This window comes from Cololabis saira, chromosome 10, assembly GCF_033807715.1.
Source record: "Cololabis saira isolate AMF1-May2022 chromosome 10, fColSai1.1, whole genome shotgun sequence".
Lineage (NCBI taxonomy): Eukaryota > Metazoa > Chordata > Actinopteri > Beloniformes > Belonidae > Cololabis > Cololabis saira.
The window spans coordinates 23,132,515-23,189,747 of NC_084596.1; the positions used below are offsets into that span (position 1 = coordinate 23,132,515).

Consider the following 57,233-nt stretch of genomic DNA (forward strand, 5'->3'; position numbering starts at 1 on the left):
ATAACTATATAGCTATAACTATAGCTGTTTTGCATAAACAGAACATGTCTCAGCACGCGCATGGCAGGAGGTGTAGTGTATGTCTATATGATAACAGAAAGCATTAATGCAACTAAACACCTGAAGAGCAGATTTTCAGGTTCTGTTGGAAATGTTGGAAACTGGTTCAAAGCTGGAACAGACTGAGTGACAGAAATAGCAGCATTTGCGAGTGATCTGAGAGGATAAATTCAGAGCAGCTGAATGATATGAATGTGTTTATCCACTGGATTACTTAATACACTGCAGTGCAGGTCTAAAGTGTTTTCATTTGCCAATTAAGAATCTGCAAGATTTAAATTGATAGGATAATCAGGTAACTCTCAGACTACATATAACAAAAAGATTATTGAAAACAAAATGTTCTAATTTCAGTGAGTGAATACAGGCTGTATCCTGATAAGGGAAAAGGTGTAATCACACCCAAAGCAATTTCCTAACTGGGACCTCAAAAAAGATACATTAAAAATGTCTGATTTCTGATGTTAATTGTGGCGCTTTTAAATATTTGATACGATAAGTAGCCATGACAGCTAAACATTGTTTACATGTGGAAGCATCCATCCATCCATCCATCCATCCATCCATCCATCCATCCATCCATCCATCCATCCATCCATCCATCCATCCATCCATCCATCCATCCATCCATCCATCCATCCATCCATCATCCATCTATGCATCCATCCATCCATCCATCCATCCAGCATTTTAGTTTTTATAAATTAAAACCCAGGTGTTTGAAGAGGGGGTAGTTGAAGAGGAAAAGTCACGGATGTTGAGGGTGAGAAAAATAAAAAATAAAAAAAAAGATGTTTTGACTTTTTTCCCCCGATTTGATCATCCTGTGATGTGTTAGATCCCTGGGAGGTGGGATGGATGAACTTGTAGTGCTAAGAGGAGATGTATTGTGAGATGTGACAACAGGAGCGTGTTCAGAAATCCAAGGTCTCTCCATGTGGATTTCGGATGATACAGGGACACTGAAGACCCCTGTGACTCCTAGACTGCCTGCAGCGCTTGAAAGCAGCAGATGGTGTATTCCTGGACATAAAGTCCAAAGGAGCACCTCTGCACCCCAGATGTTGCACTACTGGATGTAAGTTTTCATCCATGTTGTCTGCTGAGACAGTTCACCTTTGTCATCTGTTGATGCTGCATTGGATGTCACTAATACAGTTGCTCCAGATGGCAAACACAAGACTCGAATGCATTAATGCAAGATGATCTCTGAGTTCAACCACACCTGCAATCCAGCTGTTTCTTACCACATGTTAATTTTAATTTAACTTCCATCTTTGTAAGAAATTAACACATCAACAACAAAACCTTTTGGGGATTAATTCAGTACAATTCAGTTCAATTCAATTCAGTTCAATTCAGTTGCATTGCAATTTTGCTGTCAACAACTATTTATCATATTTGGATTTTAATGGGTTTCTATCATCACTTCACATCGCTTTTATGCATCCAACCTCATTAAAGTAGCAGATTTCCAGACATATGCTGATGATACTGATGGATGGTCAGTTTCTGTTGTAATTTGGAAAGTTTCTATCCAACAGTGGAAGATTCAGGAGACCTGATAATGTAGAGAAAAGATGGCTAATAAAATGTGTTTTACAGGGTAAAATCACTCCACTCTTGAAAGTGTTTTTCTCATTTTTAGTGCACGTTAGAGTGCCATATTTGTCTTCATCTTGGTGGGAAAACGAACACATTTAACTTCAACACAGAAAGAAAAACAATGTTTGACCTTTTAAAAGGATATTTCCAAACCACAACCTTTTACCAACTACATTGTTTTGTCGTCGGACCCAAACTGAAAGTGCAGAATTTTCTCTTTGTTTCTGAAAACATTTGTGCATGTTAGTTTGAATTAAGCCGTGTGGTTTTCACAAACCAAGAAACTGACAAGCTCTGTTGGAGACTTGTGGCCACGTTGTTCTCTGATATTTGCTTCAGGATGATTTATATGCCCTAAACTCATGCTCATTGCACATTCCTCTCACAATATGCTCTGTATGTCACGGTTCTAAAAAAGGAAGAGAACATGCTGACCATGAAATGTATTTATTTTGAAATAACACCAACTTACTGTCAGACACAGTTCGTACTTCAGTTCCTAAGCTCGTATACATTCTTGTTACTGACCTCTGCAACCCTGCCTAATGAAATAAGATTCCTCCATAATGCTTAGCAACTAAGCTGTCCCAATGTAGCTCAGCACTCATTAAAAATCAAATGTAACTATTAATGAACTCATTTGTACCTGTGAACCTGGATTTAACAACTATGAGCAGATGAGCAAAATATCAGTTGTTTTAATGTTAAAATCACAGTTTTGTCATTTATAAAGTAAAATCATTTGTTTTCTGCAGGACAAATGGTGTGGATTTGAGGCAAAACAATAATAGACTAGTATCATTTCTCTATCTTATATCTGAAAAAATAACTGAAGACAGCCCATTTGTCATCGATACTCACTTCATCCCATTCAGGAGGATTGGAGGTCTGATGAGGAGTCTCCCAACTCTCAGGACACCATGAGAAGGAGTTTGTATGGTCCCTCTGAGCTTTTGGAGTATGCTTCGACATGTTTATGCTTTATGGTATTTTAATGCATTCTCTCTCATATTTCGATCACCAGCAATAACATAAATAGAGATGGGCTTTGGGTTTTCAGTGATGTGGTAGCCACTTGATTACTGCACTCTGAACAAATACCATGATGATTTCATCATATAGCTAAATACATAAATAAGTTGATTTATTGCTGAGCTACACTATATTTTTCATGATGTGTCCTTATAAAGACATATATTCTTTCTTTCAGCAGTGTCTGTATTTCCGGAGAAACCCACATTAATTTGATGAGATCCACCATGAAATAGTCAGGACCAAATTCCTCACATACAATTGCCTTATTTTAAAAAATCCAGGATGGCCGAGGTGTGACATACCACAGCACTGAAACATCTGGGAAATGATGCCAGGAGAGGCTGTGCAGAGGTGGGAGGAATTTGAAGGAGAGGGTGGGTGCAGCTTGTCTGTGTGTGTTGCTGGGTCGTTGACGTCAGAGCTGCGTCTGTGCACGCTCTGAAGAGCAGGACATCCTGTGGAATTGTTATCGCCAAGGCTTCAAGAATGTAAAGCAGCGGCCTCTCCCGTCTCGCTCATCTCACTTAAAAGCTTTGGTGACAGAAATGGAGGGGAGACAAGCTCGGGGAGGACAGGCTGTCCATCAAAATATCACACTGTGATCATCATTTATAAAGATGGAAAAAATCTCAGGAGAGGTCAGGGAAATATTCCTTTTGAGTTACAGTGAAGTTCAACAATGACTCCAATATATTTTTGTTATTTTTAAGGGAATAATAATGGAGCATTTCCCAAATTGCCAAGGTTTTTAAAATGACTGAGACATGGAGATGGAGGTGAATGAGAATCAGGGATGAGGGAGCTCATATGGGAATGAAGTGACACAGACTATAAAGTGGGGGTGTTGCTGGTGCTACTATTTTTAGCTACTATGAGGAGACTAACTGCATTTTGGTGCTCTCTAGCTTCCTACGTCACATTTTACTCCCAGCCATTCCTCCTCTTTGTGCTTCCTGTGACAGTCGCAGCTCGAGAGCCTGCTGTAGACCAGCGGTTGCACATGCATACTAAACAGCCAGAGACGTGAGGGACTGCAGAATGTGAAGAGTGGGTATTTTCTGTGAGCATCTCCTCCTGCCAGCTCAGCCATGAAACTAACAGGAGTCACTGATGCATGTGAGCAGCCCTAAGGTGTTTTACTGGCATTAGTACTATTCATGCTGGTACAGGACTGTGAAGCTGTTAAAACAAAAAGTAAGAATATACAGTCATTGACTGCACTTGTAAGTACACACCCAGGAAATGTCATTATTTGTAATAGCATTACAGTCATCTACAGCTACTGGCTTTAACATCACAGTTCGATTTTTTTCCTGAATATTTCTTTTCATAGCACCCAAAAACTGATTGATTGGTCATTTATGAGCCATTCAGACGTCCACGGTTAACAGGATGTAGCTGTCGGCCTGTTGTTGGTGGTTGTGGAGGGTATGCCGGTCGGCACGCTCTCAATTATTACCTCAGGTTGTATGTTTTTCACACTGACCCAAGTCATTTTGATTTGAGGATTTAGTCAGCTAAAAATAAAAATCTTTAAAAATGTATTTAATGTTAATGAATCTTCTGTGGCTGTAGGGATTTTGTAGATCCCCCAATCAGCACTAAACACATTTCAAACTACCTCATATTGGATGTACATGTTTTATGATCAGTTATAAACTCATATACACATACTACACTACACAAAAATACTGCTATTGTTTTGAGTACATGACAGCCACTAGAGAGCACCACAGCACTGACCTTAGCAGCAAGTTTCACGTCGACATGAAGAGCTGAGTATTTCATTAATTTAATAAAATAATTACTCAACACACCAGTAGTAAAGCGAATGCAGTGTTCAATGGTCCAACTACTGTTTGTGCACAACATTTACCAAATTTGGGAGCCCCTGTTGCGCTATGAGCCTAAATATCTTAGAATGAAATCAAATAAAAGATATGTTTACCATGTCCAGCTTGTTGAAACAACAGTACCCATTAAAAGCCAGCTACTGCAAGTTAGTGATGCTTGTTTTTAAATGTGATGCTGGGAATGTCTAGAAGCCAATTGAAGTGCTGCAATTTGAAATGTATGACCAAAGCTAAGGCCATTAAAAAGAGGCAGTGTAGTCTCAGTCAGAAACAGGAAATCCTCCATAGACACCCTGAAAAAGTTGCACATTGCCACTGGGATGAAGATGTGAAGCAAGGCAAAAATTGAGTCTGTCTGAAAGTTGCAGGTTTGTTTAAAAAGTTCTGGATCCAATAAAATCGTATCCAAAAAGCTTTGATTTGTGTCCTTTATTACCAAATTAAAATGCTTTTCATAAATCATTATAGTAATAAACAACAGTCGATTTACTCATTCTGATTAGTGTGTTAGTTTTCCTTTTAAAAATAACAGATGTCAAGCCAGGGTTTCAAATAACCTTCAGACTCCCCCCTCCTGGCTCTACGGTCACATGGGGGGTCACATGTAGAGGAACATATCTCCAGCGACCCCCAACCAGCCCTGGAAACAAACACAAACAACTATCTATAGAAAGCCGGAAGAGACCCAAGCAAACCTTTCAAATCCTTTATGAAGTGCCAAAACCAGAACAAGTTGAAAGTTTTTCCATGGCTCTCACACACAATCACTTCTCATCAACATGCAAAAACTGGAAAACTCCTTTCTATGATTGAATTTCTCCTCTGGGAGATCAATAACGTCTTCTATTCTATTCTATTCTATTCTATTCTATTCTATTCTATTCTATTCTATTCTATTCTATTCTACAGCAAATGTTTATAAACTGAGATGTCAGTCATGAAATTCCAAAGTACAGGATGTCCAAATATGGATTTAAAGCAAATGATCCACAGCATGGTAAACTGGTGGATTTTGGTGACAGATTTTGCATTCCAGCGTTGTACAACTTTATTTTTTTTTTTTTCATTTAAAGCGAATTATGTGGGAAAGCTTGGGTTGTGTATCACGTGTATTAAAATAGCGGGAACTCAGATTTAAACACGGCTAAATATTGCTGGACAGTCGATCACAATTATTGTGATTTCTCTTTTCAGAGCACAGTGAATTATTCCAGTCAGGATATTTTAGCATTATAACACCTGTATAAAGCCTGATTTATGGTTCCGCGTTAAATCGACGCAGACCCTACGCCGTAACCCACGCGTTGGTGTAACGCGGAACCATAAATCAGCCTTAAAACACTGTTGTGTGAGTAGCATCACAATGAATGGTGAGTAGGCACAATCCGGGGCGGAGCCATTTGATGGGAGGACTCTTCTGATTGGACAGCGCTGGCCCGGTGCCTCTTCCTGATTGGCTGAGGGGTCGGGTGGGCGTGGTTTCCTGTAACAGGGCTGTTTTACTCTGGTACTACAGCTGCTCCTCTCACAGATGAAACGGGAAAGTGTCAAGCTGCGCCGTGCTCGAGTGGCCTTTTTCTCCTGCTTTTAAAGAGACCAGAGGAAGGGTGACGAAAATAAAAAGGCAACAATCTGTTTGGAAACATAAAGACGGGTGACTGGATGGATCAGCAGCACCACCGGGGCTTCAGTCCTCCTGGATCTGCAGCCGGAGCTGCCGTCCCCACGTTTCACCCCCCGATGATGCGGCTGTCGGTCATCTCGACCACCGGCGTCCCGGTGGAGCTCACCGTCCCCCGCGGAGAGACTGCCGAGGGCCTGAGGAGTCGTATCTCCCAAAAACTGCGACTACAAACCGACAGAATCGTACTTCTGCATAAAGACAGGCAAGTTGTACCACACTACATCCTTTCCACATGGGTTAAATGCAAGGGCGTAGGTTTGGTCTCAACTAGGGCTGTTCGATTTTGCCCAAAAATAAAATCTCGATTTTTTTCTCTCAAAATCCGATTTTCGATTACGATTACGATTATTTTGTGAATTGACAAAAGGCAAAGAAATGATTTCAAATATGCAGTTTTTTTATTGAACATTTGCCCCAAATGAATGAATAAAGTGCAAAACTCTGTAAAATAAGTTGAAAAAAAGTTTAAAAAAATATAATAAAATTTAAAGTTTTATCTCTGAAAAAAAAAATCAGCAAATCAGCACTTGCAAACATACAGTAAGTTATATTTCCAATAAATAAAACAAGACATTTTCTAATTAAACTAAACTGGGTCTTTGCATGCTAAATAATAATGCAACCCATGAAGGAGGTAGAGGTGTGTAATGTCAGTCATTACATTTGCTATTCACATTTGCAAGTTTTTTGCAAGGAACACGAGTCGGTCTACCGCATCTGGCTTGAGGGATGCCCGGTGGCATGTTACAACGCCCCCTCCTACACTAAAGAGCCTCTCCCATGGGGCACTTGTCGCAGGTATTGAGAGGTATTTCCATCAATCATTAATATGGTATCAATCATTAATATGTGTGCAGACAAGGTAAAAAAAAAAAAAAAAGTGAAAAATCTATTTTACGATTTTCACGTTTTAACATCGTTCTAATTACATAATCGCGATTACGATTTAAAATCGATTAATCGAACAGCCCTAGTCTCAACATTGGTAGGGATGATATAACAGCATAACCTGCATGTACACTTTTTGCTGGGGACGGGACATTAATAAGACCAAACAGATTGGGTGAATGGGGGTCAGGGCTACATTTGTCACGAATATGAACCTATTTAATTGATAGGCTAAATGATCAATGCAAAATAAATCTGTATTGACTTATACTAACTTTCATGTGTATTGGTTCACCTGATACACGGTTCGATTCAAACCTTTGTTTTCAAAAACTACTAAAGAAACATTTTGAAAACTTCCAGAATATTCCAGGATTATATTAGCAATTTTGAACATAAGCCAATCAAACGTGCGTTTGAGGGGAAAAAAAATGTACCGGCAAATTCAGCAAGTGAAAAGGGGTAAATGTAAGTCTGAACATAATGAAAATAATTCACTTAATGGTAGGGTCAATTCTATCCTTACAACATTTGGGAAGACAGTCTAAATTACCTATATATCTGAACTCATTATATAATGCAAATAAGGTTGCTTAAAAGTTGGTGGGCACAATTTGAGGCCCCTGAAAAGTTGGTAGTGTTATGTCCCTACCGTCCCTATGCAAACCTACGCCCTTGGTTAAATGAGAGCGTGCGATTTAAATGTGTTTATATTTCACATAGATATCTATCACAACTGACTGCGTATTCTTTTTTCCTTTGTATTATTATTTTTTATAATTATTACTCTGCATGGATTATTCATGTTAGGCCCCTGACAGCTGGGAAACTGTTGGAGCAGGGTGTGACTGATGGCAGCAGACTGACACTGGTCCCAGTTATAGAGGCAGGATTGATAGTAAGTAATCCAGCACACATCTGACACATACTAACATTGTTATACATGTGAGACTCAGACTGTTCTGTTTGTATGACCACAGTGCACCACGACCAGACAGAGGAACGTGATGGACATGTTGGAAAGGTTAACAGAAGTCCAGGTAAATGTTTTCTTTAATGGCTGGTTAACGCTACCTGTTAAATAAATGAATGAGAGGGATGAGAATCCCTGGGAGCTCATTTTGAGCTTCGTGCATTGTTAAGATGACCATAAAGTTATGGTCTCCTTCACTTGAAAAATATCTCATGTCACTTTTTTTAAAGAGCTGATTTTGGTCATTTGGCCATAAAGATGTCTGATCTTTGATAAAATAAAATCACACACAGTTTTTCTTTTTGTGAATTGCATGCAAACGTGTATACACATGCAGACATTGTGGCTCTGTGTAGTCTTCCAGCATACACATTCTCAGACATACAGTTACACTTCATCAAAAGTGAATCGCAGAACTGTAATTTTCCTTCAAGTATACTAATGTTTGAGACTGTTTATGATCATTAATGTATTTTTGTTTGGTAGCTTTTTCTCTTTTGTCAGTGGCAGAATATGCCACTGACAAATCTGTTGAAAATGTCTGTAGAAAACTCTCGTGTAATACATCTGTGATAACTTTCCTTTCTAACGTTCTGTCTTTCACAAACAAGAGCTGCTCCACTGTTTCCTTCAGCTGACAAGGGTTGTCAAATTAATAAAAATGAGACATCTAAAGCTTTGTAAAAATTCTTATGTGCCTGTCTTTCAGATTAATGATTTCCTGTCTGGGCTCTCCCCTCTGACTCTCAACATCGGAGCTGGTTCCCAGACCATGTATGTGGAGCTCCAGCTGTCTGCACAAGATGTGAAGGATCTGCAGCAAGACAGGGACTTAAAGGCTCAAAGCAGTTGCAAGCCCAAAAGTGACCTTCACACTTCCAGCAGTTTGAGCCATCCCGACTCTCCTTCGTCTCGGTCCTCCACAGAATCCAGTACGTCTCAGACTTCCTCTCCAGCTCTTCATTCGACTGACTCTAAATCCTCCATCCAGTGTAGCACACAGAGACCCAGACCTTCCTCTAACTCAACCACTAGTGTCCTGAATCAAAGCTGCCACAACCCGTTGCCTCCTGATCCGTCCTGTTTGGGTCACTCGTCTTCGGGTTTACCACGTCCCAGCTGTCCACTGCCAGCAACCACACCAGTCTGCTCAGCTGTACTCACCAGCTCCACCCCGGGACCCCTCAGTCCAGCACAAGCCTCAACATTTTCAGAGGAGAGTCATGCTGCGACGAAGATTAATACAAAACACCATGAGCTATCTCTTTGTTTCATAACAAAAAGGTGTTTTTTTTCCCTTTGTAGGGTGATGTTAATGCAGAACTGTCCAAGCAGCCAGGAGCAGTCATAGAGACTCTCGTCAGTCACTCTCCAGGTGTCTTCTCTGGGACTTTTTCTGGTAGGCTTTTAATGTGGGCACTACACACATATGTAGATTAAGATACATGAACAGACACTGTAGATGCAGCTATGCAAAGCCGTGTGGACTTGCATGCACTATCACAACAGAATTAACTAAACAGAGATCTGAGGGTTAGTTCTGATACAGTGGACTATAAATGGACTACAAATTTGACCAGCAGGCTTCTTTTTCCCCCATCAGGAACACTGGTCCCTTGTCCTCAGAGCGGCATCGGTCATCCCCGACGTGGCATCGCCATAATTCTTCAAATCCTCAACGACCTCCTCAGAGCCGCATACTACAACCAGGAGGGCGCTCCTACTTATCCTCTCCTTCAGCGCTGTCATCCATCAAACCTGCCCGTCAGCCAGCTGATCACAGAGGAGTCCTCCGAAGAAAGAAGCAAGCCACCACTAATGCAGAGGGCAGCGCACACGGGTAAAAATGACTTTTTTTCAAACAGTGGAAGTACGTTATTGTGCACTTGCTTACTGCAGGAATAACTTTGCAAAGCACAGTGACTCTGAAACTGACGGCATTTATCCTGAACATCCTGTTTAATATGAAATTATCTTTTTTTTGTTTTCAGTGTGACTCTGTATAATTGAAGTCTCTGATGTATTTATATTTTTGGGGAATGAAACTTATTTTATAAAGCTTTAGTGTAAGTTATATTTTCTTGTACTTTACACTGTTCCGACAAAACAAGGCATCTGAACACATTAGCTTGGGCTTTAAAATAAAATGTAAAAAGCGTGCAATTTAAATGTGTTTATATGGTTGAGGCTTGTTTCTCAACCAAGTCATGATCCAAAGAGGATAAATCTGAATTTGTGGATTTGTTGGCTTGTTTAAGAATAAAATAAGACCAAACCGAATGATTCATGTTACCCAAAATGAAAATAATTTCAAGTTACCACCATTTAAAAATCATCTAATATACTCTAACAGAAATGACTTCAGTTGAATTTACTTAAACTGAGAATTAATCTACAAATACATTAATTCACAGGAAATGCTTCATAAGCTCCGGCAAAAAATAATTTTTTCTGTTTGTTACTTTTTTTCCCCTTCATACAGGTGATGACAGCCAGCTGCTGCACTTGAGCAAAGAGGAAAATAAGACATTGCACTGTAAGCTGGAGCGCCTTCAGCTTTTGATGCATCAGAGGCGCCTCCGCAGGCGGACTCGTAGGAGCTCACACCTCAGGCAAACCTTTTGCTTGCACCAGCATCGTCGCCATCGCTCATAATCTTCTGGAACAGAAGAGATCCATTCACTGTGACAGCTTTGGGTCTTGATGACAAGTCAGAGAAACCCTGGCTGACCTCTGCCTTTGTAACAAGGACCGCTCACATTAATATCAGAAATATTTAAAAAGTTAAAAAAATAAAAAGATCTGGGTGTTTTGTGTCTGTAGTAATGCTGCTCTTTATGTATTTCTTTATATTGTCACAAATGTCTAAGTAAAAGAAAATTCAACTTTTTTTCAAGTCTTTTAAGAGCCTTCCTCTTTTGAGTCTGCTGCTGCTTCCACATATGTCTTGATGCCGATTGTCAGCTGTTTCCTAATGTTATGTAAACAGCCTATGTAGGGCTGAACTGTACGTATATGTACCTGTAGCCCATCACCTCTGTTGAGAGATGATCTTTCTAGTTTGCTTTTTTTGATCAGATAGCTATCCCCAGGTATTAAGCGCTTTCTTAATATGTATTTCTCCACTTCCTTATCCTTCTATTTTACGACACCATCAAACATTTTTAGCCTGTATTGCAGGTTTATGCTCCAGGGGCCTGGGTATTACCCTTTGTGTGTAAAGCTTATTCTCAGTATCTCAATGTTTACCTTTTGTCATTCTTTATGTGCCCAATACACTCCAGAAAGAGCAGCTTGTTTTTGTGGACAGCTTAGTTTTGCAAGTTTATATGATTTGTGAAGACTTCTACTACTCTGTTCTTTTGTTTTTATTTTCCCCAAGATGTAATCCATGCATGTGAGCTATTGTGTTTCTCTCTGCAGTATAAAGAAAGAAAGAAATATATGAATTTTCCTCTCATCGGTCAATTGCAGTTTTTTTTAGATATGCTTTATAAATAAACTCGACCTTACTTTGCTTGAAGATGATACAAAGAACCCCAGTGAAAAGCCGAACAAACATCAAATTCGATACAAAACATCCCCCAAAGACCTGAAAACAACCAGAATAGGACAAAAAATTGCATAAATAATATAACTTCTGAGACCTTTGAAAATGTCCTAAAACGTTGAAATAATCATAACGAAAAAAAAAAACTGAATGATTTAACCCATTATCCTTTATGGTTGTGGAGATTGTCATTGTCAGTTGTATTTTTTTTTATCTCAGCATGGTTATCTACCTTTTTCTGTGGAAGGAGAAGGTAGTTCTTGGTGCCATAAGTACAGGACTGTCTCAGAAAATTAGAATATTGTGCTAAAGTTCTTATTTTCTGTAATGCAATTAAAAAAAAATGTCATACATTCTGTATTCATTACAAATCAACTGAAATATTGCAAGCCTTTTATTATTTTAATATTGCTGATCATGTCTTACAGCTTAAGAAAACTCAAATATCCTATCTCAAAAAATTTGAATATTCTGGGAATCTTAATCTTAAACTGTAAGCCATAATCAGCAATATTAAAATAATAAAAGGCTTGCAATATTTCAGTTGATTTGTAATGAATCCAGAATTATGACATTTTTGTTTTTGTAATTGCATTACAGAAAATCCCAATATTCTAATTTTCTGAGACAGTCCTGTACCTGAATCAGACGTATTTCCTCCCCATGTTTTTGCTGTTACCGTCTACTGACCAGTAGGGGGCGGTCTTTATCAGTAGAGCGGGAGCCTGGCTCTGATGGAGCGCAGAGGAAGAGCGGGGCCAGCGCTCATAAAGCCCCGGGACTCCGCCCCCTCTGCTTCATTCCCTGCACTGCGACCGCCGAGGCTCTCTGTGAAACCTAAAGGGATAAGGTACGTTTGTGCCCAAAACACTCGTAATTGTTTACTTCCAGAGCGCATGCATGCCCACACGTATTTGCTCTCATAATGGGTGACGTTTTGCACACATTGCGTGATGTCGAAATTAGGCCATGAAAGGGTCATTTGCTCATTGTAAAAAAAAAAAAAAAGTGCATCCATAAAATACAGATTTTTTTTATTTTTAACAATTTTTAATGGATATTATTATTAATTATGATTGCAATGTTGCACCAGTGCTGGTGTTGATGTGGGCGGCCTGACAGCTCGCCCGCAGTGCGGCCTCGGAAACAAAGAGACCACGATACTTCAAAATGGCGCCGGAAAACTCCCGCGGCTTCGGTCACTAATGCCCCCACAGCCCGCAAACACCAATATCTACCCCGAAACAGCTAAATTAACACCCCCTTTCGTGTTTTTTTTATTTTTATTTAATTAAAAACTGCATTTCTTTCATTGCACTCGAGACTCGAACCTCGGGTTGAAACTGCGCAACGATCGCCATTTTAGCTGCAGCCCCGTGACCTATTTCCACGCGGCAGGCTGACCTTGTTACGAGGATTTTGCGGTTAAATAGGGTTTATTTTTTTCTTTCAGCTACTCAATATGTCTGACGAAGGTAAACTGTTCATCGGAGGCTTGAGCTTCGAGACCAATGAAGACTCTCTCGCCGCCGCCTTCGGCAAATACGGAACCATCGAGAAAGGTGTGACACGACCCTGCTCTACTTTTACAACAACATTTAAGCTTAACTTCAATAATTAAATGTTTTGCATATTTTTTTTTAAATATATTTTTATTTATTTTTTTATTTCAGTTGACGTTATCAGAGACAAAGAGACCGGCAGATCCCGCGGGTTCGGCTTTGTGAAATATGACAACGTTGACGACGCTAAAGACGCACTGGACGCCATGAACGGAAAGGTGAAGCCACTATTAAAGGCTGATTTTTGGTCCCGCGTTACACCGACGCAGAGACTACGCCGTAGGCTCTGCGTCGGTGTAACGCGGGACCATAAATCACGCTTGACAGCTGCAGCACTTCTACTGTGCTGTGTGTGTGTGTGTGTGTGTGTGTGTGTGTTAACCCTTTGTTTTTATTTTTAGACTCTTGACGGCAGAGCTATTCGCGTGGATGAAGCAGGGAAGGGTGGTCGTCCCGGCCGCGGGTTCAGCTCCGGCCCACGGGGCGGCAGGTTCAGCGGGTCCCGAGGGGGGAGGGGCGGCCGCGGCTTCTCCAGAGGCGAGTCCCGGTAGTGCAGCTGCCCCATCTGCCCGTGTACTTCGCGGCCATCCGTTTTTTGTTTTGAAATTACAAAATAAAAATAGAGAAATAATCCGTTTCCCATCTTTTGTTTTGAAAATAAAAAACGGAAAACGGATCGTTATCCATTTTCTGATTTCATTGATGTGTTTGAAAATCGAAATTGGGAATTAAAACAGCGAATGGAAAACTCTTTTCTCTGTTTCCTATTCGTTTCCAAGAGGGGGGGGCGTATGTTAGAGTTCAGTTTGTTATTGATTGGACGCAGCTTTTTTTTTACGCTGCAGCTGAACGGACTGTCACAACATCACTGCAGTTTCATGACGGAGTGAAGACGGATTACAGATTAAACTCATGTTTCACCGCAGTGATGTTGTGACAGTCCGTTCAGCTGCAGCGTCCAAAAAAAGCTGCGTGAACTCTTAACATACCCCCCGCCCGAAATGAATAGGAAATAGAGAAAAGAGTTTTCCACCCACTGTTTTAATTCCCAATTTCGATTTTCAAACACATCAATCAAATCGGAAAATAGATAATGGATAACGATCCGTTTTCCGTTTTTTTTATTTTCAAAACAAAAGATGGGAAACGGATTATTTTGGATTATTTCTCTATTTTTATTTTGTCATTTCAAAACAAAAAACCGATGGCCGCAAAGTACACGGACCCCCATCTGTCCGTGCCTGGATTTTAAACTAACCGCATTTGTATTCACAGGTGGATACAGCGATAGGGGGTATGGCGAGAGGAGTTACGGTGAAAGGAGCTTCGGAGGAGACAGGAGTTTTGGTGGTGGTAGTAGCGGCTACAGAAGCGGCGGATATTCATCCGGCTACAGAGACAACAGGTCAGTATCTGCCTTATCAATGAGGATGATGGTTTAAGAAAAATGTGTACTTGTTTATTTTAAACGTTGGGTTTGTTATCTACCAGAAGCCAGGGGGGATATGGTGAGCGCTCTGGGTCATACAGAGACGGATACGACAGCTATGGTAAGTAAAAACCTCTATTTGAGTTATCTCTTTTTAGGGCTTTCTTCTTGAAATTCTTGTCTTGAACTACACTGCTAACATACATGTGGATTGTAGTGCTCTATAGTGGTTTGACAACTTTACAAAGGATAAATTTGTACTATATTTGAGTACATTTCGTTTCACTGGGAATTTTCAAGAATGTTAGTTTCACAGCCCTGACATTTGAAGACTTGCCCCTCAGTTTTGTACCTGAGCCTGAACTGGTGCCTCTTGGCATCTGGTTGCTGAATTTTGCTGGCCCACTTCCCACTCTGACCAAGAGTTTGGCAAACATGTTTGACATGCCAAAGTGATCGTTGCCTTCTCAAAAGTTGCTCATTTCTCAACTGATGGAGCCCCTTAAAGCAAAGACCAAGGGAGGGTATTAGGACATAGTGGGTTGAGGGGATGTTATGAAACTCCAGTGTCGGAACTTTCAGTGTCTTTACCTGTGTGCCCACTTCTTATCCTCCAGCTACACACGAGTAAACATCTCCCTGATTCAAGATCATCACTTGGCTGGCTGTATATGAAAGATGCACACCTCAAGAAAAATGTCCACGTCTTATTGCTTATCCTAGTTTGTAGCTCTCTTGTAGTAGCTCGGTGTCTTAAATGTAGCCATAAGTTTTGGTCGTTAAACCCTGTTACCAGTTTCAGTGCAAGAATTTTTTCAGAACATTTTTAAGCTTCTGTGAAACCTGTAAAGTCCCATTTTGAGAATCCAGCAGCCTTCCAAATAGTTCACTGATCGATAAATTAAATGCTTGCTGAATTCTCACTTAGGCTTTCTTTTCCCCCACTTTATTTTAACATGAGATTTAATGGGACTACTTTTTTTTCTCTTTTTTGTCTGAGCTACCTCCTGCCTGATTTTTAAATTTGAGGGAGATGCTAATAAAGACTTTTGGGGGGCTACTGTTAAGGCCCTTGAACTATTAAGAGAACCTTAGGTAGCCAAGGCTCCTTATGTTCAGTTCCCAAAAGAGAATTCCTTTAAGACTGGTGAACTACAACCGAAGTGGCCGGCTGTTCATGAAGTTGCTAAATGCAGCATGCTACAGTCTGTCCAAGGTATCTTCTGTGCTCTGCTCAACATCTGCATTTTAAATGTGCTGTAAAATGGACTAATCTTGTCAAGTGATCTCAAAATGTAACTTCCTTTACCCAAAGTAAAATATAAACGGGAACAGTTTTGTACTTTATGTTCTTTGTATGATTCAAGGTTTTTTTTTTTTTGTCAGTTTGGCTTCATGAAGCCTATTAAAACAACTATGGAAAATGATGCTGATTCTGTTGCCTGTTCAAAGATGATTGCATGGGGAGTTAAGTTGGGAGCCTTTAGCCTGCATTACTGAAGTCCATTTGAAAGTCTTAAAGGATAATTCAATTGGCTATCTAATGATCCAAATTGAGTTCATGGTGTGAACTACCTATTGGACTCGGCTAAGTTTTGAAGTCATGTGTAGGTTTTTGGGGGCCTATTTAACAAAATTGGCCATGTTGCATCAAACTTCAGTGAGGTTGGAATAACCTCAGTGGCTCCAGCTCAATGGTGTTAAAATGTCCGTGTGATCTCAATGCTTCATTACATTCAAGAATTCTGCTACTTCACAAACCTTCAAGTCCTTGGAGAGTGAAGCGTTGCGCCTACCAACAAGTGTTCCTCAGATGAAAGCTGCTCTTGCCTAGGTCTTATGTGGAGAAAGTAGGCCAATGCACGCGAGGTAAAAATCTCCTTTTGCTTTGCTCACATCCTTAAAATTCAGTTCATTGTTTCCATGAATGCCTTCAAGTTAGTCGCTGCTAAGTCCTGCCTCAGATGTGTCCTACCAAGTTGCCACGGCCTCTGCCCTGATTCAGATTCCTACATCCACTGGGGGGAAGGGCTCTATGAAGCTGGGATTGTAGTGCTCCATCCAAAAAAAAAATGTTTACCCCCCTTAACTCGAGGGTAGCACTGCTCAGTCAACTTGATCCACTCCATTGCTCACTTTTGCTCCAGTAAAGTCCCTCCAACAGTCCCAATTGTTCCTAGATTGTACTCAACATCTGTCCTTTGGTTTTATTCTGTTGCATGCAATTTACTGGCTGCAATGAGTTGCCTGGCTTAATCTGTCATCTCTTTTTCTCTAGACTAATTTGACAAGCTGAGTCTGTGGATCTCATCTGGGTTAAAGTAGCCAGCTGTAAGGCGGAGGAGGCAGATATGGGTGCTGCATCAGGTAAAATCCTTTTACAGACGCAGTGGACGCTTGTTGGTGCCAGTACATATTCCATAACTTTTGCTTGTGTTTTCAGGTCCGGCAAGCAAGATCGGCATGGGCTGTGAACCTGCCTGGTTTCCTTGCGAGGGCGACCTTTTCCAGGTCCAGCAGCTCCTGTTTCCTGGTGGCTAGTTGGGCAAACGGCTTGGTAAAAATGGGGAAAAGTTTTTCAACTAGCAGGCTTGAGTAAGTCTTTTGTGCTAAAACGAAATAAAAAATTCTTAATCTTAAAACCCACTTGTTTCCTTATTCTGCACTACACTAAATTGTCTGCTTTGGTTGTTTTTTGGGGTGGAGGATTGGAAATCTTTAGGTGTAAATACAGAGTGGTCAGTTAACCAATGAAGCTGACCTGTTTTGCAGATATTGTTTCAGCATGGAAAAGGGGGAAACTTGAGGCCTGTGATTGTGGGTTTAACTGCTCACATGTGACTGTACCCAACATGGTAAATGCAGAACAATTGGCAGTAAGGAGTTTTCACAGGTTTAACTTGAGAAATCAGACTTAATGTATTCTCTTGGAACTGCTAGGGATTGGGCAGAAAAACCTGCCAGTTTTAAAGGAGCCGTCTGTAAGAAATGGCCAAAACTGGTACTGCAGTCACTTTCAAAATATTGTTGAGCGGCGTGTACCTCCCCCTCCTCCCCCCGACCAGAGGTTGCCAGGTAGGCTGCAGAATGCAGCAGGAACGTAGGCTGCCATGGCTGCGATAATTAGAGCCAAGCTGGCAACCCGGATGCCGAAACAATACTGACTTGGTGATTGGGAGATAGGTGGAGGGTGGAGCTTCAGAAACAATACTGACTTGGTGATTGGGAGATAGGTGGAGGGTGGAGCTTCAGAAACAATACTGACTTGGTGATTGGGAGATGGGTGGAGGGTGGAGCTTCAGAAACAATACTGACTTGGTGATTGGGAGATAGGTGGAGGGTGGAGCTTCAGAAACAATACTGACTTGGTGATTGGGAGATGGGTGGAGGGTGGAGCTTCAGGCCAAAACAAAAAATGACATCAGTTGAGGGCTGCAACTCTTTTTTTTAAACTGGAATATCCTGGCTTGAGTGCTGTTAGTGACATAAGTATTTGAAATGAACATGATTTTTAAATGTCATATGAATGACATAAATGACATATCGGGGTCATTTTATGATTAGTTTTATTGTTCTTACATACAGCTCCTTTTAAGAATCAGGGTTGCCATTTTGAAGTGATTAAATTGCTCCACCAAGATGCAATTTTCTAGTTTTAACCCCCCGCTGTAGCATAGTTACATAGGTTGGTTGGCTTGGTTTTGTAAAATACCTTTGGTAAAACTGGTCTATCATTCCAACTGCCAGCACCGAAACCATTAAGCCATCTGGAAAACCCTAAAATTACTGCAGGGGGCAGCAGTGGTAAAGCAGGTTGTCCAATAATTGGAGTGGCAGTTTGAATCCCAGTCATTGTCCTTGGGCACAACACTTCACCCTCCTTGCCTCCAGCAAGGGCATTGTCAATGGCTGCCACATTTCTATCAGGGTGGCTGTAGCTACACGTAGTCTACCATCAAGTGACTAAATAAAAACCATTTCGAGCGCTTTGTGTCCAAGAAAAGCGCAATTTGTTATTTACTTGCTAGAGTAATTATATAAAGGAAGCAAAGCTGATGTGTGCAAACTGGAAGGAATTGACTTGAAGTTTGCACAGGATGGAAACATTAACTGAACAAAAGCAGTTGAAGATACAACTAAACATGTACTACTTGACCCGTACACAGTACTCGAGTTGTAAAAAAAAATAAGAAAAAAAAATCAGGGGGATGGTGGATTTTATATGGGGACAGATAATTTGTGTTGATTACAAATAGCACTGACAAACACCTGCAGGAATGACATAGCAGCAGTTAAATGCAGCCTTCTGTAAGCTTTAAATATCCACTGGGCTTACATCAAAACACAATAAAAAAAAACTTTTCTGAACTTATCAATATGCCTCTGTCCTTCACAGGATAAGTAAAATGGATCACTGCAAAAACTCAATCTTAACAATATTTGTCTTATTTCTAGTTAAAATATCTCATTACACTTAAAACAACTCATCACTGGAAAAAACAATTTTCACCTGTTTCAAGTAGATTTTCACTTGAAACAAGTAGAAAAATCTGCCAGTGGAACAAGATTTTTTTGCTTGTAATAAGATAAATCTTGTCCCCACTGGCAGATCTAATTATTTCAAGTGAAAATTTACTTGAAACAGGTGAAAATTGTGAAATTAGTTATTTTTGTATTTTGCTGGTGATAACTCTTCATTCATTGATGAAATGACATAAGGCAGTTTTTCCCAACCCTGGTCCTCAAGGCACCCCTATCCTGCATGTTTTAGATGTTTCCCTGCTTCAGCACACCGTGATAAAAGTATGTGTGTCATCAACAGAGTTGTGCAGACCTTGGTGATAAGCTAATTAGGACCATTAATTAGAATCAGGTGTGTTGGTGCAGGGAAACATCTAAAACATGCAGGATAGGGGTGCCTCGAGGACCAGGGTTGGGAAACACTGACATAAGGGATGGAAAGGGGATGGCAGTTTTACAGGGGGGATGATTTTGACCATTTTTATTCAACTCGAGTACTGCCCGTACAACCACAAATGTTTCTGCACATGGAAGCCATCTAAACAAAATACATTTAAAGGTCAAAGATGATGCAGAAGCCAAAATGAAGTACAGGGGGGAAAAAATTATTTTAATATTGAACATATATAATATTACAAGCTGAAGGTAGAGAGATCTCATGTCCACATGTTTCTGGCTGCAGCAGGTGGGGTTAAGGCCAGTCTCAGTGGCAATTACACGTACCACAAGAAGCCAAAACGTCTGTGCAAAAGCTCCTCACGGGGCCGGAGGTTGAACAGCTCCTCGGTCACAGGAGTGACCCAGCGGTCCGTGTGGAAGACGCGCTCACCGACCTGCGTGACAGCGAAACACTTTTAATGGGCATATGCAGCTGGTTGATAACACCTAAAAGCAATAACTTGCAATCACAATATTCATAATAGAGTAATTTGGTGAAAACTGGGAAAAAGGTGTTACATCAAGAGTTTCTGCATTTTCCTTTGTTAATGAAATTACAATTAAATCCAGGCTTGTGTTTACACTCTCAAAGGAAAAAAAGAGATCTCTGGCATTAGGCAATCCTCAGAGATGAGTATGGGAAGGGGCTCGTGGTAATCAATATACTCGTCAAAAAATGTATCTGATGGGTGAAAAGTTCTACCACTATATAGACGCTTCATTGAAAGCAGATTCAATTAATTTCACTTCTGCTGAATCACGTGTCAGTTTTTTTCACTGACTGTAATTAGTAAAATCAAATTAATTGCTGCAATATATATTGAAGGTATTCTATCATTAAAGATTATTATAAAATTCAACATGATGTCTGAGTTATGGGAACTACATCTTCCACACCTGGCTCTAAAATATTTCATCAGAACAAGTGTTCCCTGGTGGGAAATTTGAAAGTAACGCAAATAAGTTGCTGTAAATGTGAACAGAAAAAAGGAGATTACAAGAACCGTGTAAAACTCCTTAAAAACAAAGATAAAAAAAAGCAACCCCTTCAAAGATATAGTGCATAAATCTGTAATAAATATCCTTTGAATGTTTCTAGATCTTTGAAGGCAGAAGCAAAGAATTCAATGCAACACATTTGATGTTGTTTCTAATGGTTGTAGTTAGTCCTTCTCAGTGCTGATACTTTGTGTAAATGTTAGTGTAAATATGATTTAAAATTCATTAGATTTATTCTGGAGAGATTAATTGCAAATTACAGATTCAAAATATCAAAATGATAAATTTCATGGGATAATGTAAAACATGAGTGTTTGACTTCACCTTCCACCCTGGAACATCTTTCATGATGATCGCCTCCTCCTCTAAGTTTTCCCTCAGCATCTTTAGCGTCCTGTCAAAAATGGAAATACAGCTGTCACACAAACGGATTTGCGGATTTAAATTTGAAGTCAGCATGAGAGTTTTTATTACCTCCGGTCATGCTCTGCCTGAATCAGAGGCATCAGTGCTATTCTGGCCTCCAGCTCCTCAATCTGCAAGCGCCTGTGACACAAACCAAACATCCCCACAGTTTGAGCTTCACCGTGAACATTACAACAGGAAAATCAAGTAAATGTTTACATAAACCATCTTACCTCCTCTCTCTGTTCCAACTAAACAGCCTCCAATAGCCAATCACCATGATGCCGATGCCAACGCCAAACATACTAAATCCTGTTGATTAAGAACGTCACTTTAGCACAATGGCACTATTTACTAGTTCATTTTCAGCATCATAACAAATATTCAGAGATAGGTGCATTGCTGACATAACCACTGTTTAAATATAACTAGGGATGCACACAAGCCGGTACTCAAAGGGCCAGTCTACTGCACGGGAAACATCTGAAACATGCAGTAGACTGGCCCTCGAGTACCGGCTTGTGAGCACCCCTGATTATAACCATGTATTTAACTGCCAAAAGGGGAAGAAATATTAACAGGCATGGATGCTACAATTCAATAATGTTGTTCTTTTGGTGTTTAAAGGATAAAATAACCTGTAGTGAACTATAGCAAAAAATGTCTTTAAGAACGGTGGCTTAAACAAACACCTCCAGTTCACCTTCAGAATCAGCTGTCAGAACCTGCTGGAGCGCAGCAATTCAAATGATCTCGAGCAATTATTTAATAGCATTATAGTGTTTGCAGATACCGTGTCAAAAATAATTCAGAATTACAAATGAACAATATCTATTTACATTAGGTGCAACACATCCTCCAAATAAGAAAGCTAATTAATCCTTCAAATAAAGTCTACATATTGTGATTGTAACATACATATCATGTTTCCCATAAAACATCCATCAGTGCTGATGATAGGCTATATTCCGCTTATTTAAATTACCTTGAAAACATGAAACTTGATTATAATTTTGGGGGAAACAAGCTTAAAAATGTCAATATACTGTAATATGACTTCTTGAAAAAATAAAATACACTGATTTGTTTCTTTCAGGAGCCGAAGCTACCATTTTTTTTTCTTTTTTTAGTTTAGTTTATTTCGGTCATGACATCACTAAAAAAAAGAATAAAAATGACAACAAGAAAACTAATACACTGTTCAAAGTAAACATTACAAAAAATTTCCAATATACAAATACCATCTAGACCGAAAAAGGTGCAGGCTGAAGCAAGGCTTATTATTTGCCTACCCTCAAAAAGATTAATTAAAGTAACGAAATGAAAGCAAGAAGTAAGAGAAAAGACTGACAGTAAAACAAATTGCCTCCATAGGGATAACAAAATTTCCTCAAGAAATAAAAAAATAAATAAAAATAAAAGGTGCAGTCTAGATGTTACCTTCATCCTTAAAAAATCAAATCCCTAATAATAAATACCCAACTCAACATAGCAAGCATCACTCATTAATTTGATATATATATATATATATATATATATATATATATATATAAAAATAATTTATATAATTTATATAAATATAAATTTGATATAAATAAATCATCCTTCTTTTCAATGTTTTTTTAAATTCGGTTTTAAAGACTGAAAAACAAAAGTTTTACAACAAATTTCTTTTTTGGAAAGGACACAATTTGTCCTACTTCCACCACTTTTATGGTACAAAATTTCTACAGCCCCTGCTGTTTTAAGCTCGTGCAAAATATTTTGTCATTTTAGATTTTAACCAGTTAAAACCCTATTACCCTTTGCCCAAGAGTCACACACTTTTATCGTCTGTTTTGTCTCGCTTGATTACAAGTTTCTTTTTTTAATAGTTAAAAAAAAAAACCCTGAGGATTGTGGTTTTATTCTGAAGGATCTTACTCGCATTTTGTTGCATCAAATCTAAATGGTGACAAATTCGCAAGCAAAATTAATTCCACGCCAACACATTGAAGTGACCCCATATATTTTAAACAAAACACTTGTGTTACAGCAGCTGGAGGAAGACACACTGGTTTTCAGCCCGATAATCGTCCAATAATAACTAAAGTGACCGGGTTAGCCGGCTAGCATGCGGCTATCGTTGACGTCAAGAACACTTCGCTTAGCGGCTTGAGACAATTCTCACAATATTGTGTAAATTTTTCTCGGAGCGTGAATGTGTCATATGTACCCGAAAGTCCTCGTTTCGGTAGATTCCTCTTGTAATCAAAGGGAGCATAGCCTCCCGGAGGAGGCATGTCCTGCTTCACCTTGGACGGCGCCATCTTGCTCCAGCTCCCACAACACGGAGCGGGAGGGAGGGACGGCTCTTCTTCGCTGGTTCGGGGGAGCAGGAGGTGTAGGAGCGCAGCGCAACAGCGCCCCCACGCGGTCGAGTGGGAGCCTCTCATCCGAATCCGAATCAGATTCAGGTTTATTGTCAGTCAGGTCAAACAAGACAGGGAATTTGACTCGGTTATTTTCGCTCCCTGTACAGTAAATAGATAAATGACAGCTCTTATTAACATATATACAATTTAAAAAAAAGTGAAAGGTGCAGCAGTATGAGGTAGACATGGTTATTGGAAGGTGCATTGTTACAGCATATGATTGGGGTTATTATTTTTGGACAGTGATTGAACGCTCTGAGACTCTATGAGTTATGAGAGTTCATCAGAGCAACAGTTTGGGTGAAGAAACTGTCTCTGAATTTGGAGGTTTTGGCCTACAGTGCTCTGTAGCGCCATTCAGAGGGGAGGAGTTCAAACAGACTGAGTCCTGGGTGTGAAGGATCTGCAGAGATGTTATCTGCTTATGTTCAATCATTTCTACGTTTTGATAGATGTATTTTATTTTATATCATTTCATGTTGAGTCAACACCGTCGGATCTATTCACAAAGCTTTAAACTTGTAGCAGATAGTTAACTATAAAACATCAAGATAATACCTAATATATCTGGATGTCAAGTGCTGTAATAACTCGAAGAAAAAAGGAGACAATACTTTTTGGAAAAAAAACAATTGTCTTGTGTGGATTTGTCTTTATAGTCAGAAATTGAGGTATTTGTTTTGTATTTATGTATTTGTCGTAGTTTAGTATAGTAGTTTTCAATTGTATTAGTTTCAAATATGCAAGTTTGAAATGTCTGAAAGTCTGAGGTTTTTATTTATTGCAAATTCCTTTTTTTCCTAAATATTTTCAAATTTATAAAGCAAGCTATCCCTCTAACTAATTTCCGTCGTATAGAACAATACAGAAATGGATCTTGAAACACCACCATCAAACTGGATTTTGACAAAATGTGTGACCTCAAACAAAAGTTTGCATTGGGCCTAAAAAAAGATAGAAACTGCCCTGCGTATAAACATGTTAACCTCCTAAAAATAGCAGCATCACAACATAAATTAATTTGACCTCCTACTGAAGCAGAAATCTATCCACACACTGCTGCACATAAAAAGGCATAGCACAATCAACATCTATGCAGGAGAAGTTAAATAGCATACATCTGCATTACTGTATATGGCAGGGTCACCAAGGTGGATTTCAACCTGATCCAAACTACTGAGAAGTGTATCTAAAAATTATTAGCAGATATATCAGTCAAAAAGCTGTAAGGATTTAAAAGTATTGCATTTTTGCGTCTGAAAAAAAAATTACATTTAATGAATGGGCAAAAAATTAAACATTGAAGCAGGTGCCGTTTTTAAACCCACCAACACTGAATCTGGTTCCTAACAGAAATGTGTGAAGTTTTGTCTGTTGATTCTTTTGTTCCCTTTATACCTGGGATAAATGTTTGTATCAGTTCACCTTGAGATGTAACCGACTTTCATTTCATTTCATTATCTCTTGCTCAGTATATTATACTATATTTTTGCTTGTTAAAATATACGTTAAAATACATAATTTTCTTAAGCTCATTTTCACTCGTTCTCTTACAAGACCTACAAAATTAAGAGACCACTGGTTTAAATAATATGGAAGAGAATGCATTTAAAAGACCAAGCTTCAGGGATTAATCAAGTATTCTTGAATTTGAATAAAATGATGTGACTTTGAATACAAAGTCACATCATTGTCATCCATGTGAAAATTAATTCTTGGACGAAATGCTGTGCAAAAATGCAAATGAAAGTAGCCAGTTAAAATTTATAATTTTTATTATTTCTTTAGGAGCTAGGAAAAAGTAAACAGAATAAATTTGAACATAACTCTGAACAACGCAATTAATATTGTTGGAAAGCAGAAATATTATGTAACATAGAAGTCAAGATGGTTTTGTCTAATCTGAAGTCTTAGAAACTGGGAGGTGTTTCCTTCAGGAACTGACTCAGGTCATTGAATATCCCATGACAGAGATTACTGATAAATACTGGAGGCAAGTTCTCTGACTTGAATGTGGCAAATTCAGCTCCTTCAGAGTTTGCATTTCTCAGTGACTTAACACTTAAAATAATCTTACAATGTTAACATCAATATAAAATAAGCAAATTACATATGGTAAATACAGATGACTTGAGCAATGACACCGTGCTTCTTCAGCTAAGGTGATAAACAGGTGTGAGGATAATCATGCTGTTAAACAGAGGAAAGAAAAAAAAGAAAGAGACAAAGCGAGAATAAAGTCTTCATCAGTGAAAACCACATTATATTGAGTGATTTTTAACATCAGTCAAAAAACAAAATAACTTACTGTAAATACAAAATAAATCCAAACCTTTAACTACACAGGTGATGTAATGAACATTTTACAACTTGGTTATTTTGTTTTTACTTAAAATAAATGTGTTTTTTTCCTTTCTTTTTTCTTTTTTTTTGTTGAATGGGAACATTTGGGTAGGACAATAACCATTCAAGTGTCAAAAGATCGGGCCCATCTGATCCACATCATGGCAGAAAGGGATAACAAGTCTTAAACAGAGTACTCATTTTTAAACAGGGCACTCACAGCAGATACATCCTCTTATAAACAGATCTTTTAACTCTTTAGGATGGAAAACAGAGCCCAGATGGAGCCCTTCAAGTATTGTTCTTTCTTTGCACCACTCAAATCAAAATGGTTTCGGCATATTTATCAAAGAAAAGCAAAGTTCAAAATAAACAAGATAAAATGTGAAAACTAAAAACAAAACAAAACAAAAAAAGAAATCATACAAACTTAATTACAGAACGTTTCTTCACTTAGAGAGGTTGTGACTCCCTTAACAGTCCTGCAGGGGTGCTGTGGACCATGATATTGGAGCTGAGAAACTTGGACAAAAAAATAATTCTGAACAACAGAGCACTGAATTTTCATTCATTTCCATGTGTTTGCAGTCTGCGAGATCGATGAACGAGAGGGGATCATGTCCAGCAGGTACTCCCTCTGACGAGCGTCCACGGTGGCTGAAGTCTTGTGACCAGTCAGGCTGGGGTTCACGTAGGCCATGGTGACTCCTGCGAACATGCAGCACACCAGCAGGTCAGGTTGTGGTGCAGGTGACATGCCGTTCATTTAAAGGCAGTTCGGATTAATTGAGAAAATAACAGTGTGATATTCAAAATTTAATATAGACACCCATATCCCCACAACACAGACACACACACACACACACACACACACACACACACAAAGGAGAAGTGAATCTCTACTCTAAAACACTGTACAGAAAAGACACCCAGGAAAATATGCAACCACAAATCTGAGGGACTAAAGTTGGAAAATGGAGATCAAGTCCAGGGAGGGAACCGGAGAAGAGGGGCTGCCTTGTCCGAAAACATTTCCTACTTCATTTTAACGTTTTTAATTTTTCATCTCTGCTTTCATCATATAGTGATTGACCGTACAAAGGTTTCTGTTTCCTCAAGGATTGTGTAATCCTTAAAAAATTGATTGGATGGACTGGGCACGTTAGAGGATTGCTTTTGGACCAGACAGGAATTGAAAGAGATCAGATGTCAGGCGCCAGAGTTGGGCTGGTAATAATGCCAGACTACCTTTATTGATGTTGCTCTGCTTCTTCCATGCAGTGGATGAGGCACTACCTCCGCTGATATTCCTGCTGCCGCCGATCCCACTGCTGCTCACCTTTGAACTCTGGACAGAGCGGTGAGAAACATGGGCATGCTTACCTGGCCGACTGACCAAAGCTGCGGCCGCCACTGCGCTCTGCAGCTGGGAGGAGGAGGAGAAGGACTGGGGGAGGCCTCTCACCCCCATCGCCGAGACACCATGGGACAAGTGGCCCTTCGAGCTCTGTGTTGAGTTGAGAGACACAAATAGAAAGTTTGAGTTTCCGCTGCGCCGACTCCATGACTGTTTTTTCCTCTGAGGAAAAAAGGCTTTCCTAACCTGCTTGATGGAGTGATGATGAACGATGTTGACTCCCTGGTTGGCCTGGTGGTGGTGCTGGAGGGAGGACACTCTAGCCTGAGCCTGCTTCAGCTGCTGAGCCACCAGCTGCTCTGCCTTCAGTGACGAGGAGGCAGATGAAGAGGATGAAGAAGTACTATGGGAGACTGATGAGGATGTCTGCTGAAAAATACGTTGCTCTATTTCTTGCTCTTGCTGCAGCGCTTTGACAAAAGCAGCTTTCAGCCTATTGGTGTGCTCGGCTTTCAAAGCCTTTTTCTGATTGGATGACATGCAATCCTCGCAGAGCATTTTTGTCTTGTCCTGCCTCCAACGGCATGTGAAGTCAGTATTGCACTGGGAGCAGATGAAAGGCTCTCTGTTGATTGGCTTGGACAGCGAGACGCCCATCTTTCCTGGAAGGGGAGAGACGGGAAATTATTTGGGAACGAAGGAAAACAGACAAGATATTTTGATGGTTTGAAATAAAAGAGAGAAAGAAAAACAAATTGATGCAGTGGTATATAATCAAACCTTGGGTGAAAGTGGGCTGTCCTGACTGCATAAAGACAACAATTATAAAATTGTTGAACACAATCAACTTCTATTGAAAACGTATATAAATAAATCATTTTTCCCACAATCAGGTGAGAAAAACTTGCTCACTGAGAGTTATCAAAAATGATGCCAAAGTTACAACAAAGCTAAGCTATCCACCCAACAATATTCAGTTTGCTGTGAAATCCAACAAAAAGGAGTAATAAATCTTGGCATTTGAAATATAAATAAATCTATTCCGAGTATCAAATGTTGTTCTACTTCTATAATTTGTAAGCAAAATAGAAAACAGAAAAATGCCACACCTCTGTGGATGGTATCGAGCAGATTCTGTACAACTTCCTCCAGTCCAACCAGATAGATGAACTCATTATTGGCTGCTGAAGGCAGGAAGTTGAACTCTGGGGCAGGTGGTTTGGGTGGGGGAATCTCCAGCAGGGTCTTCTCCAGTTGCTTCCTCAGGGCCAGTTTAGCTGCAGCCTGGCGGCTGGCTGGAGAGTCATTAACACCAACCACGGACACGCCGCCACTGCCTGAAGAGGAGCCCTTCAGACTGGAGGCTGAGACCTTTAGGAAACGAGCAAAAACACGAATTAACACTATTTAATCCATTCAAGAATAATATCTTCAAGTTGTTTGAACAACAACAACCGCCACAGTTAATATGAGCACTTGTTGCACAAAAACAACACAGAAATCTGGAAAAGGAGCAAAGGGAAAAGGGAAACCGTAATGACAACAAAAGGAAGAAAGGAACTGGTGGCAGCTTTTGCCAAGGAAGAAACCTCTCTGCAGATTAGTGACAGAGGTGAAGTAATCTACTATAAAGTAGTGGAAAAACTCTACAAAAGAGGCATCTACAGAAAAAAAATGGCATGTGTTTATTAGATTTAAATCAGAAAAAAAAGCATCACTGGCATCACTGACCATCACTGCTCAAGCAGTGGTGGGTGAGAGTTTCATATAGTGAGAGATCAGCTGCCGAGCCATTGGTCCCATACAGGCAGTACTCACTTGAAGTACAAAACTTTAATATATGGTTAAATCACTGCACAGCAGCAGGAAATCGGACGCGTTTCAGCTTACAGCCGCTGAGGACGGCTGTAAGCTGAAACGCGTCCGATTTCCTGCTGCTGTGCAGTGATTTAACCATATATTAAAGTTTTGTACTTCAAGTGAGTGCTGTCGGATTTTGATTTTTTTATATGTTTTTTGGACTGGCACCCGGTGACATACTTTTTCTCTTTTTGAGTGAGCACGCCAAGTCTGCCGATCCCATACAGGCAGTCCCTCTGATTATCATCAGAAGATAATTAGCAGTGGGTGACATAACGAGAAATGTATTATTATGTGCATTATGATATCAATCAGGCCGTAAGGACCATCTCTTGATCCGGTCCTGCTGGTCCGTGAGCCGCTTGAATATGGAAACAGGACCGAAGACAGGTGACAGAATCAGCTTCAGAATAAAGATGAGCAATTTCAGGATCTCTGTTCCTCAAATATCAAACTTATCACAAATGAGTCACAATTTTGGCTAACTTTAACTTGATGGGATTTAAAAATCTATGTGAATGGCCAAATTTCACCCCCCCCCCCCCCCTTTTTACTAAACTGTTAAATAAGTGGGTTTTATATCTGAAGCCATTATTGCTCATATATTTCAAAGTCACTGTAAAGTATTATCTCAATTGATCTTGACAGAAAACATGCTTTTAAGACATATCTTACTTACCTTTCATCTTAAAATTACATTAAATTTAGCATTTGTAAAAAAAAAAATTGGGACAAAATATCACATCTATTCCCCATTTTGTGACTGCTTATTGCCTGAGATACCAACCAGCGTGTTTGTGCTGTTGCCGACTCTGATGAGGCCATATTGGATCATGCCTCTCTGGGACGCGGGGCCTGACGTCCTGGGGCCCATCAACAACGGCGGAGGTCCAGATCCAGAGCCTCCAGTGGCGGCCAGCTGCTGCTGCTGCTGCTGCTGGCGAAGAGCCTGGATCTGCTGTGGAGATACGGAGATGGGCTAACCAGGACAATGTGGGGTGACGTGGAGGAACATCACAGAAAAACACAAGTTGGAGAGCACACACAGAGAGAAAGAAGTGTAAAAAGAGATCATAAGTCTCGAGTGTAATCATCACCCAGCAGCTTATCTCTCGAGAGCTAAAAGGCAGCACTTAAGAGCCAACATCTCAGACTGTGCTTGCCCTAACAGAGTCCAGATTAAGATATGAAAAGCATGGCAAATTAAAAAAAAAAAAATTGCTTAAATATCATTTATTTATAATTTTCCTTGACTCACTTGTGCTCCTCTAACCAGAGGTGGCATGATGATCTGGGAGCCATGTTTGGATGACATGCTCCCTCCTCTCACCAGAGGTGGGGGGATGACTGTGCCTGAACTCCTTCCTGTCAAAATCTGCTGACAGAAGAAAAACAAACACCACATCAGATAGGTTTTAGTTCGAACATCCTTGTATTTTGATATTACAAATCTGCCTGTCTGCATGTGGGATAAGGGAGCATTTACCTGCTGGGAGCCTTTGTTGCTTGTAATCGTTCCTCTAATTAGTGGAGGGGGGGCAGAGGAACCAGATAAACCAGAAGGCTAAAAAGAAAATATTCAGAGAAAGTTATTAACCAATAATAAATATTGATCTCTGCAAGTCTAAGCTTCATAATGTCGTACTCACTATTTATACGAGTTGTACAAAATCAATCGATGATTCTGTTTAATGAACCTCTTATGTGCATAATTATAGTTAATTACAGTCAAATTCCAAAACAAAAAATGGGACACTAGGCAAAATATAAATAAAAACAGAACTGAAATCTGCCATCTAAACGAAATGTAATCAGATTTTAATGGTGGCAAAACATCTTTAAAAAGGGTGGATCAGCGTGATCTTTATGACTGTTTATCAACCCTTCTTCTTCCACACACATCTGGGCACTGAGGAGACCAGCTGCTAGAGTTTGGGAAGTGGAATGTTGTTTCTTTCATGTGATATAAGGATTTGAGCTGCTAAACCACAGGGATATTGTTTGTCATATTTTTTATTTCATGAACTGTTTTCAGTTGCTGAAAACTTGACAGACCATCACTAGGACTCTGCATGGGTCCTCCTTACCCCGCTTTCTTGTTATAGCCTTCTTTGCTGCCACCAGAAGTATTCCAACTAGGGATCTGTCTTTGCTTTGTATATTTTCTTGTGTTAAATTACCAACCAACACCTCACTGGAGACATGCCATGTGCCTGCCTGCTTCAAAACCTCCACCATCATACCTGTCCCCAAAAAAACCAAGGACCACAGGACTTAACGACTACAGACCCGTCGCCCTGACCTCTGTGGTCATGAAGTCTTTTGAGCGCCTTGTGCTGCCACACCTCAAGAACATCACAGACCCGCTACTGGATCCCCTGCAGTTCGCCTGCAGAGCCAACAGGTTTGTAGACGATGCTGTAAACATGGCCCTGCACTTCATCCTCCAGCACCTGGACTCCACAGGAACCTACGCCAGGATCCTGTTCGTGGACTTCAGCTCTGCTTTCAATACCATCATCCCATCTCTGCTCCAGGACAAGCTCTCCCAGCTGAACGTGCCTGACTCCACCTGCAGGTGGATCACAGACTTCCTGTCTGACAGGAAGCAGTGGGTGAAGCTGGGGAAACATGTCTCCGACCCTCGGACCATCAGCACCGGATCCTCTCAAGGCTGCGTTCTCTCCCCTCTGCTCTTCTCCCTGTACACAAACAGCTGCACCTCCAGTCATCAGTCTGTCAACTTCCTGAAGTTTGCGGACGACACCGCCCTCATTGGACTCATCTCTGATGGTGATGAGTCCGCCTACAGGTGGGAGGTGGACCAGCTGGTGACCTGGTGCGGTCAGAACCACCTAGAGCTCAACGCTCTAAAGACAGTGGAGATGATCGTGGACTACCGGAGGAACGCAGCCCCACCTGCCCCCCTCACCCTGTGTGACTCCCCAGCAGACACGGTGGAGTCTTACCGCTTCCTGGGGACCATCATATCCCAGGACCTCAGGTGGGAGCTGAACATCACCTCCCTCACCAAAAAAGCACAGCAGAGGATGTACTTCCTGCGGCAGCTGAAGAAGTTCAACCTGCCAAAGACAATGATGGTGCCGTTCTACACGGCCATCATTGAGTCCATCCTCACCTCCTCCATCACCGTCTGGTACGCAACTGCCACTGTAAAGGACAGGAGCAGCTGCAGCGTATCATCCGCTCTGCAGAGAAGGTGATTGGCTGCAATCCATCAGAACCAAAACCTCACGCCATAAAAACAGTTTTTTCCCAACTGCAGCCGGCCTCTCCCCCTTCCACCACGGACTGCCCCCCCACCCCACGTTACATTGACGTAAAGACTCCATTTCTGACCTTATGCGTCACATTAACACACATCCTAGGTTACCTCTGTACTCTGTTTAAAACCAACATGTACATTATTTGTTCTTTTGTATTGCACTGATCACCACAACAAATTCTTTGTGTGTGTTAAACTACTTGGCAATAAACTTCTTTCTGATTCTGATTCTGAAGATTGCATTCATTCCTTTCCACACTTCGTCCCAGTACTTAGTCAATTTGTGCGTGATCAACATCATGTTCCCCACACGGCCTGCAGCAAGGCTGTGAGACGAGGAACATCTTCTTTCAGGTTTTGGTGTGATGAAAAATCTTATTTTATTTCTCCCGCTGTACTCCACATTTATCTCTAATGTATCGAGTAGGAGTTCTGTTTTTCACCATGTTTTGATGTAACACTGAAATTACGCTCTCAATGCATTACACAATGTTACAATCAATCTACAACATGTACAAAACATGGAAGGCACACACACTATTTAGTAAAGTGATTGACTGAATAATAGTGCATAAAAGTTACTCAGTTAAAAAAGTGTTAATCTCTAAATCAATTGCCAGGTAAGAATTGACTAACGCAGAAATATATTCAGATGCCTTTCGAGTGAGTCTCTTTATGAAAGGACGCCACCGTGAACCTGCAGCAGACGACTGTAATCCTTTCCTACTCTGCTGCTCATGTGACCTTCACACAGCGCTGCAAGAATCTGCTCTCAACCTCCTGCAGATTCAGTTTGGGCTGAATATCCAGCTCAGAGGATCCCCCAGAAGGAATAACAGAGACTACTATCACCATCTGCATTTCAAGTGACCAGGCTGGCTTCCAGGTAAGGGAAACGCTTCAAATGAATGGATGTGATGTTTTTCTCTTAAAGGGATAAAAAAAAGGCACAAAAAGAGGCATTTTTGGGTCCTCTGCCCAAACAGTCTTATTTATCTGTAAGTGTCCTTTACAAATGAAAGTGTTATTTTTCTAAAGAGATTGCTTCACTAGCTGTTCTTGACCACAGCAAATTAGATAATAGTTAACCGCAAATCAAAAATATGCACTCAACATGCATATGAAAATAATCAGTGAGTTTCAGGCCCCGTTTACACGGAGCAAAAACGGAGGCGTTTTCATGCGTTTTGGCCCTTCGTTTACACCAAAACGGAGCTCAAAGTCACCAAAAACGATCATTTCTGAAAACTCTGGCCAAAGTGGAGATTTTCAAAAACTCCGTTTTCACGTTTGCGTCTAAACAGAGGAAAACGGAGATTTAGGCTTCAGAACATCACATTATGCATCAGAAACGTCACCAGCGTCATGCGTGCGACTTGTGTTTACAATTAGTTTGGCCACCGTCAATATTTTCTTGTATTTTACCTGTTTTATATTCTAAAGTCACACTTAAAAGTAACTCCACTTCTCTGTCACTCCAAACGAAAGACTCTTGTTCCGTCTTGGAAGTAACTGGCAGTCCAGGCTGATTTATGTTTCCGCGTTACACCAACGCAGAGCTACGGCGTAGGGTACGCGGCGACGCGCACCGTACGTAGGCTACGCCGTCGATTTAACGCGGAACCATATTATTCAGGCTTCACACGTGTCATTTGTTGACGTTTTTTTCCAGGCATGACTTTACGCTTCTCGTTACACTGCCCCCTGCAGGTTTGGCTGCTCATAGCACCCCTTAACAGCATATTTATGCGGGTTCGTGTAAACGAAGAGATTTTGAAAACGATCTCGTGTAAACGATGGAATTTTTCAAAAACATAGAGGGGGAAATATCCGTTTTCGTAAATACCCGGCTATGTGTAAACGGGGCCTAAGAGAAGCTCAACTGACGTGCGAGTACGTGAAGTTGTGTTCTTTCACCTTCTGCAGAGTGTCTCTCTGGATCTGGCTCTGGCGAAGTTTCTTCAGCAGCACCAGCTTGGCCTCCTCCAGTCTCAGCTCCTCCTTCAGCTGCTTGATGATCCGCTCCCTCTCTGCTGGGGTGCTCTTCTGCAATCAACAGATGATCAGAGCATCACTTACATCACCAGAAAATAAAAATAAACACTTTAATAAAAATGAAACCAAAACACCCCCTCTGATGATCCATTTTCCATTGCTTTGAGCATGAATGGCCACAGAGGAACTCATCTTTCAGAGCAGTGGTTCCCAACCTGGGGTCCGGGCCCCCCCTGGGGGGGCGCCAGAGATCTCTGGGGGGGCGCGAAACTTTGTCTGCTTTGAAATTATGCAGTTGTAAAAATTATATTTGCGAATTAGTCATTCATAAGACATTGTTAGGAATAATTTATGAATGTCTTGAATATTTTTTGTGTTTTTTTATACACTGGTGACAAACACAGGAAATTATTTCATTCCTTATTATTATATCATTACTCAACATTTAATCTACTCTGACAGGTTATTAAAGGAAAAATGTTAAAACTTTTGGTCTCATATTAAAAGAGACATTTTTCAGAAATATTTGTATTCCCTTTTATGTCCTTTTGTGCGTATTTTATACATTGGTGACATTGGAGAAAAAACAAAGTCATATGTATACAGAGTAAACCAAAGAGAAATGTATCAAAAAAACATAATTAATGTTAATTATTTCAATTAAAGACTATTTTGGTGCTAGTACGTACGGGTCGGGGGGCCCAGTAGGGGGGGCTCCAAGGAAAAATGGTTGGGAACCACTGTTTCAGAGGATAAGGTTCTCTGGGATGGTTGCATCGAATCCCTAACTTGTAAATTAGATTTATTTTCTTTTTCTCACCATGAGCAGGTCTGTGTCCAGCTCCTTAAAGTGGCTCAGGCCGTTCACCGGTGGACTGGGAGAGTCATTATCTGACAAGATGATGACATCGTCATCTTCAAGGGAAGGAGGCCGCTTCTCCTTTTTTATGCTGCTGGACATATCAAGGAAAACAGCATCCACATTTATATTTATGTATTATCTGTACATAAAGTGAGACTCCAATACTGAGAATTTCAGAAAGTCAAAATCATTCGACTGTATCTAATTAAAGGAGAAAACAAGGTTTAGTCCATTTTTAACATGCAGTTTGAATTCTGTCTTTTTCCTTCTCCAGCTGTTTGTAGAAAAGCAAATCTCCTGAATGTTCCATCCATACACCAATTAGGAATGGGCGATATTTTACCGTTCACGATAAACCGTCAAAAAAATTCCCCACGATAAGAATTTGTCATCTCGCGGTAAAAACGATAAATTCCCGTTGATGATGTTTTTGTGTAAAACTGATTTATGGTTCTGTGTTAAATCCACGCACAACGTACGTGAAGGAAGGAAGGAAGGAAGGAAGGAAGGAAGGAAGGAAGGAAGGAAGGAAGGAAGGAAGGAAGGAAGGAAGGAAGGAAGGAAGGAAGGAAGGAAGGAAGGAAGGAAGGAAGGGAAAGAAAAAACAAGGAAAGAAGGGAGGGAGAAAAGAAGGAAAGAAGGGAGAAAACAAGGAAGGAAGGAATGGAGAAAAGAGGAAGGGAAGAAGGAAGGGAGAAAAGAAGAAGGGAAGAAGGAAGGAAGGGGAAAAAAGAAGGAAGAAAGGAAAGAAGGAGAGAAGGAAGGGAGAAAACAAGGAAAGGAAGAAGGAAGGGAGAAAAGAGGAAGGGAAGAAGGAAGGAGAGAGCAGGAGGAAAGAAGGAAGGAAGGGAAAAAGGAAGGAAGGAAGGAAGGAAGGAAGGAAGGAAGGAAGGAAGGAAGGAAGGAAGGAAGGAAGGAAGGAAGGAAGGAAGGAAGATTACCTTTTTGTGTAACAAACATGGCGGATCTGAGAGCGAGATAGATTTATAGTTACAAAGGTGGAGTTGAATTGTTTTTTTTTGTTTTTTTTTTTAAATCGTAATTTTTATCGTTATCGGGATAAATGCCAGAAATTATCGTGATAAATTTTTTAGTCCATACCGCCCATCCCTAACACCAATGCACACATTTTCTCCAATTCAAATCATATCTGGAGGTTTAGCTGCTCAACACTATATGAGTGTATGTTTACAGGTCCAAACCATTGAAGATGTTAAAAAAACAACTTTATTTTACAGTATAAGCTTTTATAAACAAAAACTAGCTTGACAATACTGTCTTTTATAAAAGGAGGTCTGTCCCTCACCTGCAATTATAATCTTATCACCACAGGTTAATCTGCTCCACTATAACGTAACAAGTCCAGACACATCTTTGCACACAGCTTCGTGCCTCACGCTGAAGCTGTTCCAATAACATGCAAATCGTCCTGAATGCCAGGGAGGGGCACGGTAGGCCTTAAAGCTCCAGTCAATGTCTTTAAGTCACAATGAAATGGCTGTTTTAGAGCGTATTTCCTGTTGAAACAGGACACTGAGGCCGGGTATAGCAGGCGTCTCAGGCATCTGGGAGTGACCTGTACGTCGCTAAATGCATCACACAAAGCGTGCTAAGAAAGCGAAAGTGACGAGCAATCTTGAAGGCAGTCGGGCTCAACCCATATTCATCAGTCTTAGCTGTGCTGAAATCTCATAGTCATGCATATTTTACCCGTACCTCCCTCACAACAAATGTGGAATCAACTGAGAAGTGCCAAGTTCAACTGCAGGCTATATGTTAGCACAGATGACCTAAATTCTGTCAGCTGAAAAACTGAAGCACTGAAATAAACTTCCTAGAAAAAACAAGGACAGCCTTCTGATTGGAGAGATTAGTGCATTTTTATGAAGCATAAGAATTTTTCTAATGTCAACACATGACAACATGAGGCCCGTCTCTCCTAGCTGCCCTCCTTATGTGTGTGTGTGTGTGTGTGTGTGTGTGTGTGTGTGTGTGTAATCTCTCCTCAGGGCTTAGAGCCATCATCACTTCCTGTGGATTAATCACTACTCTTCCAAAGAAGTCACATGACCTCAAAGTCACCATCACGTGACACATTTACCCCCCCGCCCCAATGTTCCTTCCACTGTGGAAACCATGGCAACAACCGGCTGGAACCAGTTTGTGACACACAGCTTCATTTTGTCTGCGGGGAGTTTTTAGGGTTCAGGTGGAGAGGGGACGCAAAATGGAGGTAGAATACCAGATGGACAACCCCCTCACACCTCCACCCTGACATAATAAGTGCTTTAAGCAACACTAATGAATATTAAGCAATACTAGGATTTCAAAAGTAACCTTAAAAGGCATGTTGAGGTAAAGCATCACTTTTAAATTCCTAAATGGGATCTAGACAGAGCTTCTATTCAAGTCTTCCAGAAAAACTACAGCACTTTCTGAAGCGGATGCAGGTGATCAATCATGTGACCAGTAAAGACAGTAAACAAGTAAAACCAACCAAAAACTTTCTTGGAACACTGTGACTTTCTTTTCAAATGAATGAGCTTTTTCCTGTGTCTTTTTCCTGGAAACACTGTTCACTTTTATGGTTTCTCACCCTCTGGAGGTGCTCATGTCCACAGGCTGCTCTGTCTGAACTTCCACTTTAATGGTGGCCTTCACCTCCCCTGCAGCCACCACGCTACTGGATGCTTTTGGCTCTGTCTGCGGAGCCCTGGTCCTCATATCCATAGCAGCCAACTCCATCTTTTCCGTGCTGGCTCTGTCGTTGCAGTCAGTCCGATTATCTGAGCTGGGTTCAACCATCTGCTGCGTCTGCGTCCGATCCTGATCATCCTTAGCCGGCTGGGAAGCCAAGGGTGACGCTAAAAACGATGGCAACAGGCTCTGCTCTTGCTCTGGCTCCTGCTCCTGCTCCTGCTCCTTATCCTTTTCCTTCTCGTGCTCTGATGTGGGTCTAGTCCGACTCTCAACGTCCTGTGCCAATAAAAGGTCAGGCTGAGATTCAGTTTGTTCCCCTGTTGGGGGTTCAGATGGGTCCAATTTAGGTTTTTTGCTGTCATTTTCTGCATCTGAGGGTTCAGACTGTGGAGTAACCTCCTTGTCCAGCGCCCTCTTCTGGCTGCGTGTCTGGCGACCAGGATCCTCAGACATCCCCTGCAAATACAGAGAAAAATATTATCCCAATTGTTTTATATTTGGACATGATAACGGTCACAGGTAAAACTCCACAGGACCCACAAATACTTCCACAACAACAAAAGATCAACACAACAGAGTCCTGTCGTCCCAACAGTCATCCAAGATTGGAGCTGCAGCTGGTAGAAATAGTGATACACACTAGGAATGGGCGATATTTTACCGTTCACGATATACCGTCAAAAAAATTCCCCACGGTAAGAATTTGTCATCTCGTGGTAAAAACGATAAATTCCCGTTAATGACGTTTTTGTGTGAAGCTGATTTATGGTTCTGCGTTAAATCGACCCACAACGTACAGGAAGGAAGGAAGGAAGGAAGGAAGGAAGGAAGGAAGGAAGGAAGGAAGGAAGGAAGGAAATGAGCCTGAAAGAAAGAAAGAAATGAGCCAGAAAGAAAGAAAGAAATGAGCCAGAAAGAAAGAAAGAAATGAGCCAGAAAGAAAGAAAGAAATGAGCCAGAAAGAAAGAAAGAAAGAAAGAAAGAAAGAAAGAAAGAAAGAAAGAAAGAAAGAAAGAAAGAAAGAAAGAAAGAAAGAAAGAAAGAAAGAAAGAAAGAAAGAAAGAAAGAAAGAAAGAAAGAAAGAAAGAAAGAAAGAAAGAAAGAAAGAAAGAAAGAAAGAAAGAAAGAAAGAAAGAAAGAAGCCAGAAAGAAAGAAAGAAGCCAGAAAGAAAGAAAGATTCCCGTTGATGAGGTTTTTGTGTAACAAACATGGCGGATCTGAGTCGTTACAGTTTTGCAGTACAGGTGTAACTCATTTAATTGGTTTTTATTAATTCAATTTAATTGTTGTAGTTTAGTAGTATTTAGTATTCTTTTAGAGCAGTGTTTTGGGGGCTCCAAAGACTGAATGTGGTGATAGATTTATAGTTACAAAGGTGGAGTTGAATTGGTATTTTTTTTTTTTTTTTTAATCGTAATTTTTATCATTATCGGGATAAATGCCAGAAATTATCGTGATACATTTTTTAGTCCATACCGCCCATCCCTAATACACACATGGCCGTTACAGTGTTTCAGCAGCCTGAAGATGCTATCAGTCATTCCAGTCGAGAAATGAATAGAACTGAAATACAATCATTCATGCAGAAATTGGCTGGTTTTCGTTACTGTAAACGAGTTAAACCCTTAAAATGTGAATTATTTACTTGTAAAATCGACACATGAGGTTCAATCCCTTCGTATAACTTCATATTTAAAATTGCAATTGAAGGAATTAAAACATTGTAATCACATAGCAGATTAATTTGTTAATATATATAATCCTGGAAATTTTGAACTGAAAACTAAAAATGTGATGCAGTTAAAAATTTCACTTAAAAGCACCAGAAATTGTGATTTTGTTAAAAAGAAAACCAATGTGCTGCTCTGTGGAGGTAACCAGTCCATCTCAGTGACTTTACTTTTGGATATAAAAGAATCCCCCTGGTTCTTCTGGATCCCACTTTGATTTCCAGGAGAAACTGTCTCTGGACATGCCACATAGGCTGAGTGACAATCAAACTATAGTTTCATGGAAAGAAATCCAAAACACCAGTGAATGACTGTGTCACTTTTGTAAATAAAACTTGCTGATTCAAAGTTTTATTGGCAACTCTACAGCCATTCTGGTTGTTTTTAATAGTGACTTTTGGACACTCCTTTATGAGTAATCCCATGAGTAATCCAGTTTGTTGTGACTGTTTCGGTACGTTGTGTACCAGCTACTGTGGAGGTAGACAAATTTAAAAAGTGAGCCGTCATTTCAAAGCCTTCACTCTCTGATGAGACCTGAAGTCTTTTGTGAACATTTTCAGTATGTTAAAAAAAGTTTATCATTTTGTAAAGCTGGCAGCTACATATTATAATCTGGCAACGTGTGAGCCAGATTTGTCAATGAGTAAAGTTGACAACATTTCACAATAACTCTTAGCATTGAAGTGTCATGGTCACACAACAATGTTTAAGAAAAAGATAGCGTTAACCTCCAGTCAGTCACATTGCATTATTTTACTCTCAGCACTATAATACAAACCCACACTGCAAAAGTATTATTATAACAAATTGTAATTTCTTTTATCTATTTAAAGTGCTGTTGTGATAGTGAAGCTATCATTAAGACAAGGGCAGACATAACTGACCTTGAATCAGCCACAGGGTACGGAGCCTTACCAAAATGACCCTCAGACAGAACGCGATAGATTAGCACAGTCACATGACCAAAACGTTGACACCCGTATAATTTCAAAACATCTAATTATCCAAATTTCAGCCCAAACCAAAAGTCAAAAACCAAACAAGAGAACCAAGAGAAGGGAAAACTGCTCAGTGTTGTGATGTGCAAATAAAAAACAAAAAAAACAACATCATAGAAGCATCATTACCGCAGACGAAGTTTAGGGGGTAAAAAAATAAATAGATAAATTCACGTTGATGACGTTTTTGTGTGAAGGAAGGAAGGAGGGAAGAAAGGAAGGACGGAAGAAAGGAAGGAAGGAATGGGCCTAAAAAGAAAGAAAGAAAGAAATGAGCCTAGAAAGAAAGAAAGAAAGGAGCCAAGAAAGAAAGAAAGAAATGAGCCTAGAAAGAAAGAAAGAAAGAAAGAAAGAAAGAAAGAAAGAAGCCAAGAAAGAAAGAAAGAAATGAGCCTAGAAAGAAAGAAAGAAAGAAAGAAATGAGCCTGAAAGAAAGAAAGAAAGAAAGAAATGAGCCTAAAAAGAAAGAAAGAAAGAAAGAAAAGAAAGAAAGGAGCCTAAAAAGAAAGAAAGAAAGGAGCCTAAAAAGAAAGAAAGAAAGAAAGAAAGAAATATATGAGCCTGAAAGAAAGAAAGAAGCCAAGAAAGAAAGAAAGAAAGAAAGAAAGAAAGAAATGAGCCTGAAAGAAAGAAAGAAATGAGCCTAAAAAGAAAGAAAGAAAGAAAGAAAGAAAGAAAGAAAAAAAGAAATATATGAGCCTGAAAGAAAGAAAGAAAGAAAGAAAGAAAGGAGCCTAAAAAGAAAGAAAGAAATATATGAGCCTGAAAGAAAGAAAGAAAGAAAGAAAGAAAGAAAGAAAGAAAGAAATGAGCCTAAAAAGAAAGAAAGAAAGAAAGAAAGAAAGAAAGAAAGAAAGAAAGAAAGAAAGAAAGAAAGAAAGAAAGAAAGAAAGAAGCCTAGAAAGAAACAAAGAAAGATAAATTCCCGTTGATGACGTTTTTGTATTGGTATTTTTTTATCGTTATCGGGATAAATGCCAGAAATTATCGTGATACATTTTTTAGTCCATACCGCCCATCCCTACTGACAACTCTTCATAATTTGGACATGTATGTGTGTAAGACAATTGACACACCAAGCAGCACAACAGCCATTACTATTGAACCTTCCCTGTATCACACATTCAGTTTCATCAGATGTTAACATGCCAGCAGTGGAGAAATACAGCAGCTCGCTCTGAACGACCTATGAGCGTTACAGAGCCCACTTGTGCCCTCACAGTACACAGTAAACTTCAGTACATGGCACACAGTGTCACACTATCCCAACAGTGGCTGCTCTCAATCTGCTAATCATGTCAGAAACAAGAGCAGAGACACAAGGAGATGGCAGAGCACGTCACTCTGTGCATTTCTACAATTATAGTTTTGACACGGACTCGTCACATTCTTTTTGGCGCGTATCTTTGATGCATTCACAATTTTAATGGATGAACATTTACGTGTCTTATAAGAGGGTTGGTTTTCCTGTTGGTTAACCCGTTCTCAGACAGGTGCTCGTTTCACATTCATGCACCATCAAAACAGGCATGAAGACAGCAACAGGGTCTGAACGTCCTCAGGTTCACTTTGTATATTTCTTACACACTGATGATGAGCTTCAATAATATTACTTATAATTTATTATGATTTGTCCACAATAACCTTCACAAGTCTGTGGGACCAATTCCAAAAGGAGCACAACCTGCATGGGGAATGCAGCAGACTCAAGAGTGCCTTTTCACCTCCTACAAAAAGTTGCTGTGAAAGGGGCCGTAGTTCATGGTTGGGTTGAGGAGCAGACGTTTTCCATTTCTGTGCCATTTGGATCAAAACATATTACATACATGTTATCACTTTATCAGACCTGAACTTGTTAAAAAGAGTGAACACGTCTCATTTGATTTGGTTACATTCTCGATTTTCTTGGAGCTTCTTGGAGCTTGCAGCAAATACTTGCAGCAAATACTTGCAGCAAATACTTGCTGCAAGGTAATTCAGATTCTCTTATGAGCTATAAATCTCAAATTGATACAATAAAACAATAACTACAAATAAGTTACGCATCTTATCCAAAGCAACAGCAGGACTTCTCTCCCTCCTTCACTGGTAATAAAAAAAAGATACAAATGAAAATACTCCAGGTTACTCTAAAGAAGTATTTAGACAGGAAAGAAAGAAAGAAATACTGTGTATACACAAACAGCATGCAGGACTGGAATCAAGTCCAGAAACTATGACTTCCTCCAGGGAGAAAGTTTGTGAGCTACAACAACACAGATGGTATTACACTGTGTGTCCTGCAGGGTGAGGGACAAGCCTTCTGAAATTTACAACTTTCTGAGGTGATTAAGTTTATTATTTTTGACTGAACTGTGGAGTCAGCACCACACAGCAGAACAGAGTGAACTACCAGGTGTGGTGGTGCAAGTTGTTGCTGTGAGGTTCAGAGCTTCTGAGTAGGACTGTAAACATGCACCTTTTTTTTTAACTTTCAATGATGTTCAGGATTTTACCTCACTTCCAGGTTAATGTTTTAGCACTTTTGCTTTTCTACATTGTCAAATAAAAACCGTTACCACCTACTGGCCAGCCTGACTCTCAATACTTTGACATGCTCACTACAATTTCAACAAATCTACAGGTTTCCTGCACATACTTGTGATTGTATACGGCAGTGGTTCCCAAACTGTGTGCCGCGGCACACTGGTGTGCCTTGAGGCAAGTCCAAGTGTGCCGTGGGATTTTGTGACAACCATAGCCTACTGCAATATAGTATACAACTAGACAAAAATAATTATTTTAATTTACTATATATTACTTTGAATGCACTCATTCCATAATACAGAGGCAAACTCTTTATCTAAAAACTATTTTAAAAAATCCTCCTGAAATGGATGTGTTTGATGAAGCCCAATTTGATAAAGTTTAAATATTTTTGTGAAGTATTTTGTTAATAAGTATTTCATGAGTAGAATAGTTGTCTTTGTCATATCTTATTTGGCATTAGTAAATAATAAACTTAACGGATAAACAGATGATATTAGTGATAACACGTGTTATAAGGCTATATTGCACAATAGGTGTGCCTTGAAATTTTTATTTGTCCTTTGGTGTGCCTTGGGCACAGAAAGTTTGGGAACCACTGGTATAGGGCATGCTAACGTGCTTTATTTTAAGAAACGTAACTGAAATAAACTTTGGGTCGCTCTGACAGAGGCAGGCAAACTGTTGCACGAACCCACTTATGCAGGATCCGGATAATTATCATATACATGTTACATTACTGGAGGTTTGAATAGAGGTGATAAATCAACATTGGTCATAATCAAAAGTGGAAAAAAGTAAACACACGTTGTCCCCGGTTGCCCCACACAGCACACTGAAATGAGAGGACAGGAAGAATGTGCTCAGTGTTCACAGAATGTGAATCTGAAGGCCCAAGTAATGTTCAAAGACACCTCTCTAGTTGCTGGATGACCACAAGAAGAAAAACAGCAAAGCGATGTTCAGAATCACATTCATGCATTTAGCGTACGTTAAAGAACCGAGACACAGACCTTGCAGACCATAGAGGCCTGCTCAGTGACATGCTGCAGGAAGTTATGTTTTTTTTGTTTTGTTTTTTGGGAGGGGGTGCAAGAAAAATGACTACAAATAACTCCTACAACCTGAGCTACTTCTCAGTGACATACCGTACACACTTCTACCTCCTCCTCTTCCTGTTGTTGGAGACGTTATGACGGCGAGAATCAAGCCCACTTACTACATGACATACCTTTACAATATACACACAGAGCCCCAAAGCAACATGCAAATGAATCATCCGATAACCGAAAGCTAAGTTGTTGTTGTTGGGTTTTTTTTTTTTTTAATACACTGACATCACTGAGACACACATGACATGACCCTTCCCAGGATTCAGTGGGACACACAAAGCACTTTTCCTGAGAACCGGTTTAAACCGGTTGGCTAGTGTGTGTGTGTGTGTGTGTGTGTGTGTGTGTGTGTGTGACTGAGGGAGAAGCTGAAGCTGGTTTTAACCCTTCAGGTGCTGAAGCAGGCGCAGGACTTCCGCAGTGACAGCCATTATACAGTGTCTGCATGCATGTGTGCATTCGGGGGTGGGGGTGTTGGATTGGGGGTGTGGGGGGGGATATCGCAGCAAAATGATGGCAGTGGAAGTAGTTGGACACATGCGCCCACCGACAGCACCCCCCCACCCCAATCTTACACAGACAGTGACCCTATCTTTGTAATGGGGGATGAGAATGGCCGACAAGTTTCACGTTTCATCTCCATGGCAATTTACGCACAATTCCTTCATACTGTCAAACTTGCATACGTCGCATTGGGACAGGCGACCAGACCCCAACACACACTCGACCTTGACCTTACATACAAACATTAAAAGTCAAGCTTAAAAATTTTTTTTTAAAGTGATGCTAGAGAGACGATAGAGAGCCGTTTTACTGACGCACAAAAGATGATTATACAAGTGTCATAACACTGGAACCATAGTTTCGCATAATGTTACCCTAATAAATATTCAAATAAGATGGAAATTTTCAAACAACTCTTAACGCTAAGACTTTTCTCCACAGTGAAAGATAGTGTTCATGACTTTTGCTGAGCTGTTTTTTTGTCACTCTTATATGGCAACTTATCTTTCAATAACAACACATAAAACAAATCCCTAAAGACCAAGAATAGTTTTTGTTCACAAAACACAGAATTTCTCTGCCTTTAACATTGAGTGACTGAATCTAATGCCTGTGCAACATGTATAACCAAGGCACTTATCAGAACTTTCTGTGGATTTGTTTTACTGTTCATGACCCTGTTTCACCGAATATCTGGATTGTAGCTTTGGTGTCCAAATGACAATTTTATTTTCATGTGCAAGAACACACTCCCTAAACACAGTACACAGCCAGTGCCATGGCTGGGGACTTCAGCTGTATAAGTGTGCTCATAAATAGTCTCAGAAACACTGATTCACATAGTCAGGGCTTCATTTCAAGCAGGTCTGATGGAACAATCCTATCAAATGCAGTTTAGGGTCTGTCAGAGCTGCCAAATGGGAAACTGATTAATAAAAAAAAAAATTAACTTTTGCGAATGTAGTTACGCACAAGAATCAGGAGTACTTGAGCAAAAACTGAAGTGAGTTTTTACCTGGACACAGGTACATTTACATAACTAATTGCTTACAGGATGATGTTGCTGTTTTATTGTCTTATAAAATATATGTCACACTTCTGAACTTTGAGAGCAGAAAAAGGCGTCATAATACTGGTATACTGAGGTTTTCTTGCATGATTCCTGTTCTCTTTCTTCTTAAGGAATATAATTGAGCGCATAAACATTTTATGACAAGAATCAACAGTTCAGGGAATGGTTTGCTTGCTTAAATGTAATGAGGTTGCAGCTCATTGTTGGTCTTTACTGAAGTTGGATAGAGAGTGGCATGCAGTTTAATAAAGTTCTGCATATCAGTAATTGTTATGGAAAGTCCCAATAAGCAAGGCACTTTCCATAACATGCAATGGTTCTATAAGATGCAAGGGTACCTCATGCTGCAGGTAAAATTTCTGGTGTGCCCTGGTGTCTGCACAACTATCATAGATACAAATGAACAAAAACATCTTTTCAGAAATTGAGAGCGCTGCGTTATCTTGTGAAGAACACATGTTTGGCTGTGTTATTACCATCTTTATCATTGTGCATGGGCTGAAACATCTTGTGGCCTGGTGTACAAATTATCTGACCCAGAGTCGCATACATCAGACAGTGACAGGCCAATCACCAAGTGAAACCAAGCTAAACGCCATACAACTTTAATCGTCAATTAATCAATTGGTGCATCCTTACTAAAGAAGAAATGCTAAACTGATAGCATTTTTAAATTATTACATAATAAAATAAATGTTTGAACACAAAAAGAAAAAATTAGGAACTGTTGTAGTATCTAAATATTACACTGTTCAAAGATGTCTTATAAAGTGTCACTTTTTGTAGCAACAATTTAATATGGTATTCGTTACAAAATAGTACTTTAGTTTGCATCACTTTTGTAGCAGATGCTTTTTACAATAATTTAAATAAAAAACAAACAAATCCAAAAAGATTTAAAGCATAAATATATATTTAAGAAACGATTATATTTACATTGCAACACTTGTTTCTGTGTGAAGGCACTACTGAAAGTATAGCAACATAATGACCACAGTGATGGCACCATCTTTGCCATCATCATCCACACAACATTAAAAATGTAAAAAAGTAAATACATCCTTTAAACACATTAAACTGTATCCACTTTAGTCTAGATGGTGTATTTTTGGAACTGAGTGTTAGAGCATAATTCTCAGCACTCCATAAAACTAATAATCTTTTTGTGGGCAGCTGCTACTTCACTTCACTTTAGAAGATGTGTGTTGGGGTGGTGATGATTTTTGTTGACCCCCTCCCTTTTGGTTCCTATCAAAGACTGACACCTAGACAACCTCACTATACCATCAGCAAATATCTGGCTGCACATCCAGCAGGGGTTCAGAACTTTATTTACTAACAAACAGACCTTTACCCTGGGAAAACATTTTTCAATATTGCACAAGGATGTCAAAAACTCTGCAACCATGCAGCCACACTACAGTGCCAAACTGCTACCCCAGCAAAACATGCTCATTGGCGGAGTAACAAATGATATCAAAGGTAGTTTCCATGCACTTAAAACAACGCCCTTATGACCAGGTCATAAAATAGGTTTTATGCAGGTTTATTTACTTGAAAATATCTGACTTGCCTGAGTAAAAAACTTTGCATAAACAGAAGAAGCAGAAGAAAAAAAGCCCAGAAGAAAGCATGTTGCTCGCAATGCATTAAATTGAGCCTCTGATGACTGACCAAAGAGCCGCTCAGGAACTCTACCACTTCTACTCAGTAGCTTAAAAACAGGTCCATGACCCTTACAGAACCATGGCTGATTGCATAACTGCTCTGGAAAGGTCTTGCATGACACTGCTTTGAACGGTCAGAGCTAAAACTTGTGAGCATTATTCTTGTAACTTTAATGCAACCTCTATATCATCTGTCAGGGCAGACAGTTCATAAATTTCAATGTCAAAGCAAAGCTTTTACCTCCTTTCTGAGTGCCCTATTTACAAGAGGCAATCAGCATGTTATTAACATGCAAATAACACTTACAAGGCCTTTGTTTACTTCAAAAACTGAGAGCTCCTTCCAGATCTCTGGAGAAACGCCATGAAGTCTCCCATCCCACCATCTCCTCTATACACCGCCTGAGTATGTGTGTTTTGTAACAGTCTGGCAGTAGTACCAACTATCCAAAAATGACTGATGGGGTGAGTAAGCTGCAGACTGATTACTCAGCAACAAGTAAAAGGTAGGTTTTCATACTCTTGCAACAGTGGAAAATGTTTCCCAGTTTTGAACTGTTGATGTGCCAAAACAAGACATCTCCCACCTTGAGACTCCACAAAGCTCAGATGGATTTTTTTAGCTTTTTCACAGTTTATAAACAACCAGGAGGTTTAAAGATTTGCATCTCCTAAAAATGGACATCTCTGAAATCACTCATTCTCTTATTAAAAAAGAACAATACCAAAAAGTAAAAAAAATAAAGTACATTACAGTGTGTGTGTGTTTGTAGACAAAAGACAAGGCAGCTCTTGGGCAGACCACACAGATCCACCGACATATTCGAAAGGGAGTAGGATTGAAGTATATATTTATCAGGTCCTACCCCTGAATCTTATATACATTTTTCCAAATAGCAAGAGAATCAATGAGCTTACTTATAGAACACAAAAAGCATAATATAAGTCTATATATCAACATGAATATACATCCATTTATTAACATATCTACATATAACTATATATCCATATATATTAACAGAGATATACCCATACATAAATACTGTATGTATAATATATCTCTATATGTCCATATACATATATATAACATGTTTATTTCCATAATATTAATCTATATATCTACACATATTAAATACATCTATATATATCTACATTTTTATTCGCCACTGTATTTTGAGAAAAAAAGTTTCTTTATATCTTTTTTAAACTGTGATATATTTTGACTTTGTTTTAGATCTATGCTTGCTGTTTTAAAAAAAAACACAACAAAAAAAAAACTTTGTGCATGCAACAGCTTACATGTATACGACTAATAGCAGCAAAGGCGCGACGAGCAAAACCTTAGGACAATAAATAAATACATAAATAAATAAATAAAACGTAATATCACATATGACTAATTGAACACAATGCACAATGTAGGTTAGGTTAGCAGCAAGAGGTGTGTGGGTTTGTGGACATACCGTCAGCTACACCGGCTTCCGTCATGTTCAGCCGTCAAACACTAAAAGGTTTTAAGTCCGCATGAATCCGTCCACATAAACGCTCGACATGATCTTTAAAATATACTAGTCTGATGGCTTAAATCATGAGGTACAGCGTTGTTGTAAAGTAAAGCGCTGCAAACTCGTGAGGGTAAATGAGTGTGTGTGTGAGTGCGTGCGCCTGTCTGGGTGAGAGGAAGAGTGTGTGTTGCCGCGTTCCATTTGTCCTCGGAAGTGGGGATTTCCCAGTTCCTAGTTTGATTTTTCAACTGGAACGCCCCTCGAAGTGAGATTTCCCACTGGGAAAGTGGGAGAGTCTTCACCACCCCCGAGTTCACATTCCAAGATGGCTGCCCCGGTTGTAAACAGTAGAAGATAGCTCTCTAAAAATTCGTAGCACTTCATTCTAGTTTTGGTCACACTAAATCAGTCGTATACAAGTATTGTTCGGCATATATATGCTGCTGTAGTGTAATTTACATTTTTAATGTGGTATATGCGAACTACAAACTTGTTTACCTACTTTGTAACTGGAACGCTGATAACTCGGCTGTGACGTTATTCCCAGTTCTCAGTTCCGACTTCCGAGGTAAATGGAACGCAGCATGAGTGTGTGTGTGTGTGTGTGTGTGTGTGTGTGTGTGTGTGTGTGTGTGTGTGTGTGTGTGTGTGTGTGTTCAGCTTTAAGAGGAGGAAGACTACGGTTGTCACAGAGAGAAGTAGGAAGATTAGCTACCAGATAGCAGAAGCAGAGCTGGTTGCCACGGGGCTGAAAGCGGCCACCATTACCGTCCACACACACTCTCCCTCCAAACTACAGTCAGCCCTTTAAAGCACCAAACCCAGCCCACACTACATGTGCTATAGCCGGCTCTGGAGGAGGAGGAGGTGTGTGTGTTGTTAGTTAGCGGGGCTAACAGTCAGTAGCTCCGCACAAAAACACAAACCCACGCAGGCACTGAGCCGCGGCTGGTGCCGGGGCTCGAACCCGCGACACGCCGGACTAGTCCCAGTCCCCCAGCCCCGGGGGGAGACCCGCTCCACCAGATACAGAGCCCGAATAGGCACCCCCGATGCGGGACAGCCCGAAAGGAGGCAACAAACTTTCACCAGTAAAAGTGAGGCGGTGGTAGGGGGTAGTGGGGGGCTCCAGGGGGGGCGGGTTACCTGCCTGCCCCCTCCCCGAGGAAGAGCCTCATGAGTCGGACCTCAGGAGCGGCATGGACCGGCCCAAGGACCCATGCTGCGTTCCATTTACCTCGGAAGTCGGAACTCGGAACTGGGAATGACGTCACAGCCCAGTTATCAGCGTTCCAGTTACAAAGTAGGAAAACAAGATTGTAGTTCGCATATACCACATGAAAAATGTAAATTACACTATAGCAGCATATATATGCCAAACAATACTTGTATATGATTGATTTAGTGTGACCAAAACTAGAATGAAGTGCTACGAATTTTTACGGAGCTCTCTTCTACTGTTTACAACCGGGGCAGCCATCTTGGAATGTGAACTCGGGGGTGGCGAAGACTCTCCCACTTTCCCAGTGGGAAATCCCACTTCGAGGGGCGTTCCAGTTGAAAAATCCAACTGGGAACTGGGAAATCCCCACTTCCGAGGACAAATGGAACGCGGCACCAGCTCGCCGGCGCCGATGCAACCCTGTAAAGCGTGATTTATGGTCCTGCGTTACACCGACGCAGAGCGTACGGCGTACGCTCTGCGTCGCTGTAACGCAGAACCATAAAATCAGCCTTAATCCCCACTTCATCTCACCACTTCTACCCAACTCAATCCTGCCAACTTGCCCCTTTTACCAGCCGCTGCGATTAGGGAAAGGTTAAATAAAATAAAATGTGGTAGAGCTCCCCCCTCCCCTCCCTCTCCCTCTCCTACCCGGTGCTCAACCTTTGGCTCTGCGGAGAAGTGTTACTTTTCAGCAGCCCATCAGCGTCTTTATCGTCACAGATAGGTGGAGGAAAAACCTGGCTCCTCTCGCGTCGAGTCCGAATAAAAGGCTCACCCTCGATCCGGTTACTGGAAAACTTAAGCTCCACATAAGTCAACTTACTTTGTAGCTTTATCGCTCGTGTTCGCCGATGGTCGACCCGGGAGCGTTTAATCTGCAGTTAACCTCGATAAATCGTAGCTTTTTTTGAAATCCAGGGGATATCCTCTTTTTTTCGGCCCTCCCCGCTGCCGCGTCTGTTGCCAAATAATGCGCCTCAACACACATGGAGCCGCTGCGTCCTCTTTAGTGGGCATGCGCACCTCAGCATACCAGGGCGACCAGATCACATCATGTAAGCCTCTGACCACCAAGGGCCAAAGCAGGGGTGACAATGTCACTGCCCCCCGGGGTCCTCGGAGTAACCCACGACTGCAACCAGCAAGCACACAAAATACCCTCTGATGCACGTTTTCACACTCAAGACACACACTCAATAAGTTACAGTGAGAACTTAAAATATCTCAAACAGCCCCCCCAAATGACAGGCAGCATCACATATCCACCATAGGTAAGAATCAGTACTCGAGTTGAGGGGGGATGAGGGGGGATGGCATCCCTCCTGAAATAAAAACGGTCAAAATCATCCCCCCTTTCCTTTCCTTCCCTTATGTCATTTCATCAATGAATGTGGTTGTACTGCTATTTCAACATTTAGAGTCATCACCTGAAAAATAACACCAGAAAAATAACTTATTTGACAATTTTCGCCTGTTTCAAGTAAATTTTCACTTGAAATAAGTAGAAAAATCTGCCAGTGGGACAAGATTTATATTCTCATTACAAGCAAAAAAAAGATCTTGTTCCACTGGCAGATTTTTCTACTTATTTTAAGTGAAAATCTACTTGAAACAGGTGAAAATTGTTGTTTTTTCCAGTGATGAGTCTTGTTTTAAATGTAATGAGATTTGTTTTACTAAAATGAGACATTTTAACAAGAAATAAGACAAATATTCTTGTTAAGATTTTGCAGTGATCCATTTTACTTATCCTGTGAAGGACAGAGTCATATTGATAAGTTCAGTTGTGTTGTGTTTTGATGTATTTGATGTAAGCCCAGTGGATATTTAAAGCTTACAGAAGGCTGCATTTAACTGCTGCTATGTCATTCCTGCAGTATTTCTGCAGGTGTTTTGGTCACTGCTATTATTTGTAATATATTATATTATTTGTAATCAGCACAAATTATCTGTTTTCTTTTTACAACTCGAGTACTGGTAAGAATATAAATGCAAGCCCAAGTAAAAACTCAGAATTAAAGGGGACCTATTATGGCAGTGGTCCTCAACCAGGAGACCTCCCAGCATTCAAATCCCATCTCAAAACTCACCTTTACAGAACTGCTTTTAATGTGTGATTAATGTCCTGTCTCATGTTGTGTCCTTTTGTACTGTCCTGTGTAATTGTAATTTGTATTATGTGTTTTGTTTTAATGTAAAGCGTCTTTGAGTGCCCAGAAAAGCGCTATATAAATAAAATGTATTATTATTATTATTATTAACCTTTCTTCAGTGATGTACCCCCTGTGAAATATTTTTTCAGCCAAGTACCCCCTAACCAGTGCAAAGCACCTTTGGTTGTAAAAAAAAAGACCTAAAACAGAGCACTGTGCCATCAGTAACTGATTTATTAAACATAAACATATTGCTGCTATGCTTCAACCACGACTCCATCGTTGGTCCAAGTGATTGACAGGTGAAGCCAGGTGATTGACAGGTTAGGTGGAACCATCCTGGTGTGGGGGATACTCTGCAGTTTTAGGATAATAAGTTGAATAGCTTACTCCTGAAGATAAAATTAATTTTATGAATTTAGACTTATATTTTCCTCAATTATTTATGAAATCTTTATTTTTAAAGGATTTTTGCATGGATGCTACTTTTTAAATATATGTATATTATAATCTCACGTACCCCCTGGAGTGCCTTCACGTACCCCCAGGGGTACGCGTACCCCCATTTGAGAACCAATGTATTATGGCATCTAATACCTATTTTAAACAGGCCTTGAATGTCTTAAAAACAAGCTTTTGATTGTTTTTGCTAAATAAATTAGAAATTCAGCCTCTGAGCCATGTCTTTATCTTCCCATTCTCTAACCTCATTATCTATGCAGGATTCTGAGTGGGCGGGGAGGCTATGATAATGAGGCACTGTGCTGATTGGCTGTCTGAATGACCCGATACACCGCTACGGAAACATGGCGGAAGTTCCGGCCAGCGGAGTTAGTTGTGGGCGTGGTTTCATGCATCAGAGGACAACGATGTAAATCGCTCCCGTCGTTACGTAACGACAGGCGCAGAATCTGAACGGCTTGTAGAAGCCACATCACACTTGAAGGCTCATCCGGGCGGCTGTACAGACACTGCAGAATTTGGTTGTTTTCCTCCTTCTCTGAGTTGGCAGGCTGAGGGGAGACCACTTTATATATGTTAAAGCAAGAGAAAATGTGTTTTTCATAATAGGTCCCCTTTAAGATCTACTGTACAGCTCATGCGATGAGTACACAGAGTCCAGTTATGCCACACAGACAGATAATGGAGAGCAAAATTTGCATAGTAAACAATGAGCAAAGAAGAGTTGCAAAAGCAAGCAAGCAAGCAGGAAATCCAGTCAACTGAGCTGGGGTTCGAGGCCTGGCAGGTCTCCAGAAGTCCAACGTCCAATGGGGTTTGGTCTTTTGATTAGGTGCTGATATGTTAAGGAATGTGCACCACTAACATATAATGTCAGCATGAGTATTGCATTACTCCTTAATAGTGTAATAGTGACATGTTGAAAAACTTGCGGCTAAATCTAAAGTGGTACCTTGATTGTTCTGGTTTTATTATATCCAAAAAGCACATGTAGGTCTCTACACCCCTGATTAAAATACATTTATGTATGATACGCAGTCCTGTAAGCACACATAAACTGTTTTAATCTGGGTAATATATCATTAACCTTTGTCCCAAGTTTATATTTTTTAGGCACAAAGTCTTGTAACTCCTGCATCACATTGTCCTTATGATCCAAGCAATCACTCTCCCATCCTTAGCATCACATTGTTTCCTTAAGCCTAAATCACAATCTAAATTATCTCAGGTTTCATCATCTGTAAGAGTTCCTTATCTCCTGATTCACAAATACTACCTCTTACAGCCATGATGCAACAGTGAATAGGATCCATGAAATACAAGAATACTGTTCTTGTGTCTCACTTTACCCTGGGGATCAGAGGCTTGCTTCAATGAATGGTCCCCGAGGCCCATACAGTCAGATCCAAACAGTCCAGAACACTCTAAGCAGGTTTACCACATCATCAGCAGAGCTGCCCCTGTAAAGGCTCCAGCTGGCTTCCTCTTTCATGACAAGACCTGCATCTGTTCAAAGCATCCATCTCTGTGAACTCAACTGATTCTCACTCGATCCACAAACACAAATCTAAACCCACATGGGACATATGATCCAAATTCTGTGATTTCAATAAGACTTTATAATGCATGAAGTGGGGGCACTGTTCTCCAACAGCTGGGGGTGAGGGGGGTGAGGGGGAGTTAAGTGCTTTGTCAGCCTCACCCTGCTGTTCTTTAAATGACAAAAAAAGAGCTCTCTCTAGAAGTTGCTGTGTCATCAGGTCGGATTGTTTCTGTCCCCTCGTACGACCACTCCATCTCCTGAGGCAACAGATTGTGTCGTTTAAAAACAATCAAATCTGTAGCAAGAGCACGTCTTCTCTTAGCCACCATGCACAACGCAAAAATCAATGAATAGTTACAAAATTATATAGTGTGAACTGGTAATGGTGTATCTTCTCCTAAGTATGTTCCTGTGGTATCACGTGTATGTAGAAAAATAACCCCAGTCACTGACAGCTCCTGTAGCCTAGTTACACTTCAGCTCACTGAGGTCTCATCATTTCTCCTGTTTCTGTATATGAACCCCTTGTATGTCCTTTTTCCACATAATTTTAAGCAACTTGAGGAGCATTTGCACTGTAATGGAGTGTTGGGATTGCAAGAGGCTTTGAGCAAAGCACTTTCAGGGCATCATTGACGTCAATAAAAAAACGATATACTGTCTGTGGCAAATATTAAATCCATCTGTCCATCCATCCATTTTCTAAGTTCATTTCATCTCGTCCTCAGAAGGGGCTGGAACCTATCGCAGCTGGACAGGTCATTAGTCCCTGTAAAAACATTTAACTTTGAAACAGAGGTGTTCATTCTGTTATCCTCATGGTAGCACCAAGGGAAAAGCCAGGGACTCTTTTCCTCAGATCAAAGTAGCAAAAAATTTGACTTTGTATTAAAATTTTCCTAACAACCCCCAATAACCAAACCAAGATTCACAATTTCAACTTTTGGAGATTTTTTTCAGACTCTGGATCTTGACCGAGGTCTTTATCTGGATGACGGGTGCAAACCGCGGTAAATAACATGTAACAAAAACACTTTGCAGTATAATACAACCCTGAATCAGGTTAATTTGAGAAGGTATGGATATGTGAATTAAAAAAAAAACTGATATTCATTTTTATATGTATTTCCTTTTCATTGCAGACAGGTTGAAGACAAGCCATTTCATGTTTTGCAAAAGGGTTAAAGGAGCTTGAGGCCGGATTGTGGCGGGATTTATGAAAAAAATCTGTATACATTTTAAGTTTTCTAGTAATAATGTCAGATGAAGCATTCCAAACCAAAAAGAATGAGCCCTCTAGTGTATCTCTCCGTTGCCTTGAACAGGCTGTGTGCTGCAAAATGTGCTGCAATTCGGTCCCGAATTTCCCGCGCTGGGCTGCGGATGTGACGTCACATGACGCTGCATGTGCGTTCTCCCCGTTCTCCCGTGCCGGCTTCACTGTTGGCTGCAGTACCCCCAACGGCCGTCGTGGTGAAGGGTGGCGCTAGAGAGTCTCATTTCTTAAAAGGAGCCTCAAGCTCCTTTAATGATCTGTACGTACATAGTGGAATTGTAACCTTGCACAGGTTCTACAGAGAGGTTAGCACTGTTGCCTCACAGCCTGGTCCAGCTTGAGTCTTTCTGTGTGGAGTTTGCATTTTCTCCCCGTGCTTGCGTGGGTTCCCTCCGGGTACTCGGGCTTCCTCCCACAGCCAAAAAGCATGCACAGTAGGTTAACTGATGATTATAAATTGTCCGTAGGTGTGAGTGTGAGTGTGCCTGGTTGCCTATGTGGCCCTGCGATGGACTGGCGACCTGTCCAGGGTGAACCCCTGCCTCACACCTGTAATGAGCTGGGATAGGCTCCGGTAGACCCTCGTGACCCTGCAAAGGATAAAGCAGGTATAGAAAATGGATGGATGGATGGATGGAGGTTCTACAGAGCAGCTTGCAATGTGTTTCTCATTCACTCAAAGAGTCTCATACCATACGGCCTCTATCATAAAAACACTACTGTATATGCAGAAGTGTTTGATTTTCTACAGTTATTACTTGAGTATATCAGGGGACAAGTTAGCTTTCAATGTACTGTACATTTTGACAGGTGACAGAGGGTCAAACCATTGACTGTCTGGTTGGGGGATGATGACCCACCATTGCACAGTCTCTCCAACTGCCTGTTTGTATCATCAGTGTCTTATCATTTGTTAACATTCATCCATTCCTGCCTTTCAGAGCTGAAACACATTAAAAAAAATGGGGAAAAAAAAAAACAATTGTAGGATGATTGAGAGCTACCAATAAGATGAAAAAGGATGTTATTCAAAACAGGTGTTTATAATCGTGATTTAACCAAACCATTGATGATACCTCTTCAGGTTCACGTATGGAAACCCGGCTATGACTTTCACTTCCTCTCTAGATAATCAAGTTTGAGCAGCACCTGCGAGGGATGTGAACGACTCCAGCAGGGCTGATCTGAGGACCTCCATGAAATAGTTTTTAGGGAGCAAAGGCAGATTATATCCAGTTTGCCAAAAAAAATGCATACAAGCATAATTTCTATGTTTTAAAACAATATTCCTAAAGAATAGGTTGGTATGGATATGCACAATTATCCCCTTTTCCTAAGCTGGACATCCATGATCCCTGATCCGTCAGATCGCACTACCACTACAATGTGGAGCTATTCAAAAAGGCCACTTTAAGCTTATCAGTAAAAAAAATAAGTTAACCTTCTCCAGAAGGAGTGTATATTTCTCTGGCCTCCAAGGAATCTGGCTTGGCCCTTGGATGTGGGATCACTGACACATAAAATGGACAAGTCTGGAGAACTTCCATCTGTGGGAGAAAAATAAATCGGTACTGTCAGGAATTAAGTACTATGTGTTTCTCCAAGATGTAACTGCAGGGACATGGATCCAGCTT

General features: G+C 40.5%; 4 protein-coding genes across 17 annotated transcripts; 2 read left to right on the forward strand and 2 right to left on the reverse strand.

Moving 5' to 3' along the window:
* The first annotated feature begins 6,094 nt into the window (after positions 1-6,094).
* On the forward strand, positions 6,095-11,638 carry LOC133452639 (midnolin-like). Its single transcript, XM_061732100.1, has 7 exons — positions 6,095-6,439; positions 7,936-8,023; positions 8,106-8,165; positions 8,808-9,312; positions 9,402-9,497; positions 9,702-9,938; positions 10,581-11,638. The coding sequence occupies exons 1-7, from the start codon at positions 6,216-6,218 to the stop codon at positions 10,751-10,753; spliced, it is 1,383 nt and encodes a 460-aa protein (XP_061588084.1). The 5' UTR covers positions 6,095-6,215; the 3' UTR covers positions 10,754-11,638.
* Positions 11,639-12,427: 789 nt separating this feature from the next.
* On the forward strand, positions 12,428-17,281 carry cirbpa (cold inducible RNA binding protein a). Of its 4 annotated transcripts, none has more exons than XR_009783269.1 (8): positions 12,428-12,498; positions 13,102-13,210; positions 13,322-13,428; positions 13,612-13,747; positions 14,486-14,615; positions 14,702-14,760; positions 16,918-17,006; positions 17,083-17,281. XR_009783269.1 is itself a non-coding variant. In XM_061732101.1 (7 exons), exons 2-7 carry the CDS (start codon positions 13,111-13,113, stop codon positions 15,268-15,270), a joined length of 546 nt encoding a protein of 181 aa, XP_061588085.1. In that variant the 5' UTR covers positions 12,428-12,498; positions 13,102-13,110; the 3' UTR covers positions 15,271-16,066. The 4 variants fall into 4 exon arrangements, 2 of the variants coding, with proteins under 2 accessions (XP_061588085.1, XP_061588086.1); XR_009783270.1 differs by having other exon boundaries at positions 14,705-14,760; XM_061732101.1 differs by lacking the exons at positions 16,918-17,006; positions 17,083-17,281 and adding an exon at positions 15,257-16,066.
* Positions 17,282-19,744: 2,463 nt separating this feature from the next.
* Positions 19,745-23,374, reverse strand: ndufa13 (NADH:ubiquinone oxidoreductase subunit A13). The gene is made up of 5 exons (XM_061731094.1): positions 23,218-23,374; positions 21,236-21,314; positions 21,072-21,143; positions 20,922-20,991; positions 19,745-19,993 (listed from the first exon to the last, which is right to left on the reverse strand). The coding sequence occupies exons 1-5, from the start codon at positions 23,309-23,311 to the stop codon at positions 19,874-19,876; spliced, it is 435 nt and encodes a 144-aa protein (XP_061587078.1). The 5' UTR covers positions 23,312-23,374; the 3' UTR covers positions 19,745-19,873.
* A 1,799-nt stretch (positions 23,375-25,173) lies between these two features.
* LOC133452641 (transcriptional repressor p66-alpha-like) lies at positions 25,174-51,144 on the reverse strand. Of its 11 annotated transcripts, none has more exons than XM_061732110.1 (11): positions 50,989-51,144; positions 37,716-38,275; positions 35,078-35,207; positions 34,180-34,308; positions 30,463-30,540; positions 30,235-30,351; positions 29,764-29,955; positions 28,226-28,487; positions 27,363-27,778; positions 27,008-27,266; positions 25,174-26,467 (listed from the first exon to the last, which is right to left on the reverse strand). In XM_061732110.1, exons 2-11 carry the CDS (start codon positions 38,270-38,272, stop codon positions 26,328-26,330), a joined length of 2,280 nt encoding a protein of 759 aa, XP_061588094.1. In that variant the 5' UTR covers positions 38,273-38,275; positions 50,989-51,144; the 3' UTR covers positions 25,174-26,327. The 11 variants fall into 11 exon arrangements, with proteins under 11 accessions (XP_061588094.1, XP_061588093.1, XP_061588096.1 ...); XM_061732109.1 differs by having other exon boundaries at positions 30,235-30,354; XM_061732112.1 differs by having other exon boundaries at positions 29,764-29,934; positions 35,078-35,210.
* Between the last annotated feature and the right edge of the window lie 6,089 nt (positions 51,145-57,233).

Bases quoted from the DNA above. Each gene is read 5' to 3' on its own strand.
- LOC133452641 (XM_061732103.1), bottom strand. From the start codon at position 38,272: ATGTCTGAGGATCCTGGTCGCCAGACACGCAGCCAGAAGAGGGCGCTG. The intron at 30,355-30,462 runs GTAAATGCTCCC...TTCTTCTGTCAG, and splicing joins GCAACAAAGGCTCCCAGCAG to CAGATTTTGACAGGAAGGAG. The intron at 26,468-27,007 runs GTAGTCTGGCAT...GCATGTTCGCAG, and splicing joins GCAGAGCAACATCAATAAAG to GAGTCACCATGGCCTACGTG.
- LOC133452639 (XM_061732100.1), top strand. From the start codon at position 6,216: ATGGATCAGCAGCACCACCGGGGCTTCAGTCCTCCTGGATCTGCAGCC. The intron at 6,440-7,935 runs GCAAGTTGTACC...TATTCATGTTAG, and splicing joins GTACTTCTGCATAAAGACAG to GCCCCTGACAGCTGGGAAAC. The intron at 8,166-8,807 runs GTAAATGTTTTC...CCTGTCTTTCAG, and splicing joins AAAGGTTAACAGAAGTCCAG to ATTAATGATTTCCTGTCTGG.
- cirbpa (XM_061732101.1), top strand. From the start codon at position 13,111: ATGTCTGACGAAGGTAAACTGTTCATCGGAGGCTTGAGCTTCGAGACC. The intron at 13,429-13,611 runs GTGAAGCCACTA...TTTTATTTTTAG, and splicing joins TGGACGCCATGAACGGAAAG to ACTCTTGACGGCAGAGCTAT. The intron at 13,748-14,485 runs GCGAGTCCCGGT...TTGTATTCACAG, and splicing joins CGGCCGCGGCTTCTCCAGAG to GTGGATACAGCGATAGGGGG.
- ndufa13 (XM_061731094.1), bottom strand. From the start codon at position 23,311: ATGGCGCCGTCCAAGGTGAAGCAGGACATGCCTCCTCCGGGAGGCTAT. The intron at 21,315-23,217 runs GTACATATGACA...CTTAATCAACAG, and splicing joins ACCGAAACGAGGACTTTCGG to GATTTAGTATGTTTGGCGTT. The intron at 20,992-21,071 runs GTAATAAAAACT...CATTTTTGACAG, and splicing joins CAGGCAGAGCATGACCGGAG to GACGCTAAAGATGCTGAGGG.